At 45.1% G+C, this 72,089-nt stretch overlaps 1 long non-coding RNA gene across 1 annotated transcript; it reads left to right on the top strand.

Annotated features, from left to right (window-relative positions):
- Positions 1 to 47,063: 47,063 nt before the first annotated feature.
- On the top strand, positions 47,064 to 48,666 carry LOC118612510. The gene is made up of 2 exons (XR_004955041.1): positions 47,064 to 47,105; positions 48,525 to 48,666. It is a non-coding gene; the product is annotated as an uncharacterized LOC118612510 (long non-coding RNA).
- The last annotated feature ends 23,423 nt before the right edge of the window (positions 48,667 to 72,089 follow it).

Raw genomic sequence — 72,089 nt, 5'->3', positions numbered from 1 at the left:
GGTTCAGGAGAGAGAATGAGGGGCTAGCGGCCTCTGACTCCGAGGCCAAGGCTCCTTCTCTCTGCACTAAGCTGCCCCTAGGTTGTATTAATCATGTCTTTTTAATTAGCAATAATCTTGCCTTGGATAAACCTCGTTGGCTGTGATGCTGCCACTGTGCAAAGCTAATTATATCTTTTTATTGTGTATTTTTGATGCTTTGACATCTTGGGGCCTTGCCGACTCAGAGAAACCGCCCCTCCCAGGACTAGCTCATTCCTAGAGATAGCAAACAACTCCACTAGCCTGCAAGCGTGCCTTTCATATCCAAACCAACCAATCCGGGGCCCAGCCACGTCCTATATCAGGCAGTCACACTCTAGGCCACTGTCTGCATGTCCTAACACACCGGGGCTAGGTACCAGGAGACTGGGGACAGTCCCTGTGCCCCCGAGCCCGCTGAAATCATTCACGCTAGCCAGTCCTATCCCCGCTTACCCTGCCTCATGGATTGTTCCCATGGAAACCGCAATAAAAGTTCTTGCCACAGTTTCCCTGTTTTCCCTTCTCCCTCTGCCTGGTGACTAGCCCATGTGTCCCCTCCCCGCGGTGTGGCCATGCCCTCCTCTTGGCACGTGCAAGTATAATAAAACATCTTTTCAACGGCAACCGTTTACTCGTCTGCTGGTCCTACCATAGCTGAATAATAATCAAACCTGTATTTTAAAATAAGGCTTGGTTTCAGGGAACACTCCGCATTTCTGGAAGGACACAGAGGTTCTCCAGGGTTTGGGCAGATGGAGGCCCTGCCGAGGGACCTCCCAGGGGCAGGAAGTTGTGTGAGCAGAGCCTGATGTCCCTTGTTGGGGACCGATTCCCTGAGGAAGGCCTGTCACCCCCGCGCCCCACCCTAGAGGACCTCTCTTCCTTGGGCTCAACACTGACAAAGCCACAAGCCCTCTCTCTTTTCAAAGAGAAATTGACTTCAGAACTTAAGTGAATCAAAAGGAAAATACACCAAGAAAAAATAAAAAAACACCAACGCACAAATATACATGAACACAAAACAAAAGGTAAAATTAAAATAATAAAAAAAAAAAGAGGAAAATGGAGAAAACCTGAGCATGGTCCACATCAAAGCTCTGATCCTTTTGGTCTGCAGCGAGATGAGCTATTTTTTGGTGACAGTGAAACCTCCCTTTCTACAAGTGCCTTGTGCTCCAGCCCTCCCTGGCCCCCCCCCCCCACCTCATTACATTATTGATTTTTTAAAAAAACAGCCTCATTATGGGGTCCATTTGGCAGTAACTTCTCCGTTTTTGGATGGGGTTCAAGGCAAACCAGTGCTACACTGAAAGATTTGTCTGGAACATAACTGTTCTCTCCGGTCTGCACCCTGACTTAGCTCTCAGGCCACTCCCCTTTTTGCGGTCCCCAGGACCCCAAGACCTTCACGGCTTCACCTGCCTCTGACTGCTCCTCCCTGTCCATCAGGTCACTGTGGCTTCTGGTTCTTTAGCTTTGCATCTTCGTAGGCCTTCTCGTCACGTCCACTTGGACATGACAACTCAGCTCTTGTTAGTCTTAACTCTGGCCTATGAGCTTGACACTCTAGAAGACCCTGCCATAAAGAGTTGTTCCCAAGCTCCAGTGCAGGCTCCCAGGACACTGTTGAATGGGCTCCAAAGTCCTGATTATCCGGAAGGGACATTGTGCAGAAACCACGTTATTAGAAGCTATTTGCTACGTCTACCACACCGGTAAAAAAAAAAAAAGAAGAAGAAGTTAAAAACAGTGAAAAAATGTGGAAGGAGCCATGCAAAGGTTAAACAACAAGGCTCTTTGAGATTATGTGACCCAATTAATAACTATAACAAAGAGCATTTCTTCTGTTGAACAGATATTTACAGAGCACCAACGATGTGTTTGGTACGATGAGTTCTAGGAATTGGGCGTTTATCAGTAGATAAAATGACAAAAATCTCTGCCCTCATGGGACTTACAGTCCAATGGAAGGGAGAGACAGATACTAAACGTAATAAATAGGTCATTCGAATAAGAGAAGGCGGACTCTCCAGAGGAGAGGAGCAGAGGATCTCCCTAGAGCACGCGTCTGAAGGGCAGGAGACCGTCCCCACAGCAGCGCCTGCTCTTGGACTCCAGGGGAGCGGGACGTTTCCGCAGACGTTTTCCTGGAACGTGACCTTTCCCTTCACCTAGATTTGATTCTCTTATCCTGAGAGGCGGGAGAATGCCTGAGGCTTCAGTGACACAGCCTCTGGCAGCAGGACGGACCCCCGGCTTGTGTGAAGGAGCACTGCGCCACGGGGCCTCGCGCCCTCGACGGGCCAACCTGGACCGTCGTCACGCCTGGCCAGCGTGGGAGCAGCTTCTGTCTACACCGACACAATTCCTGTGTCTACACTACCCCGATGCATGGAGCAAACACGGCCCCAATGACTGTTTTATATGCAGCTGTGTCTTTTAGAGGCCGGTCACGAGGGCTTGCGAGGTTTTAAGTGAGGCTGGACAAGGTCGGGGTTCAGGAGCAAAGGGAACTGCTTAAAGGGAGCTGCTTCTTGGGAAGGGGGAAGTGAGGGCAGTGACTGTGACCACAGACACCGCCACCTGTGTGAACTAAAGAACCCCAGGGGTAAAAATTATTTAGAACCCAATAGGACCAGTTTCTTAGAAGAGATGATACTTAGACCATTCGTTCCTTTATTCAGCGATTTAATTAATTAATTATTTCTGCGTGGCGATCTGCCAGGGACCATGAACAGAGACAGCCACAGTCTCGTTTCTGCCTTCCGGCCGTGTGCAGCTTTGAGCAGCGCTGTTCGGCATCCTTCTCCGAGGTGCTGGAAAGGGTCTATAAATCTGCACTGTCTACGTATCACTACTGAGCACGTGACATGTGGCCGGTGCACCTAAAGCACCGAAATTTAATTTTTAAAAATTTCATAATTCAAATTTAAATTTAGCCGAGGCTTCAAAAAATAAGATTAAATAACTGAGCCTACTGAGCCTTGAAAAATAAGGTCAAAAATAGTCACGCGACACAAGCATGGTCTACCAGCAGGTGAATGGGTGGGTACATGTGAAGTCAACTACTTCACGCTGCCAAGCCCTTAAGAGGGATGACTGTGTCGTCCTCATGGCTTCCTCAGGCTATTCTTCCTCTCCTCACTCCCATCTTGTATCTGCTGAAGATACGAAGAGAAGGTCTGTCGAGCCAGCAACCAAAGACAGCCCTCCTTTCTCGCTCAACGTAGTCACTATCCGTCCGTTCATCCACACATCCACATACGCAACCCTCCTCTGAGTCGACTTCCTTCTCTTACAAGAGCAGAGAAGGAGGAGCAGTGGCAAGTGGAAGGCAGTTGCAGGATAAGCATGAGGTTTGAGACACGTGCACGCCCCATCTCAGAGACAGTGCCTCAGGAGGTCCTCGGGCAACGGAATCTCTGCTCCCAGAAGGCGGCAGTCGCTGCTAATGGGGTTGATGAGGCCGTAGAGATGTATCTGAGTTACACTGACGACTGGATGACTCTTTCGAGAGTCAGACAAATTGTAGTAAAGGAAACCAGTAGCAGTAACAACCCCAACAACAAAGATGGATGTCCGCTCCAAGAACACTCTCATCGTTTTCATGCCGAGTACCCCCATTCCTACCTTGAAGGTGGCTCAGCTCGGTCACTGGCCAGAGGCTTAGCTGTCTCTGTGGCCAAGACGCGGGCTCACCTGCATCCTCTCTAGAAAAAACAGCCAAGGAAACGCCAGTGTTCTTGCTTCAACTGTGGCATCTCATGAGCCCCATCGTGTCCTGGGTTGGCAGCCGAAGTATTTCCTACCCATTTGGTGAAACATTTGAGAGTAAAAGGGGTCCAGAAAGGTAATCTCCATAATTTAAGACATTTTCCCACTGAAGTACTTGCATGTGAACACATTCACGCAAACGCACACGCATGGAACTTGAATTTATGGGTTGTCAAAGGATTGCTTCTCTCAGCCATGGCTTTTCTTTCCATTCACTAAATTTTGCTGAGAAAATGTGGATGACTGAAACACAAGAGTTAAGTGGTTTGATATTAGGAAATAGAGTGTGAAGGAAGCGATTATGCCAACAAAATGGGGAGAGTCTTCTAATTTTTAGCCAATTGTTTAAAAGACGACAGACGGTAGTGTTTATGAGATGTATAATTCAAGGCAAATCTGTCCAGATAGAGAGGAGAGAGCATTTTTAACTTGGCTAACAAATGTTGAGCTGTGTTCAGATAAATAAAACCAGCAAAACCCAAGGCACATAATTGCGACATTGCAGAGATGGAAACCAGTCTTTAAAAAAAAAAAAATTATGTATACTTGAATAAGGAGTTGGGATTTTTCTATCCTTTTTGCTGATCAGTTATATTATCAGTCATGGGTGAAGGCAGGATGTGTCCCCAACCCTGAATATTTGACATCTGTCTACACTTTCCAAGGTCATGCTGCATGGCAGTTTTGCAGTTCTCCCAACTTTTTGTTTTGAGCCAAATACCATGATCTTTGTTTCATTAATATTTAAGAGTAATTTAGATTGTGCCAGATGATCTTAAAGCTCATTTAAATCAGCCTGAAGATAATATTAAGCTTTCTCCTAGCATAATCCACCACCATAAATGATAGTGTCATCTGCATGTAAATGATGGGCTGAATATGATAATGAATTGCAGAGATTATCAATATAGAATGACAACTGCGTTTGATTTCGGATAAATCTTTCAAGGACCCATTATTCTGTTTTCAGAGTTAAAGATGCATTGTTTTGGGCCAAATCCTCTAAGGAAAACACAAAGATTTTCACGAAATGAATCTTTTATCGTGTTAGAAGGGGAGGGGGGAAATGTTCACAAATTTTACGCATATGGTTTTGCGAATACAATAGTTAGAGTTTGCTCGGATCGTTACTCTTTGGATTGAGCACCTGTCCCTTGGTAATCACCACTGCTTCTTTTTCTTCTCCTTCTTCTGCTGATAACAATGGACACTTCAAAACACTGTTTCGCTTGAGACTGGCTCGCACCCTTGGTTGAGTTGCCATAGTCCTATGGGATTCTTGCCCATGCTATCTTTTAGGGAACATCCTTTCCTACTGTAAAAACATCTGCTTTTGATAAATCACATCTTCCTTTTTTATTGACCTAGAACTTATGGGTATCTCTTATTTGACTAAAATACGACCTTTAGATCACTGTGTATCAAATATGATTTGTAAGAATTACATTAAGGGCCTCTATTTCTCTCCTAAGAGACCATTTTTAAAGTCAAAAGGAAAACTCATAATGAGGAGAAATGAAGAAATAGACAAAAAGAAAAGACCATGCCTATAAAAACACATTGATTGACCTTTGTCTTGGCAAAGATAGAGCCCCGTGGCTGCAAATACAGTCATAGCTCATTTTCCTAACGGATGCTGGGAAAAGTTGTCAAAATATTGGTAGCTCTTTACCTCCTGTCTCTCTTTTCTTCCTTTGATCTTAATGTCCCAGCTGGATTTCTTCAAACACATAGGAGTCTCTAAACCACAGTCCGAAGTTCTGGGAAGTGCCCTTGAAGCTTTGAAGCTGGTGCAGAAGGTGGAGTTTGCTCCCGAGCTAGGAAGGAATGGGTTCCCACTTTTTGGATTCAGCAGTACCAGTCACTGCTCCAAGTCCAGAGAGTTAGACTCTTAGAGAAACAAACCATGGAACATGCCAATAAGCTTCCTTTGGACAACTGAATATTTTTTTGTTTTTTGTTTTTTTGTTTTTTTAAGATATAATTGACATATAACATTATATTCGTCTTAGGTTTACAAACTATGCATCTTATTGCAAAGTAATTGCCACAATAAGTTTAGTTAACATCCATCACCTCATATAGTTACAGCTTTCTTTTTGTTTAAGATCTACTCTCTTAGCAACTTTCAAATATGAGAGTTGACATACGTACACACTTGTGAAACTTTCACGAGTTCCTCATCGCGTGAGCCTCCATAAGGCTGCTTGAGCATCCTCATCACATGGCAGCTGGCTTCCCCTGGAGTGAGTGATCCAAGAGGGAGAACAAGGAGGAAGCCACTGGGCCTTTTATGTCCTAATCTCAAATGTCTTACACCATCGCTTCCACCACATCCTATTTGTTAGAAGTAAGCCACTGAATACAGCCCACAATTAAAGGGGGGAGGAATGAGATTCACCTTTTAAAGGGAGAGAGAACGAGGAATTCACATGGACATATTTAAAAGCCATCACAATGCGTATTGGAGATTCGTGACTTTCTTTGTTTTATTCACCTTTTCCCCAGACAAATGCCTTAGTTCGGAACTCCAGAGATGTGTCATGAAGCCAGATGCACAGCCGGCAAAGACAGTCTTCCTGGGCCAACTCCCTTACTTCTTCTTTCTCTCTTTTTCGTTCTGGTCCTCAACTCGTTTGCCGCAGCAACCCCACAGTTAGCTGTCCAGCTCCTGCCTCCTCTCGCGTGGTGTCTGTGTGGTTTGTTGGTCTCTGCTCAGTGTGGTTCTGCTGCTGGGGGTGGACGTGGGCGGTAAGGAATGTTTTGGACCAGGAGGGAGGTGGAGGTAAGGGAAAAGAGGCCATTTGTGTGCTCCGGTCCCACAGTCAGCTCTTCTCCTCTGTGAATCATCATCTCCTAGGGACACATCTCCCATTATGCTAATGGAGCATTTGTCTTATTGCCAGACTTGAATGACATTATACAAGGTCTGGCTTTGAGCTCTTGGAAAACGGAGTTAGAGCAAGAGTGAAAGATCTTGTCTACCACATCTGAAACCTAGATTCTAAATTAATTATACATAATTAGTGTAATTTACATGTAGGACAGAAGTTTTCAAATGTATTCTGAGAAACTTAAGATTCTGTGTAGATTTTTGGGGAATTTTGCAAATGTTTTATTTAAAAATTAAAAATACCATATGCTTTTAATTATAAACAAATAATATATACCAACGTTTAACCATCAACACATTAGCTTGCGCCTGCCAGCCTAACTTTGTGTGTGCGGGCCCAGAGATTGTAACAAAGCTTTTTCTGCTGTCGGTATTAACTGAAAAGTGTCCTGCGTTTGCAAAGCAAACTTTGTTTTCAAAAACTTACTATTTGCTGCTACTCACCTGTAGGAATCAGACTTTCCTTCCTATTATACAATCGAAACAAAATTCTAAAATAATTGGATGCTTAGACTGATATGACTTCAACCTACATCCTTAACTCCCCATTCCAAATTGTGTTTCAAAGCTATTTTCTGTTGTTTCCTTGACCGACTTCTAATAAATAAAAGTTAAAAATTAAAGCCTATATAATATGTTTCATAATAATTTGTCAATTTTAACCTGTTTTATTCACTAATGTATCAGGATGCTTGCTATTGGAAATTACAGAAAACCTCACTCAAAATGGTTTAAGCAAGAGAGGATTTGTCATTTTACATAAAAAAACGAATTTCAGGGTCAGTGCATTTGATGGCTCAGCAACCTCATGGAGGACAGAGTTCCTCCCGTTTGCTGATTTGGTTTCCTCAGGGTGTCGTCTTCATGTTAACTGCCCTCAAGATAGCGAGATGGTTGCCATAGTCCCAAGCATCCCATGCCCACATGGAAATAGCCATGTGGAAGGAAAGGGCAAAATGTCTCTTCTTAGGAGCAAGTAGTTTTTTTCCAGCAGCCCCAGGACTGGCCTCCCCCGTCATCCCATTGCCCAGAACCTGTCTGCACCAGCCACAGTAAGGAGAAGGACCACCGTCATCGGCCTTTCTCGAATCGTAGTGGCCAGACGGGGACCCTGAACAAAACCTGCGCTCAGGCAGCGTGAACGCAGGGGCAAAAGGCTGCTGGGGCTCTGCTAACAGTGTCCGCTGGAATTTGGGTTCCTTCTCTGGGTCATTTGATAAGAGTGTTTTGCCACTAAAAGTTTTTTAATACAATTTTGTGAAACTGGTCTGTCATAATAACCCCTCCCCCTCATTGTGGTTATCTGGGGAGGATGGATGAGAAGGATGGAGGAGGGCAAGGAAGCTTTTAGGGGCGATGGATACATTTATAATCTTGCAAGTGAGGAAAGTTTCACAAGTGTGTGCGTATGTCAAATCTCATCAAATTTACGTTTTAAACAGTACAATTTATTGTGCCTCAATTCTATGTAAATAAAACTGTGGGAAAAAAAGGAAAGAGATTGATCCTTCTTAACTGAAAATTTTAAACACAGGAATACTAATTCTCTTCCTCTAAGGTAATATTTCTTTATATTTTTACAGCTATTTTTGTAGGTTTATGTTTCTACACTAACCTCCAAGTCATGTCAGTAGGTCCTGTCTATTTACCAGACACTTGGGCATAATGAGGTTTCCAGAGGCACAGGCTGGTGAAGATATAAAATCCATCTTTCTTTTTTTGCTTGGTCCCACTCGCAGCTCCTGGCTGTTGCAAGGATTCCAGATCAAGCCGGCGTTTGAGGCAGGAGCCTCCCTCTGCACCTGCGGCGGCTTCTCTCTCACTGCCCTTTCTCCTCGCTCGTGTCCTGGAAGCTCCATCGAAGTGAGTGGCAACTGTGCGTCCGGGGAAGGTGAGCAGGAGTTCAGGTGGTGGGGAGGAGATCGGCTCCCTCGGGCACGCGGAGACCAAACGCCTCAGCTGGAGAGAAGCATGAAAGAGAAATCATAGCACAGAAGGGTGAAACTGATGGCAGCCAGCGGAGGGAAGGGGCTGTCGCTGCCTGTCGTGGTATGGAGGGTTTGTGGCAGCGAGTTCCCAAAGGCCCTCTGTCCTCTTTCACGTCTTGGTCTGTCTGCAATTTCCATTAACATGTTGCTGTGGCATCTGTGGTAATGATGTCACAGATCCCCAGAAACAATCCTGCTCAGTGCAGACCCCAGAGCTGACTGACTTAAAGAGTGGGGTTAGGGCAAAGGCTTATTGATTGATACCTTAATAATTGTGTATAGACATTAGTGTTCAAGGAGATGAAAAATTGCCATGAGAATCACTCCTCCCATTGAACTTGGCTCCAGCAGTGTCACAAGTATTGGGAATATATGCTGGAACTTGTGGAGCAGCTATTAATAGTCAGGCACTGCACTAAGGTATTTTATACACATTATGTATTGAAGTCCATGTGATAACCCTGCAAGGAAGTTATTATGACCCACATTCTACAGTTGGGACAACTGAAGCTCAGAGAAGCAGAGAGACTTCCCCAAGACCATATCCTTATCAGGTAGAGCAGTTGGGACTTGAACCTAAGTACGTCACGCTCTAAACCCAGCTCTTTCTCTGCGTAGCAGACCACCCGCCCATTCCCTGGGTCACTTTTTGTTAGACGCAGCCGACCTATCTCACATCTTCTCTTTCTCTGTCCTACATCGAGGTTTTTATGCCCCAACTTTCCAGCTTCCTAGCGGGTTGTCAAAACAACATTGACTGATAAAGAATTGAGGTATAAGCACTCTCATTTTTCAGAACAGAAACAAAAAGATCAAAAAGCAGTCTGGGCATCAAGGAATGAATGAAGAAGACTCTAGCGGGGTCAGCAGTACCGAGCTCTTTCCAAACCTCTTTTTCTGGTCCTGGCAGATATATTGTTAACTGCCAAGCTTCTTCCCGAAGCAGTCCTACGCAATATCATGGTCGAGGAGACAATGATGGGATAGGAGAGGCGCGGGTGAGCAGGACCCTTCGGAGTTACGTAGGTGGATGCTGTCCGGGAAGCCAGGCCTATCCACCCTGAGGGCCTCGTGGCATTTATTTATTTGCCTTCCCTGGTCTGCCAGGGCCACAGTGTCCTGTCATATAAAGCAAGGCGTGAGGAAGTGCAGAACAAGGGGAAACAAAAGCTCTTTGGGGAAAGACAACTGTGACAGATTGAAAAGGTAGAGGAAATAGCAGCATAAACAAGAATGGGAAGAAAAGGCTGCAGGAGAGTAAGCAAAAGAAGCCTGTGTCTGTAGCCCCTGGACCAGCACAGTGCCGATTTGTTATCTATAAAAAGATGTGTTATTCCCCCCACCCCTCGCCCCCGGCAAACAATGACAGAAGAATAGTTGCAGAGTTTACTGAAATGGAATAGTCTGTGGGGGCATTCCGCGTGAATGAAATGTGCTCTCGGATATCTTATCACGTTCCCCACCAACTTGTGTTTATTTCAAATTGCCTACAACAGGTGCTGTAGTCTGCGCGATGTAGAATACGGCACCTTGCAACAGCTGTGTGTAGAGCTCTCATAGAAGTAGTAAAGAAAGGTTACACAACGTGACGGGTCTCATGTGGCTTGGAGCGGCTCTAGAATTTAAAGCATTTCCTAGTCCTTGAATTAAATTGAGCCCCCATGATATATGTTCTGTAACCTAATATGGAAGGCTGCCAGTGGATAGATTGCTACCATGGCCATCATAGCTGGCTGCGGGCACCTGCAAGGCACGTGTGCGCCTCGAATGGACCTAGATATGCAAATATAGGCCTCCCCGAGTTGGGGTTTGCTCAGTGTGTGCAAGCGGGCTCTCTCCGACGTGTGGGAAAGATTGTGTAGTTTAATGCAGATGTCGCCTACACCTGGACACTTCTCAAGCTGTAGCCCAAACAGAATAAACTGTGATTTATGAAAAACTTCCCGCACCCTGCTTCCCATCCTGCACCCTACTTCCCATTTGTTTTCTTCAACTCAAGAAGCATACATGAATAAGGAAAGTGAGTGATAATGGTACTATGAGATTCATTCCAGTTCTTAAACGTCAGCTCTTTATTTGTAAGAGACTTGCAGAGGCACCGCCTACAGTTGGCGATGGTACCTTACGAACCAGTACTATAGCTGAGAACTGGTTTAGAGAGCTTTCCTTATTTGATAAAATATATCAGAGCCACACAAAACATAATCCTGTTATTCCTGGGATATTTTTCTACCTGTGATTTTCTACGTGAGTAGAATGCCGTCGGGGGGTGGAAGTCCAACAATGCATATTCAGTCAGGATTCTGAGTCACACGCAACAGAAATGAATTCCGGTGGATTTAAGCAGAAAAAGGAAGTACCAAAGCTCTAACATTAGCTCACGCTGTTTTGGTGAGACTCTGCAGGGCCTGCACCTTGGGAACGATATCCCCGATCATGCCGCCGAGCTTGCCTAGTGAGACCGGTGATGCTGCCGAGCCCTGGATGCTGCGGCGGGTCCGACCCCCAGCACCAGCACCGGCACCAGCCCCAGCGCCGCCAGCCCAGCAGCTCCATCTTCCTGCAAACCTTGCCACAGCCATAAACAGGCATATGCACCCTGGGCCTTTGAGGGAGGCCCAGATGATTGGCCTACTGCAGGCCAGGGGCTGGAACCCCAGAAAGGGGTTGGGAGTTGATGTATTATGAGGGAAATCAGTGCATAGCTGTCATTCTGATGTTTTGCTAGATTGTGGGCAGGGCCACCATGTTCTTTGTTCACATCTCTATCCTTCAGCCCTGGCATATCACCTGGCACTTAGAAAGGGCTCAATAAGCATTTGTTGAAATGAATTTAAATTGAATTTTAAATTTAGAAGCATCCTTTCCAAAAGCTGACTGCCAGTTACTATTGCAAATTAGTTCTATACAACCAAGGTAAATTAGAAAGGCAACCAAAAATAGACCGTCCGAGCCTAGTGGCTGTGTGTGCTGATCACAGCATGGCCCTTGGGCCTGAGGGTGAGTGGTCAGTTTCTTTGTGCGTTTTTAATGCTCAGTGACAGCTTTACTTTTTCTAGTGATGACTGTGCACCTGTCTGTGTGCCTCCATGTGAGCGTGTTCACTGAAGGTTACTTGGCTCTCAAGAAATAGAATTATTCATGAACCTTCATCTGGAGACCAAAGTATTTGCTTCTGTTTTGTGAGACCTCTCTCTTTGATGGGGGAGGAAAGAGGGAAGGGGACTCGTTCCTTGTAGGCAAAAAAATAAATTTTCGAAGGCCTGTTTGCAGGGCGTGGCCCATTTCATGGTCCACACATCATGCTCCTGTTGAAGTACCGCCGATGGTTTGCCCTATCCATTTCTTCCTGGTCCTCTGAAGAATTCCCAAGTACGGACTGGAGAGTAGAGAGCGGTGCAGGTCATTCCTGCAGTGGGTTCAGCCAGGCGGGCGTGTTGACGCACACTTACACCGTTGGCGTTGGGGCTGAGCTGTACGACTGCGACACGGGTTACTTCCTGTGTGCGTCCAGAAAACGTTTCCATTGATTCTGGGTCAGTCATACACTTTTATATCCTTGGTTTCGAAAAATGCCTTTTAAAAATTTAAGGTCCGAAATCTCAAGGTCATCAAATTTGGAGAACTGAGAAGTGGTTAGAAATGATCATGAGCTAGAGTCCATCAGTTTGAACTTCAATTGGAGTAAAGTATGAATGTGCCCATTCTCTGCCATAAAGAGTTATTTTCTTCAGGTGGAGAGTTATGTTTTGGTGTGTGTGTGTGTGTGTGCATGTGTGTAAGTTTCCCTACATGTATTCTCTCTCTCGTTGATTCGGGAACTTTATTTTTTAAATGGTTTGTGTCCTTCAGTTTTGAAAACTGTAGCATCTTGATTCCAATTATGCTTAAAATAAGTATATTCGAATTGAAAATTATCTTCAGAATGGGATAATTATTAGTTGTTGATTTTTTTCCTTTTTTTGTAGTTTTCAGTTTTTTAGTAATGAGGATGTATTGCTTTCATGATCAGAAAAAGTACATATTATAGACATTTTTTACTATAACATTATCATTCTTGCATTCTTAAAAAGTCCTATTCTTCAAAACCATGCACCAAAAATAACAGAGCTTATGGAGAAAATAGGCTTAGGACAGATCACTCAAACCTATGAAGATTTGAAACTAGAATGTTAATAAAAATCCTAATAAATATAGTGGCATAGGTAAATATATAATATGAAGCCTGGGACTCATATTTCCTCTTTTGAAATATATATCTTAGAGGGCATTCATTTCCGATAGAAAACATTTTTATTAATATTAAAATTAGATTATTAATATTAATATTAAAATAGATTTTGGGTATAACCTTCTTCACCAATATGTTGTTTTAACACAGGGCAGGATATCTTTGCAGCTTCTTTATCTTCACTCAGTTTTCTCAGAATAGCTTGAGACAGTGGTAACATAAGGTACTGCAAACCACTAAACCAGACAATGCATGCGCTACAGGAAAATGAGGACTCTAGATTCACAGTTTTTTCCTGAAGTTTGGCAAACATTGGTGAGACCGATTTTGAGAAAGTTTGCCTCGGATTGCCTCAAAGCGTTAGCACGCTCTGAGAAGTTGCAAAAGAACCAATGTAACTTTGATATTATACTGACCTCATCCTGTACTTGCTGATCGCCTATGATCTAATTTACATTGCAGAAACATGCATTACCACAGAACAGACTGTATTAAAATTTCTAGGTTTAGTAAATATGGTGCCTAGACCATAGATAGCTGGAAAGAATAATAAGAAGAAAAATCTGGATAAACTACAGAATTAAAACTTTTCTTGAACCATGGAGAGCTGAGGTTGCAGAGTCACCAAGAAGCCTACCAATCTAAGGAAAAATGGATTTCTCCTCAAAAAGATGAGCATGAACATTGGTTTAGCTATGGCAGAGCGTGGGAGGAAAAGGGTGCTCATGGGTAAGTTTGGGGGCAGGGTGGGAGACCTGAGAGAGCAGACACAGAGGAAGGAGCAGCTGTCACTGCAGGGTGGTCACAAAGCCTTTCTTCGATGGAGCAAAAGCCTTGAGCTCTTTAAGGTGGACGAAAACCCTGACACCACACGTCATGGGGAGAGGGGAAAGAAAAACACCTCCTCCTCGGGAGAAGGGATAGGAGGCATCTTGGACCCAGGATCCTACCCCAATATCTTGAGAAGCCTCCTACTGCTGGTGGAAGGCAGGAAGCTTTCTTCAACACAAGATCCACCAAAGATACAAGGCAGAGTTTGGCTGCCATCAGGATGAGGGACAAGATCACTGAGAAAGCTTCAAAACTGAGAAAGGGGCCACAGAATAATAAAACTCAGACCCACCTCAACTTATGACTGAATTGATTCAACCTCACGCTAAAGGCCTGGCGTAAGAAAAGGTATGCCCATTTTCAAATATAAACAATATTTACCTCAGTCTCTGTTATTCTACACATGATGTCTAGTACTCAACCAAAAATTATGAGAGACAAAAATGCAAGAAAAATCAACTCATTGTTAAGAGACAAAGTATCAACATAATAAAACTCAGAGATGACCTGGATGTTGTGACTGTCAGAAAGGGAAGAACTATGATTAATATTTAAAAGCTCTTAGTGGTATAATGGATAATATACATCAGAATGAAGCCTCCGAGTCAAACGAAACAAACAAAAACCTAGGGAAACAGAGATAAAGAATGCTTTAAGGTCTCAAATAGAATTGACATAGCTGAAGATCAATGAACTTAAAACTGTTCAATAGAAATTACCCAGACCAAAACACCAAAATAAAGTAAAAATGAGAGAGAATAGAACCATTGGGCAATATAAAATGATCTAATGCACCTGTAATTGGTATACCAAAGGGTGAAAAGAGAACAGGGAAGAAGAAATATTTGAAGAGATAATGGCATAGAATGTTTCCAAAATAAAGAAAAACTTCAATTAAGAAATTCAAGAAGCTCAGAATCTTATACCCCAAATAACAGGGAAAAAAGAAGGAAGAGGAGGAGGATGAGGAGACAATACACTAGACATAAAATACATAAACTCCTGAAAACCATGTATAAAGAAAAAAGTTTATAATTACAACTGATTTCAGTCCTAAAGCTACACAATCTAAAAGGCGATAGAATGAAAATTTTAAAGTAAAAAAAACAGATAACCTGTCAGCCCAGAATTCTATTCCTAGTGAGAATATCTTTCAAAATGAAGATGAAATAAACAATTATTTAGACAAGCAAAAACTGAGACAGTTTATTACCAGCAACTTCACATCTCAAGATATGTTAAAGGAGCTTCCAGGAAAAGAAAATATATTCAGCAGAAACTCAGACCTCCTACCCCTAAACCATTCCTTTGGAAATCATTGAAATGCATTTAAAAATATTTTTTCTTATTTTAAATCATTCTCTAAAACAAAAGATATTGAAAATAGTGGGTATATATCATGTCTTTGTCACATATTTAAAAGTAAAGTATATGACAATAATAGAACAAAAGATAAGAGGGAGGAATTGAAAGTTTACATTATAACGTCCTTACACTATATATGAAGCCTTAGAATATTATTTGAAGGTAGCTTGTAATTAATTAAGGTATATATTATAAACCTTAGGGGAGCCATTAAAATTTTTTTAAAAAATAGAAATAATAAGTCAATACTACAGATAAAATGGAATAAAAAGTATTGAATCTACAAGCAAGGAGATAAAAAGGAACAAAGACAGCTAACAGATGGAGAAAATAAAAAATAAGTATCAAAATGACAGATTTAAGTTCGTACATTCCAATAATTACATTAAATGTAAATGACTAAACACATCAATTAAAAAACAGAAATCATTAGATTGGATAAAAAAGTAGGATCTAACTAAATAGTCTTTCTAAGAAATCCACTTTACATATGAAAATATAAAGCGGTTAAAAGTAAAAGGATAGGAGACTTGACTTTGGGTGGTGTATTATGGAACTGTACACTAGAAACCTGTATAATTTTATTAACCAATGTCATTCCAATAAATTTAATTTTAAAAAAGTAAAAGGATGGGAAAAGATATAGCATGTAAATGCTCATCAAAAGAAAGCTAAAGTGACTATATTACTATCAGATAAAGTAGATATTAGACCAAGGAATATTACCAGGATTATAAAATAATGTAATGCAATAATAAAGGGGTCAGTTTTTCAGGAAAACATAATAATCTTAAAGAGATACCTAATAATAGTACTTCAAATTACATAAAGCAAAAATCATCATCATCATCATCATCATCATCATCACCAAAGTGAAAGAGAAATAGATAAATCCAAAATTATAATTGTAGATTTCAACTCCTCTATCTCAGAAATAGGTAGAGTGAATAGACAGGAAATCAGTAAGGAGATAGAAAATTGAACAACACTAACAACCGAAGACCTAAACAACATTAATAGAGCAGTTCACCCAAGAACAGCAGAATATACATTCTTCTTTTGAGTGTATATGGAACAACCATAAGATAGATCATATTCTGGGCCATAGAATAAATCTTAACAAATTTTAGTAAGTTGAAATAATACAACTATGTTCTCTGACCATATTTCCAGTTCAGTAGAATTAAACTAGAAATCAACAACAGAAAGATATCTGGAAAAGTAAAAAAAAAAAAAAAAGAAAAGAAATTGGATAATATTATTTTCTTTAATAATAGCAATACTTATTATTAAGTATTTTATAATATTTAATAATATTAGTCATAATTCTATATGACCTATGGTCAAAGCAGAAGTCACAAGGAAAATTAGAAATTTGATTAGAATAAAACACAGCATATCAAAATTTTGAGGTGCAACAGAAACAATGCTTAGAGGGAAATATATACCTATAAACACTTAATTAGAAAACAAAATCTACAATAAATAATTTAAGCTTTCACTTTCAGAAACTATAAAAAGACCTAACTAAACCTAAAATAGAGAAAAGGAAATAATAAAGTTAGGACCAGAAGTCATTAACATCAAAAACAGGAAAATAATGCAGACAAGCAAAAAATCAAAAAGTTAGTTCTTTAAGGTCATTACCTGGTGAGCCTCTACCCATATTGCTCAAGAAAAATAAATCTCAAATACCAATATAAGGAATGAAAGAAGGAATATCACTATAAGTCAGACCGGCATTAAAAGGTCAATAAGGAATAATATGATCAGTTTTATGTCCATAAATTCGACAACTTGGACGAGAGGGCAGATTTCTTAAAAGCCATATTCGAGAAGCCATAGATAACCTGAATTATCTTATATCTTATTAAGGAAATTTAATTTGTAGTTAAAACCCTTCCTATAATGAAAACTCAAGCTTTATTGCAAAATTCTGCCAAATGATTTTGGAAAAATATCATATCGATATTACATAACTTTTTTAGAAAATAGAAGAGGAGCAACCATTTCCTAACTTATTTTATGTTACCAAAACCAATGATATTGCATGAAAAGAAAATTACAAACCATATCCCTCATGAATATAAATGTGAACTTTTTCAACTGAATATTAGAAAAATTGAACCCAACAATATATAAAAAGGATAATACTTTATGATCAAGTCAGATATATTTCAGGAATGTTAAGATTTGTTCAACATTTTAAAAATTGGTCAGTGTAATTTACCACAAACAGGTTAAAGAAGAAAAGTTATATGATCATCTCAATATATGTGGAAAAAGCATTTGATGAAATTTGAGGTCCGTTTATGGTTTTTTAAAAATCTCAATTAGGAAAAAAGAGAACATTCTCTATCTGATAAAGGGCATTTACAAAAAACTGATAGTTAACATAATGGCTAATGATGCTTGACTGAATAATTTCCCCCTAAGACTGGGAAGAGAAAAGTAAGCATGACCGTTCTCATTACTTATATTCAAAATTGTCCTGGAAGTCCTAGAAAGTACAGTAAGCCACCTCACCTCCCCCAAGAAATAAAAGATGTATAGATTTAAAAGGAGGAAATAAAACCATCTTCACTTGTAAATATCAAGATAGTGTATATAGAAAATCCATAAGAAAAGCTACTAGAATTAGTTAAACGAGGTTGTAAGGATGAAGGATACAAGATCAATATACCAAAAGCATGGCATTTCTATACACTAGCAATGCTAATTTGTAAATTGAAATTTAATATATATCATTTAAAATAAAATGTCATTACTTAGGTTAAAATCTGGAAAAATTTATGCAAGATCTGTATTCTGAAAATTATAAAACTTTGATAAAATATCAAGGAAGATTAAATAAGAAAAGAAATATACTATGTTTATGGATTGGAAGTTTCAATATTAAGATTTTCCCCAAATTGATCTATAGATGTAATGCAATCTCAAATAAAATCCTAGCAAGATTTTTTTTTGTAAAAATCAAGCGAATTCTAGAATGTATGTAAAAACTAGAATGGTCAAACCATTGTTTTAAAAAGTTTCGAGAGCCCAATTCTATTTTATTTCAAAGCTTCTAAAGCTGCGATAATCATGATAGTTGCGTGTTGGTGAAGGGGTAAACGCATTACCAACTGAATGGAATAGAGAGTCAACTCCAGAAATAGAGCCACACATTTATCTTCGTTTGATTTTCAATAAAAGTGCAAAGATGATCCAATGGAAAAAGGATGGATTTTCAATGAATGATGCTGGGAGAATTAGAACCTTATGTAACGACAGCAATAATAACATGGACCCATACAGCTATAAAACTTTGAAGAAAACACAGGAGAAAATCTTTGTGACCTTGAGTTAAGCAGTGAGTTCTTAGATACCAAAATCAAAAACACAATCCAATTGATCAGTTAGACTTTATAGATATTGAAAACATTTGTGCTTTAGTAGATAGTGTTATGAAAACACACACACACACACACACACACAAACCGGGAGAAAATATTAGTAAAGCCCATATTTGATAAATGTCTTATATGCAGAATATATAGAAATCTCACACTTCAATTGTAAGGAAACAAGCAACCTCATAAAATATGAGCAAAATTTTTACAGACATCACCAAAGAAGCTACATGGATGGTGAATATGCACGTGAAAAGAGGTTCAATATCATTAATCGTTACGGAAATGCAAACTCGATCAACGGTGTGATACAGCTACATGTTTATCATAATGGCTGGGATAAAACCTGACAATAACAAGGGCTGGTCTGGATGAGGGACACCTGGAGCTGTCATACATTGCTGGTGGGACTAAAGGGTACAGCTGTTTAGTAAAATAGTTTGGCAGTGTCTTATAAAGTTAAACATGCACTTACTAGATGACCCAACAATCTCATTCTTAGGCATTTTACCCGAGAGAAATGCAACTCATAGTCACACAAAAACCTGCATTTGAATGTTTATAGCGACTTTTTAAATAATCACCAAAAAAAAAAAAAAAAAAAATGGAAATGACCCAAATGTTCTTCAACTGGTTAATGGATAAACATTAATAAAAAGGAACAAGCTACAGCTATGTGCAACGACATGTCAGTATATGAAGTGAATCATGCTAAGTGTAAGAAGCCAGACTCAAAAAGCGTCATGCCGTATGCTTTTAACTGTAAGACCTTCTGGAAAAGGCAAAACTGCAGGGACACAAACCAGATCAGTGGTTGCCCGGGATTAAGGCTGAGTCCTCAGGATTGACTCTAAAGGGGCCGGAGGAAACGCGGGATGATGGAAATGTTTTATGTCTGGATTGTGGTGATAGTTATACGACTGCATACATTTGTTAAAACTGATAAAATTGTACATTTAAAAGGGTAGTTCTCTTGTATATATTATATCCCCCAAAGATGTCTGGAAAAAAAAAAATCTAAAATGTTTGTCGTGAACAGTTAAAAATCAAACTAGTCTCCGTTTCCCAAGTGATCTGACATCTACGGCTGATGAAGAGAGTGTGCTGTTTTCTCTGGGTAGGAAAATGGGATCTAACAGGCTCGGGCCCAGACTACCTTTGTGCAAAGCAGGCAGGCCCTGGCTGGGCTTCTCGGGGGGCAGGTAGGATTCTGGGCCCAGAGTCTGCTCCCCTCATTCATGCTTACGGGTCACCTTCAGGCCAATGCCCAGCGGGAGCTCAGTTCTCTGCACACTTCCTCCCATAGGTACCCCTGCTTTGGGGGATAGAGCAGCCCCTTGATGCACACATGAGGTACCCTCATCCGTCTTCAGTGAAACTCAAGTTGACTAGTCGTATTTCCTCGAGGCAAACCCTCTGTGCCCATGAAAGGGTCCCAGGGCCACCAGAAGGGTGTTTTGGTGACAGCTTAAACTGTTTTGCAGCTGATGCTTTCAAGGCCCCAGGCCAGCAGTTAAGACTCCTGTTATTCACAGCCACTTTATCCTCTCCGCCCACTCCGTGGAGCCTGGCAGGAAGGCAGTCACAGCAGCGGGTGACAGATGTCCACGGGCTGCTGTGCGGAGGCCCAGCAGGTAGGATCGAGGCAGTGCAGAAGGCCGCCCTGCCCACAGCACTGGACTCCCAGCCTCCTTGAGGTTAAGCATCACCCTGCTTGCTCCGAGGACCCTCTCTCCCTTTGCTTCTGTAAACCTTTACTCACACACTGATTGATTCCACTTAACTGCCAGGTAACTAGCTAGAACTGAAAACGTAACCTTCAATTTGGAGGCCTGTACTTTAAGAAATTGCTCGTCTGCATCGCTGAGGTTCTAGGAAGGTAGCAATGACGAGGAGGAGAGGAGGAGGAGAAGAGGAAGGAAGGATGGAGTGAGCAGTCACAGATTAAAAGAAGGGAGAGTCACGGCTGAAGAACCCAATTGGGTACTTCTGTCTCTCTAACGTATAATCTTCCCTTTCCTGCTGCCTCCAGGCCATGACTTGGCTAAAATAATTTTGGCCCTTCCTAGCCACCTTTCCAAATGTTTGGCCAGGACACCTTGATTGGACTGAGGGGAGGTGGGTCATTTAAGAGCCATGCACTTCAGGAATAAGGCATGTGTTCGTCTAAAGCCCCTCTGTCCCCCCTCCATTCCCTCTCGTCCGATGGCGGAGGAGCAGCTTCCCAAGCTTTCTGTAGTAGAAACCTGTTGGCGAGGCAGAGCTCACCTGGCCCGCGGCCAAGGCGAGCAGAGATGCTGCTCGGGAGAGACAAGTCGGTGAGCATTTGTGCGGGCTCTGGTACCTGGAACGAAAATATGCTGAGCTGCAAATTATGGCTTTCAGATGTCACCACTGCCACCTGACACTGCGTTTCAGCTGCTCGCGTCTTCATTACTGTGCTGTCGCCTCCTGTTTAGGCCGTTGCCGTGTGAGACAGATTTGTGGTACGTGGGTTACGGTGCACCCTGAGCAACAGTGCTCACCGAGTGCTGTCGGACTGATTGCCAAAATGCTTCTGAGAAGCCCTGCATCTATCAGTCGCTTTGTGGGTGCATGTGTGTGCGTGCGTGTGTGTGCATGTGTGTGCACGCAACCCTCCTCCAGGGCCCATCTTGTAACAGCTGAAAGGAACCAGGCTCCTGCTACAGGAACTTGTTCTCTGTGTGGTTTTCTCATCTCCCTTTGCTTCCGTCAGGCCTCCCTCCTGGCCCATCCGCCAGACCCTTCCTCTCTCCCTCTCTCCCGCTCCTCTTTGAGGTGGTAACTAGACCAACACGGCAATGCCCTTGTGACTCCCCTTTCAGTCTCTCATATTAATGGAACAGAAACATGTGCTTGCATCTGATGCCAGTAATCATATCCTGAGTGGCCATGGGGAGGGAGATTAAGCAGAGGTACTGGCCTGGCTCTAGGGGATACAGTTACAGGAAGAAAGTGTTTCTTGACAGCAGCAGTGCTGGCTCCTTCTCACTTGCTCCCTCCTCCTTTCCCAGGCTCATGAGTCCCTTGAATATCTTCCACAAGATTCATTAAAGCCTATCCAGCAGTGGTCCAAGTCATTCCAGAACTGGGTTTTGATCTACTTTTTGGGTTGCACTCACGGATGTGAACAGAGCATATTTTCATATTCCTGACTTTGATGTAGTCCTTCTGATGATCTGCTTCGGGCATGTATTTTCAAACAGCGGAAAGTAAACAAGTGTATGCTTATCTAGCCTGATACCTTGGTTCAACAAACATCAACCATGAGCAAATTACTCCACTGCCCACGGGGTCCTACTGGGGATAATGAGGCACACACTCAAAACGCTGTGATACGAGGTCGTATATGATGAGCACGATGAGAGACCTCAGTGAGCCCAGGAAGCACAGGGAAAGGAAAGCACTCCTGACTGGGGAAACACAGGGAGGCTTCCGGGAAGAAGCGGCGTTCGAGATGAGCTTTGAAGGGGAATCGGATTCGGATAGATGCAAATAAAAAAGAAAAGGCATTCCACGAGAAAGGTCCAGCCTGAACAAAGCCCAGAAATGAGAAGAAGACACAGGTATTCTGAGGTGCGTGGGAATTTGAGTTAGACTGCAGAAATGTGTCCTAAAGGAAAAACGATACGAGTGGGTCTAGGGAGACTAGAACTATGAAGAGTTTAAAGCCAGGCTCAGGAGTTGGGGATTTACACTCTCAGCAGTGGGAGCCACTGAAAGTTTTAGAGCAGGGGTGTGATAAGATGATGTCTTCTCGATTGAACTTTGAGGAAGCCGAGAACATAGATTGTGGGGAGAAGGGTGCGGGGAGGAGGAGAGGGTAGCGATGCGATGGTTTTAAAAAGAGTGGAAAATAAGCAGTTGACGGAAGAAGGAGGATGGCGATGTAGGAGAGACATCGCCAAGGGAAAACTCGACAACTGGTTGAATTTGGAAGGTGTGGCCAGTGGACAGGCCAGAGATGATGCTAAGATTTTGAGAATGGACACTGGGAGGCTGGTGGTCCCTTTAAGAGAGGGGGGAACAAAGGGAGGAACCAATTCGGAACAGAAAATGATCGGTTCAGTTTGGGATATTTAGACGTCCTACTTTCCTGGACCGATCGGCAAGAGATTGGATGTGCAGCTCACCTGTGTAGAGGTGTGAGATTAGGTCCCAGGGTTGGGGAGACTAAGGCCCAGAAAAGGTGGGGAACTAAGTTCAGATCCCTGGGGAGATGGGCACATCAAGAAGATAGGAAATAAGGAGAGTTTTCTGTCACGGAAACCGAGAGGGGAGAGATTTCCTGTCAAATGCTGAGCCGCTGAGAATGAAGCTGGGGGTGGGTCTGCTACATGTGGCCGAGGGGGAGGCCCCTGGGGCCCTTCCCGAGGCTTCATCAGGAGAGCGGTGGGGCGGAAGCCAGATCAGAAGCTGGTGAAGCGAGAGTGGGTGGTGAGGAAGTGTAGGCAGCAAGTATATTTCCTGGAGGGCTTTTAAAAATAGGACTGAGGCCCATGATTTGGGGATGGTTTAGGGGCCTTCTGTCTGGTATCCAGGAGGCAGACTACAGAAGCTACAAGGAGCCAAAAGCTGAGATCTTGGTATGTGTCTCTATAGTAGCAGGTGAGGCACTGTCAGTCAGAAGAGGCCAGGTCCCTCCTTCGACAAGGCCCAGTGTGGCTTACTCATAGGGGCCAAGCCTGACTTAGCGCCTTCTAGGCCATTCTTGAGTCTGGTTTTAGGGACCACCCTGGAGTGATCGTAAGGAAGCGTTGCTTTTCTGGGATCCCGATGGAGGTGCATGAAGAATAAATGAAGAGATGTGCCAGGTTCCAGGCTCTCTTTTCTGTTCCTCAGAAGAAAAGAGTTTTTCCTTTTGAGGACAGGCTTGAGGTTAATTGATCTTTCCTCAGGAGAGGTACCAAAGAGAAAAGAAGTCCCATAGGTGATACAACAGTGCCTCGGGGAGCAGCCTATTATCCAGGACTCGACTGCCTGCCATGGAAATGCCTCCCCTGGCTCCTCACGGGTGACCCCGACTAGCACAATGTCACCATCCCAGACTGCTCTCCTTGATCCCCTAAGATGGCCGAGTGTCCAAGACGCTGCTAGATCTGCCCGTGTAAGCTTTGAAAACATGCACCCTGGCTCTGACCAGCTCCTGGAAGGAGACACCTCCAGAGTACAGATTTGGGGCAAGGCCAGAAGTCACCTGTTACCAAGGGAGGTTAGCGAGTCTCCATCACTATTTTGAGAATAAGGCTACTTTGCACCAATATGCATTGTGGCTCTTTTTAGGGAATTTTTCTGCTTCACAGCATCCAGTTTTTCTTTCAATCAGCAGGAATTCTCTAATGTGTATTATCTTAAAGAATCTCAATATACTGCTTCCCACTGTGAAAGCCAAAGTGTGCCTGTGACTTGGGCTCAGTCAATCCTAGGGGACTGTATCTTAAGGGAGAGGCAGAAAGAACCAGGCGCACTGTATAAATTACTGGCAGTTGTTGAAGATCTAGAGGCGCAGCGTCGTGTGTCTTACGGCAGCATCCTAACCACTTTGTCCCTTAGCGACCTAGGCTCTGGTTCCAGCTCCCAGGCCACCCTTGCTTTTTGTATGTTTCCCAGGCCTGGCCTGGCCCTCTAGCCTTTCTGTCTCCCAGCGAATTGGTTTTTTCACCCAAGTTAGACCAGGTTTCTGTTGCTTGCAGTCAAGAACCTTGACACATGCAGCACAGTGAAGGAAATGGGCTATTAGGACCTGGACCTATGCTATGAGGAAACGGGCTCAGCTGGACCTGAGAGGCAAACACTGTGTAAAGGGCACCCTCCCACAAGGAACTTAGAATGTCAATCTTCTAGTGGGAGAGAGATGGAGAAATAAACAAATGTTCGTAAACACTCGCACATATTAGGTAATGATAAAGAGAAAAGAAAGTCCAATAACAGAGTAGAGAGTTGAATGGGCTCTGTTTTCGATAGGATAGTCAAGGAAGACTGCTTGGAGGAAGCGGCATTGAGCAGAGGCCTGAATAGAGTGAGAGAGCAGCTGAGTTGGCTCCTTAGAAGAAGAGCCTGCCAGGCCGAGGGAACCCCAAATGCAAAGAGCCTGAGGCAAAAGAAAAAGCGTCAGCTCTCTGTCTCTCTACTGGCCGAGCTTCCTCTGCGGGTGTCCCTGCTCCTCCCCCTTTCTCCTTGCCCCCCATCCGTTAAAGTTAGGAACAGATGGGGAGCTGCAGGCCAGGGAGAGGAGCTTCATGGACCCACCCTCAGCCCCAGCTCTGGGTTCTCCCTCCTCCTCCTCTACTCACCGCCCCCCCTCCTTTGCTCACCCTGCTGCCCTAACTTGTCCTGGCTTGTCATTTGCACCCCAATCCTGCCCTGACCTTCTCCTGGCCAGGTGGAACTATTCCCCAAAGAAATAACTCCAGGAAGATTCTTATATGACCAGCCACTGTTGTTGACTGTATATTTGGCCAGAGGTCAACGAGGGCAAATGAAACAAAACTCCAGCCCAGCGGCCATCACCTTGCTTCCCTTTGATAGACAGTCCCATTGACCTTCCAGTGAACTAACTCCGATGCTTTCTGCTGTTTTAAAAACAGGTCAGTTTTCATGGCTCAGGAGGTGTGACCTTTCATGTGCGTGGGTCTTCTGGGGTTGGTCTGGAGAGGCCACTACTTTCTTCCAGGGTCTTCTCCTCCAAGCCCTTAGGCAGCTGTCACCATGTCCCCAAATGGAGGCGGTGTTTTTAGTTACTGTATCAAGGAGTAACTGGCAGGTTCTCCCCAGATTAGTAACTCTGTGCATTGCTTGTGGGCATTTAAATTGGCATAATAGCCTTTTGGAGGGCTATTTGGCAATATATATTAAAAGCCTTAAAAATGTAGATTCCCCTGACTCAGTAATTCCACCCCTGGGATTTTATCTGGAGAAAATCATTAGAGATGCAGCCAAAGGAAAAAAAAAAAAAAAAAAAGGTATGTATGAGAATACTTATTGCAGTGCTAGTTATAATGGTAAAAAAAAAAAATCAGAAAGAATCCATTGGGACCCAGTTAAATAATTTATGGTATTTTCCTATAAAAGAATAATACTAGAGTATTAGGGAATTCTAGGTAGCCTTTTTTTTTTCTTTTTTCTCTTTTAGTGTGCTTAGAGCACATTTGATGATAGACCGCATAAATATTCTCCTTCGGCCACCCAGATCAATGCCCCATCCCCCACCGCCCGCCCCAGCCGCCCGACCCTGCTGGCTTAGCAGGGGAACCTCGTCCGGGTTGTGGTTCAGGTGCTCTTCAGCATCCCTCCTGGTCTCTTCACCTGGCCTCAGGATGTTAAAGGAAACTGGTTTCCTGAAGGACCCTAACTGATTCAATGCAGAAAAGAAATGCCCACAATGTAAAGTTAAGTGGTGAATCGGGCCAGAAAACAGTGCAATCCTAACCCTGTGCATAAGAAATATATTCGGAAAAGGAAACCGTATCTACACATAGGGAAAGAGAAAAGACTGGAAGGAAATATTCTTAATGATTAACTGTCATTGCCTCCAGGTTGTGAGACTGTAGGTGATTTTCCAGGTCTTTATACAATTCTGTATTTTGCACATTCTTGAAAATCATCATGTATTACCTTTAAAGTGAAAAAATAGTTAAACTAATCTATCATTAAAAACAAAACAAATGAAACAGAATTAACTACTCTATGAGTCTAATGGCATATCGGTCACCCACAAGTACACTGCAGATAATAGATTTTAAGTGAACGTGCGATAATGTGATTTAAAAGGAAACACAAAGATCTCAGGGTGAATTATAACTAGGCCATGACTGTTCTCAATCACATCTCATCAAATGTGGCGATACTTTTCTAAGCCTTGGTCCTGCTTAATATAACTCCTTGCCGGGGCTGGAATCTTTCACAGCTGCACTTGCTCTGGTCATGACCTTGGTCTTGCCTCCAGTTGTCCTTGGGGTGGCTGAGGGGGCCGGGGGAGGGAGGCCAAGGATCATGCCGACAGAGTGGTCCTGAGCAAGCCGGCACTTTGGCACCCTCCGAAGTGAATCCTTAGATAATGTTCCGTATTCATTTAGTGAGGATAAAGAAATTCTGATTTTTTGTTCGTAAAATTCAGACGGGTATACTCAAAGTAAGGGATTTATTACAAACACCAAACAGCATACCATTTTGACTTATTTGAAATGGTTTTTCTTTCACAGTTTCTCCAGCGCTCCTAAGTGGGGAGAGTTTACTCGTCCACTTAGGACAGAAGTGACATATACAGGAACATGGTTACCGGGGAGGAGTGGGTGGCATGGGCTTCCATATGGGCGAAGCTTTTCTGCAATGCTTGATCTTGTCCAGATTTCCTTTGCATTTCTAAATCAGATGGTTTCTTTGGAACATACTAAGGGGTTTACATTTTTAAGAAAGTAAAATTAATCGCTTGTACATTATAAGCACTCCTTACGAAGGACTTACTCTCAGAGTTTCAGCTAACCAAGCCTGTGTTCTCAGGAAACATTCAGCTGCCTGGTCTTGACAGAACCTTCGAATAACGCTAGGCAACTTGAGCTAGTCACCAAAATGCTACGAATAGCTAACCCTTAAGTAGTAACTGCTGCGTGACAGGCTAAGTTCTAAATGTTTCACATGTGCCCATTTAATCCTCAACACTGGCAATTCTCGTTTTATAGATGAGGAAACAGGCACTTAGCGAGGTGAAATAACTTGCCTAAGGTCACACATGAGTAAGTAATGGAACGTGGACTTGAACCCAGGCAGGTTGCTTTAGACTCCAGGATGTGAAGCCACCAGACCCTTCTGCACCCATCAGGAGTGTATTTTAGGTTTCCCTCAAGGATAGGGTTTGCATTTTGCCAATTATATCAGGAGTCACGCATGGAAACCCGAGTTAACTGGCTCCGTGTTTCTGATTTATTCCCGTGATCTTTTAGTGCCTTTCATAGATTGGGAACTGGGACAGCTGCCCGGCTCTTGTGCACCTAAATCCAGCTCTGCTGGGCTTCCAAGTGTCCCTGATCATGGCCCATCAGAGAGGGAACATCAGACACCATCTCTCAGTGTCGGAGCCAAGAAACGCTGCATCCCGCGGCCCCGTGAGCTTTTAGTTCCTGCACACACTCTGCCTCCTGATCCGCTGCAAGAGAAAACGGCGTCTGAATCTTGAAGCATCCTTTGTGGTGCCCAGTTGCCTCCCAATCAGGGAGAGTTTACCCCAGCAACTAAATGCCCTCACACCCCCTCCCAACTCTGGAGGTGAAGGCGTTCACTAATTACCTTCGTCTGCAAAGACCATGTCTCTTTGAGCAGCGTGCCCTCAGCAGGACTTTTTAAAAAAACCTGCTGCAGGTTAAAAACCAGACCTGCTTTTAATTTATTAAAAGACTTGGCATTTTTTTTTCTCCCACTGAGCATTTTAAAATGCAATTAGAATGGAATAATAATCAGACAAAAGTACTAAGGAGTTTGCACTTAGCAGGCCCTGCTTTCTCGTGCTCCTTCCTGTTTCTGGGCCTTCATCCTGGGACTGCGTGCGGTGGGGCTGGCAGGGGTGGCCTGTTCACCCGTCTCCACATTCCTGCAGACCAGGACTCTCAAGAATCAACCGCTTTGTCTCGACACACAACCCTGGCTAGATGACAGGAGCTTATCACCCTCACAGCCCACCCCGTGTACTGGTCCGTCTCCTTGTTTGGGACATTTTTATCAAATTTGCCTCAAGATCAGGCGGAGCATTTGCATTTTCAAACAAGCTCCCTAGCGGAGCGCGCACAGGCAAGCTGCAGAGTCACTCGAGACGGCAGGAGGTGGCCCACGCTTACCGGTCCCGCCACCGAGAGTGTCGGGGGCGTGGAAGCATCGCTTGAACGTTTAGTAAGTATTTATGGAATTAACGAGTGGAACTTCATGAGACGTGTTAGACGTTTTCACGTAAACAAAAGGGAAGAGGAACCCTGCCTCGCTCGCAATGACAGTGGAGCCAGGAGGTGGAACTTCGCGTGGCGGATTTCGTTGGCGGTCGAGCAGGCGCGGTGCGCCGGGGTTTCGTGGTGCACACGACACGCGCTGTGTGAAGAGGAGCCTCATGACTGTTGTGTAGTCGCCTTGGGCCCAGTACCGCTGGCATCCCCGGAGTCGGACAAGCGGCAGACTAAGTGGAAAGGCAGGGTGCCCACGGCGCCGACATCTCTGCCGTAAGTGCCGGATTCCGTGGCACGTCACAGCCTTCGGATGGTGTCACGGCTTCCCCGACCTGTCCCAGCTGGGCCAGGTGCCTCTTCGCGTGGCCGTGGAGTAGTCCCCAAGTCCCCATGCACAGCTGGCCGCGTCGTCTTATTAAATGTGTCCATGCACCCCCGCAGGCTGGGGGTCTTGGGTGTAGGGTCCCTACAGCATTTGCCCTTGTGTCCCCAGGGTCTAGCTTGGCACCTACGCGCCTACTTAAACCTGATAAACACGAATGTTTGCTGAAGCCATCCATCCATTAGTCAATGCAGATTTACGAAAATAATTAAAACTGTTTTCATGGCCCTGGAATTTGTTAACAGGAGAATGAGGGGTTCACCAGAGCCCGTGAGCCCCAGACGGGAGGCCGTTCTCATTTCACCAGTGTCTAACTGTCCTCCTGTTCCCTTCCCCACCCCAGCCCTGTCCTCATGAGTCAATGGGCAACTGATGAAATGTTCCCTGTTCCTCTAAAAAGAACCCAGCTGGTTCGAAAGGGCCTGTACTGAATTCCTTATGCCATCAGGGCACTTCATGCTGAGAGGAGGAAACCGGATTTGGATGCTGGCCAGGTTAAAGTTCTATTCAAATTCCCTTTCTCCTCCCTTCCATCCTTTCTTCCTCCCTTGCTTCCTCCCTCCATCCTTCCCTCCCTCCCTCCCTCCTTCCTTCCCTTCTCTCTTCCTTCCTTCCAAATTGTTGCCCTCCACCTGTGCGCTGCATCTAAAGTCGGATGACATTCTCTGTCATGTGCAATAGGCGCCAGACCAATCGCTCCAAGCGAAACTTTTAAAAAATTAAAAGAGAAATTATTACCTAGTCAGTTTGTTTGGATTTCAAACCTCCAGCATTTGGCTGGCCTGGCACTGTTGCCACTGGAAACCCACCCACTAGTTTACTCTCTCTGGCTTATGAGAAAAGTCTTTGACCTTCGGGCTTGCAGATCAGACTCTCCCCCAAGCAACAGTGACACCAGTGTGTCCATGCAAACCTCACGTAGCCATGAACAAGACCAGCTTCCCACACCGAGCCTGTTCACACCCTGGCTCATGTCCATGGCTGGGGGTGCATGTGCCTCCTCAACCTCTCTAAGCCAGGCTCTTGGCACTCAGCAGGCCGGCAATTCCAACATGCCTGGGATAAGAGAGACCATTGGGGTTGATCTCTTGGCTTCTCATTTCCGAGAAGAGAGGAGCTGGATTCTCTTCTGCGACCGTCATTCCCACATTGCCGACAAATGTTCGCTGACCACCACCACGTGCGCCAGGCGGAGTGCAGGGTGCAGAGGCTTCTGGTGAGCTGCCCGGCTTCACGCCCAGAAGCGGACAAAGCCCAGACAAGTTTGGGCATCCTGTGAAATACACAGATGCAGTTCTCACCGGAAAGACCACAAACTTAAAAATAATACATGATTACACAAACATCTGAGTCCAAAGCATGGCTCCGAAATGGTCTCTTGAGGTTGACCTTGTAGTCCCACAGAGCCAGCTATGGATGGGTGTCCGGAAGTCCCCTTTCCTTCTGGCTTGTTCTCGTTTATCTTCCTTGGTCGGTCCTCTGCTCACCCCAGGCGGGAGCCCCAGAGCCGTGAAGGCTGCTCTCGCTGGCCTCTCCGGTGGCTGCTCACAGGGTGGAGCCTTGACCTCCTCCACAGGCGGAGGCAGAGACCGTCCCTGCGCGGGGGAGCATCCGGGAGATGAACCAGCTTGCCTCTTGCTGGTATCTTACCTCCCCCTCCTTAACCCTGACGCATCGGGGTGCCCCTCGGGATGAGGGAGAGAGTGACACAGAGGTCGAGGGAGAGAAACCAGGGTAAGACTGCCAGAAAACGTATAGGGGCCTTTTATTCTGAATATTTGGGATATGCTTATACTAACAGTTATTCACTGTTCACGTGAAATTTAAATCTGGCTGGGCATCCTGTATTCCTGTTTGCCGAATCCGGCCGTCCTGCGGCTGCCCCTGTGAGCTGGGGCTCTTCAGAGGAGGTAACGCCTCTGTGAGAAACGACTTTTGCTCAAGACTGCCACTTGGTCGACTAAATGTCACCTGGGCACACCTGGGACGGCAGGCCTGACCCAGCCTCCCTCTTTTCTCTTCGTTTCTGTGGATTATTCAGTGATGAAATGGAACCGCTTTTTTCTTCCCTCAGTGGGCTATGGTTTTCCTGTGGGTATTAATTTCGGGGGGTTCCCGAAACAAGTACCGCAGACGGGGCGGCTTAACCACAGAAATTTACTGTCTCATGGTTCCGGAGGCTGGACGCCTGAGATAAAGGGGTGAGAGCGTCGGTTCCTTCCGAGGGCTGTGGGACGCAATCTGTCCCACTGTCTCCCTGAGCTTCTGTGTTCGCCGGCGACCTGTGGCCCTCCTCAGCTCACGGAGGCATCACCTCCCTCTCTGCTTTCATCCGCACGTGGCATTCTCCCTGCGTGCGTCCAAATTTCCCATTTTTATAAGGATACCAGTCATATCGAATTAGGGTTCATGCTAAGTTTCTCATTTTAACTTGATTATCTCTGTAACGACCCTATTTCCGAATAAGGTCAGATTCCGAGGTGCGTTAGGACTCCAGCACATGCCCTGCAGGGGGGGAGCACAGCGAGCAGGGTAACAATGTGCCTTAATATTGTGCATTTTTGCATTTGCTAGAAAGATAAGGGAACCGCCTCATCGGGAGTGAGTGGTTGGGTTCCTTTACTGGCTTTGGGTTGATAATGATTTAAGGCCTTGGAGTAACGGAAGATAAACTGCTTGTCACTGCCCGCTCTGTGTTCCGGAAGATTGCATTTCTGTATGAGGCGGACCCAGCACTGCCCTGCAAAGGGCTTTTCCATTATGTTAAGAGCTGGTGATGATAGCCGCCATTAATATTCAGCCCTTTGGCCTCCACCCTCTCCCGCTTCCTCAGCTCTGACCGCTTCCCTCTGACCCTCCACAAGGTGACATCGGGGCTGTTTTCCCCAAGAGACCTCTGCAATTATTTGCCTGCAGCAGGAGGAACTGGTGGTGCTTAGAGTGTGTTCGAGGAGGGGAGAGGGAGAGGGGAAAGGGGGGGGCCTTTCTTGCAGATCCTCGTCCTCGCCTTTCTAAGCCAATGCTAGAATGAAGCCTCTGCTTGCTTCCGCTCCTCCATTTAGGTGCTGGGAGAACAAGGTAAAATTCCTTGTTAGCCCGGGCCCTAAATTCTCATTTGTTTGCTAAGAAGTGATGCCGTTTTCTCCCAGGAGCCATCTATCCTGCTTTCCTGGGCACTGTCCATCGTTAAAGAAATGAAGGGAGGGAAGATCCATTTTTAGGCCTGAGGGGACTTTCTTTGACGGTTTTCAATGTCTGTATCGCCATGGAGAATGTTTTCTGAAGCCTGTCCAGGAAATTTGGTTCTAAGAACAGCCTGCTCGTTTGAGCTCCTTTAGGATTGACCGGTGTGATGAAGCTGGCGTGACGTCCACAAAGAGTGGCGCCGTGGCAGCGGGAAGCGCCGTGTCCGTTAGCTGGGGTTGCCGTACCGGGCTGGGTGACTCAAAGGACAGACATTTGTTCTCTCACAGCTCTTGAGCCTGGACGTCTAAGATCAAGGTGTCGGCAGAGCTGGTTTTCCGGAGGCCTCTCTCCTGGGCTTGGGGACAGCCGCCTTCTCCCTGAGTGCTCATGCGGTCTTCCCTCTGCATGCGATTATGTCCTGATTCCCTCCTTTCCAAAGTATGCCAGTCATACTGGGTTAAGGCCCATCCTCCGCAAAGACTCTATCCCTTATTACAGTCACGTTCTGAGATGCTAGGGGTAGGACTTCGACATATGGGTTTGGTGGGGGACACAGTTCACCTCATAACAGTGCCCCTGTATGAGATTCAGGGGAGACTTGGGTCTCAGGTTGGATTCTGCCTTTGGGGAAATGATTTGCGAGAATACGTCAACTGGAGTTTTTTGTTTGTTTTTTTTTTGTTTGTTTGTTTTTTTTTTTTTTTTTTTTTTTTTTATTGTGAGCAAACGAAACAGCCCAGGCTTACTCGAGCAGCTTGGGAGTTGAATGGGATGCTACTGAGGGCATACCTGCGTGATGGGAAGGCTGGAGAAGCAGGGAGACAGCCCGGCACCGTGGCGGATGGGCAGCAGGAGCCCAGGAACGGTGCTGTCCTGGAAATGCTCTGATCAGGGCACGGCAGCCGAAACGAGTGAGCTCAGGAGTCCTGGAGGACAGCCCCTTGCCAGGATCACCGGGCACTGGGGCAGAAAGAGGAGGGATCCTGAGCCTTGGCCTCAGCGATGGGAATGGGGGACCAGGTTCCCAGCCTTCCAAGACCATCCCAAGTTGGAAGGAGTGATTTCTCAAGAGAAAATCAGTGGGTGTCAAAAGAAGGAATAGATGTCGGGAGGCTAAAACAATGACAACGATCCATCACATAACTTATTTCGTTGCCCGATGCAGGGGGAGAGGGGCCGAATTAGACAACCGCCATGCTTGGTCTTCGGTAGTCGCTCACTGAAGCTCTCTCCACCCAACTCTTTCTTGAGTTCTTCCCCTTCTTTTGTCAGGTGGGGGCGGAGCCCCCCACTCCTGGACTTTCTGCTGCCCATGGCGCTGCCCTGGCCTTCGCTTCCTGCTGGTGTTTCCCCAGTGGAGGCGCTGGCCTCCGCTTGTTCCAGAAGCTCCCCTGGCTTATTCCGCTATAAGAAAGCAGGGTGAGCAACTCTGGTGTGGACCAGTTTATTAATGTCTTCGTTGTGATTCGTATTGGTAGTAAATATTATATTCATTATAAACAATAATCCAACCTGCCGTTCTTCCTCTGCTCCTCAGTTACCTTGTCTATAAAACGAGAAGGTTGAATTAAATTATTATTAAGGTCTCTTTCAGCTCTGGCTCTGTTGGATTCCACGGAAATTAAACTCCTCAGGGTGGGTAGTCTGTAGAGGTTGACTGAGGTCTCTCCCAAGAACTTGGAAATGAGAAATATAATTTCCCTCTGAGAGAAAAATTATGAAACCAGCCAGCATCAGATCAAAGAAGGTATATTCAAAGTCTCCTTAAGTGGACAGAATGGCTCTCAGACCAGCGCAGTGGGTTGACAGCACGCATGTCCCCAGGGACAGAACGGGATGGAGCATCACAGACGTGAGGAAAAGGGAGGCTGGGGATGTGAGTTCACTGGAGAAAGATGGGGTTGGGGGACCCCCACACGTTAGAAGGCTCTGGGCCCTTTCTTGGCTGCATCTCTGTGAGGGAAGTGGGGAGCGGATTCGGGCTCTCAGATTTGGGCGCCCCTCAGCACGGAGGCCAGTCCGCATCATTACCAACCCCTACAGCGCAGGTGCCAAGCAAACGGGCAGCTCTTCTGCTACAGCGGGGACAGGGACCTAGGGCTCCCCACTGCCCAGCATTCACCTTCTAGGGGCTGGGACACCTGTGGCACCCTGGAAGGGCAGCGAGTAGGGCCACATAAGTAGCTCACTCACCAATCGACTCAGAATTATTTTAACATTTTCGTTGTCATAATGAATTAATTAATTTAATAGCATACACATTCGAATTACTCATTCTCTTTCTCTGACTCCAACTCACCAAGCAATCCTTCGATTTGAATGTGGTTTCCGTTATGTCTCTACCTACATGGAAAGAGTGAGTATGACTGGCTTATTTGATTGCATTTTTCAAGGTAAACAAACAGACTTTCTGTTTTATCAGTCAGCCTCTTGGGAGCCTGCTCACAGTGGCCATGTGATTCATCCCTATGAGGGAAATCCATTCCTGGCTTGCTGACAAAGTCAACTGCCTCAATTAAGAAAAAAAAAAAAAAAAGAGGCTCAGACTCGCCCCATGGAAATACTTCGTGAAAGCAGGCAGCCAGTCCCTCTTCCAGACTTAACGTCAGTGGTCCAAGGGTACCGTTGTTATTTTTCCACTGGACCTCTGTCTGAATTGCCCCAGCATGTGAAAATGCAACTGTGGATAGGCCACCATCATAGAGGGGTGTGTGTGTGTGTTATTTTAGTAATACTACTATTATTTTCAAACTAAATTTCCCGAAGGGCCTCAAGCTCCGGATAAACATATCCATATGCAAGTCACCTCTACTTCGGGGGGTCTAACAGGCACCTCGAACATAAGCTGTCCAAATAGAACTCTCGATGCCTTGTCTTCCTCTACGTCTTCTCCTCCTCTCCTGTTTAGGCCAAGAACTTAAACTCCTCCTCAGATCCTCTCTTCTCAAACTCTTGCTTCCACCTACAAACTCTATTTAAAATCCCATCACTTCTAAGCCTGGGCTCCCTGCCTGAAACCCTGTCCCCAGCCACCATCCCGTCTTGCCGAGATCACTGCAGTGGCTTAGTCATAGGTCTTCCTGCATCCACTCCTGCTTTCCTGTGTTTATTCTCTATGGAGTAAGCCTCCTGTGATTAACAATGTGGACCAGAGCACGCTTTCCCCCCGTTCACAGTGCTCCAGCGTTTCCCGTAGTACTTAGGGTTGAATTTAGACTCCCCGCTGTGGTCTGCCCGGCTCTCCTCCGTCTGCTTCCCTGAGCCTCCCTGATGGACCACACTTCCCCTCACGCTCTTGGCTCTGACACACTGGGCCTATTGTTGTTCCTCAGAACTGCTGAGCTTGTTCTCTGCTTTGTATTCCCTGTTGCCCTTGCTGAGAACCACTGGTGCCCTTGACTTTGAATGGCTCACTTCCTCACACCAGTCGCATCTCCGCCAAAATGACACATCGGAGGCCTTCTCTCACCACCTTGTTGAAACAGCCACCTCACTCCTACTCTCTGGCTCCCTGGTAACCCCCGACACACACACACGCGCACGCACAGCATTTTGTAGTGGCTGCTGTGGTGTGCCACCCAGCTCCCCCTTCAGGACTGAGAGGCGCACATTGCCTTAGCTGCTGGGAGTGTTGGCTGCCAGCCGCTCACACCTGACACATTTCCAGGCATCGGTCTGTGCTGATAGAAGCTGCTTCACCCATCCAATGACTGGTCAAATGGGGTACACGTGCTCAATTCCCTGGTCTCAGTCGAGACAACTCTGTTTGTTGTCCCAAGCCCCAGGGCTCCCCAGGAGGCCTGGGTGAGAGGCTTCCGCTGCTCGTGTGTCACAGCTCAACTCTCGTGTCCCTCACCGGTCACATGTGTTGTTCCTGAGAGCACCCCCGCAAAACTTGCTGCAAATCCCCGTCTCAGAGTCTGCTTCCTACAGAACCTGACTTAGGCCCGCCACCTAAAATTATGTATTTGTTTACTTGTTTACTTTCTGTCTTTCCAACTAAGACTTAGGTTCCATAAGGACAGGGATATTATCTTCTCACCTCTGTATCTTACCCCCAGATGCTTAGCATAGAGCCTGGAATACCGTAGGAGTTCAATAAATATTTAATGAATAAGGAATGAATGTAACCTCAATAGATAACACAGATACAGGTGAAACTACCTTTTTTGAAATTGTGTGCATGGTGCTGGGTGGGGACCCGCAAGCCCTCCTCCCTCTGCCCCTCCCACCGCCCCACCACTCGAGAAGTACCTGAGGCACCACGCAGGACCTGAGGGCAGTTATTACTTTGGAATCAGGAAACCAAGATTCACGGCCAGACTCCCTCACTAGTCAGGCCTTCACAGTGCCTCCTCAGGTCAAGACTTGGCCTTGCAGGTGCTTTAGCCCATTCAGCTGGGAGAACGCACCCCACTCTCTGCTCTGGGAACAGACGCTGGGAGAATGGGAAAGATCAGAGAAATGGCCCATCTCCCTGAAGCCAACGACAAATCCTGGGGATCCGGAGAAGACTTTAGAGGACAAAGTACCCCCAGTAAGATTTGGGGTTAGAGGGATTACCTTAGACTCTGGAACCCCAAGTCAAGGATGTATCCTTTTGCGATAGTGCCTGGAAGGGACTTACTTGGGACCTGCTTTGGGATTAGTCAGTCCTTTGTCCCATAGAATGCCCGAGAATCCATGGCCCTGGCGACAGCTCATTTTCTCCTGAGCCTTTACAGTAAGTCTCCTCTATATCCAGTATTAGAATTCCTGGAATCTTCAATGTACTGTCACCACGAAGATGTAAAGACCATTTCTGGGTCAAAGAAGGTGACAGAGCGGGTTTCACGCACATCTTCATGGCCTCTTTGTTCTTCCCTAGTCTCTTCCCAGCCGCTCTCACGTCTGACTGATGATCTCTGTTCTAATATGTATTTTCGATAGAGACAGGGGAACGTGTTTTATATCTCCTGACTTCTTGCCTGGACAGAACCATGATGAGTTGGAATTAGATAATGCTGGGAAATCTCCCCCCTGAAACTGGGCGGGAACTGCAGCCAGGCGTGCTGGCAGCCTCCTGCGAGGCGAAGCCCCCCAGCTCTGCCCTCCCCCGGACCGGGAGGGGAGGCAGTGCCTGGGGCGGCCTCGGCCAGAACGAGCCGTTAGAGCAGCTGCAGCTTGGATCCGCTTCCTGCAGAAGGCAGCTGGAACGAATTCCACTGCTGGTCCCTAGGGAGAGGTTCCAGGATTGCCCAGCCATTTTTCCTCCCCTGAAGACCTTTCACAGAGCAAAGAGGAAAGTTACCCAGAGTCCACCTGGCAAATGTCTAACAGCCGCTGACAGAGTCTGGACGTGGTCACAGCGGCCTGGGTCGGCTCATTAGCCACTCTCTGAGGAGACCGGTCCTGGCTCCCTAAGCAAGTTGATGGTGGCCTGGCAGGCAGGAGCGTCCACGAGGGACAGAGAGCAAGAGGCCTGAGCCGAGTGGAGTGCATCAGTTCCCTGGAGCCAGCAGGAGAAGACAAATCCCTCCGTCGGCACCACTGAGGCCTTGCGCCAGCCTAGGGAAAAATGCCCCTGAGGCCCTCGGGGACATGCACCATCGGCCTACGTACAAGTGGAGCCGGACACCAGTAATGGCAATTGATGAGCAAACAACCTCATTGAAAAGCAGATAATGCCTCATGTCTGCATGGCTAAATTGTTTTATAACATTCTCATCACTATTCTAAAGAATAAAATCATTGCCAGCCCATAATGTCCTTGTCAGGCTACAGGACAGCCACCATACCCCAGGCTTTATTCTTGGCCCTGGCACTAATTTAGTTAGGTGACTTAGTAATTTGGGGCAAGTCCTCCCACATTTTTTAAATTAAATTTGTTTTTCAATTTCTAGGTTTTAGAATCTGCATTTGTTAGTGATAATATAATAATGACAGTTGCTGCCATTACTCTTTGATGCACGCTGTGCCCCGGGAGCTGGAAAAGCAGTGGGAAGCAGGCCAACAAAACGTGCCCTCCTCAGGGAGCCCGTAGCTCTGGGTCTTGAGATGGGTAATATTTGCCCCATTCTACAGTCGAGGGCATTAGAGTTTAGAGAATTTAACTTACGACATGTCAAGAACTTGCCATGATGTGTCTGTAATTAAGTCGTTGCGCTCAGCTCAAGCCTCCCCTTAGGTACTTGGTGATGCTGGAGCTGGACTGGGTGTTCTTTGGCCTTTGCCAGATGCTACTGGTGGGTCCTACCCATAGGGGGCACTAGAGGGAGGCTGGAAGGCCAGAGAGGAGAAGGAGGGCTTTGCACCCCACGTCCACCCCTGGGTGCTTTCTGAGGGTTTCCCCAACGCTTCTGTCCAGCAGCCTCTGTTTGTTCTCGTAGCTGTGGCTGAGTACAGTTTGCACTTTTCCCGACACTGACCAGCTCCTTCTGAGGCTCCAGTGCCATCAGGCCAGCAGCCCCCCTCTGCAGGGGAGCTCCGGCTCTGCAGGGCATCTCCTCTGCGTATTGTTAACCATCTCCCTGCTTCTTTCCTGCCACTGGGACCTGGGACTTGGGTTAAGCAGAGGTCTCTCGATCTTAGGCAAAGTAGACCCTTTCTCCAAGCCCAGGGGATGAACCATGCCTGGTCTAAGCCAATCAACTGCTCTAAGCCAGCCACGGTTATCTCCGTCCCCTTTGCCAGGGATGGGGCTGATGAGACAGAAAGAAATGAGGCAGATGGGGAAAGCTAGAGGAGCTTCCCTTCAAGGAGCATCTCCTAACAAGGAGCAGACAGTAACTACCTGGCCCGTCCTTCTAGCTTGGAGCTCCAGCAGTCGTCTTGAGACCATAAGACAGATGACACTATTGAGAATGAAAAACCAAGGGCAGCAAAGCAAAGAATTAGAAAGAACCAGGATTCCTCATGGCACTCTACAGTCTTGGACCCCTGTCCTCACGCTCCTTGTGTGAGATAACTAAGTGTTTTTTGTTGCTGATACCACTAGCGGTCAGGGATTCAGCTGTTTATAACCCAGAGCATTCCCGTCTGATGCGAATAACCATTCCTCACCAACACAGAGTCACAGTCACCCACCTCATCGGCGCCCGCCCGGCTCTCACACTGCAGCTGTAGGCTGCACCCCAGAAAAGGCAGTTCCTGTCCACATAGCTGTGCCCATCGGCTGCCCTGCAGTGGTGGCCCCCGACACCCCACACACACACTGTGTTGTTCGAGGCGGGGCTCCAGCGCAGCCCTCAGAGCAGGAGGGCATATAAATAAAGGGCCTTATGTTTTATGGGCTAGTCAATATTTATTCAGCCCCAACAGAGCAGTGGACTGGAAGGAAGAGAGAGACTATAAAATGTCTTCCGTGCTGAAGCCTGAAATCGTGCTGGAGGAAAAGGGCTTCTCCGTGCTCTCAACTGCAAAACAGTCGTCAATGTGGGAGAGCTTGGGAGCCCTCAGGAAAATCCGGGCTGGGCAATCTGGTGACAAGGACAGAGAGAGCAGACCCGGCCCGCGGGCTCGGACACAGCCTGGCTCTCTGCAGCTCTGCCCTGCGGCCTTGGGGCTTGTCTCAAGTGCAGTCAATGCCCGTGATTCCAGGGGCCGCTCTTCAGTCTCCCCTTAGAGGACCTCTTGGAAAGCCTGCACTTTTAAGGGCACAGTCGTGGGGTCTTTATAAAGCCCCGTGGCGGGGTGCTTGTGTGTGTTCGATGGGAGGCACACACCCGCAGGCGTCTTGGGTCTCCCGCCTCCCCTCGCTTTCCGCTGCCGTCTACCGTGGCCTCGTCCTGCCGATTTTGCTGTGCTCGTGGTCTCTGCACTGTTGCGTTCTCCCTCATCTCCCCATTTTTTCTCTCTCTCCCTCTTACCCAGACTTTGCACAGCCATCTGTTCTTTTCTTCGGGCAAGATGGACAGTTCTCTCCTCAAAACTTTCAAAAGTCCCCTGGACTCCTGAATCAGGCGCCAAATCTGTTGCCTATTTAAGAGCCTCCGCTCTCCGTCCTCCAGCGTTCAGCGTTTTCTTGAGCTGTCCCGCACACAGACATCGTTCCTTCAAGGGCAATGGTTCTCCAGACCCGCTCCACGCGCTCTCTTAGGCTGCCCTCCCTTCCGGTGATGCCCTCCCTCTTGACCCTGCAAAGGATCTAATCCAACCCCCCCCCGAAGCACAGCTTAAACGGCTGCTTTGCTTCCTCCAATCTGCTTTTCCTGCCTCTGGACCATGGTAACAGTGTGTACTCATTGCGCTAGAACCACTAGACTTTTTCGCCTCATGTGCGATCTTTTCCCTTTCTCTTATATAATAAATCAGTGGTTCTCAATGGGGGTGGGGGCGTGGGGGAGGTGATTCCCCATTTCCAGCCCAGGAGCACATTTAGCATGTTTGGAGATATTCTTGGTTGTCACACAGTGGGAATGCTAGAGGCATCTAGAGGGAAGAGGCTAGGGAGGCTGCTAGAAACACCCTCCCACACACAGGCGAGCCCTCCACCACAAAGACTATCCACCCAGGCCAAGATGTCAGTACCGCCAAGGTTGATGAACACCGTATTAAGTTATAAGCTCATAAAGACCGAAACCATACTTCCTATTCTTTTTATTCTCCATGGTACACAGCTTTGAAATATAATCTCGTTCAATTATGTTCAATGAACAACTATAACTATTCTATATACATTTTTACATCTTGTTTTGAGCCTGTATATAGATGCCTACTGCTCAAAGAGAGATCTTTCACCCTTATCATCCACATAGCATTCCCGTTGGCCTCCACACGTAGTCTCCAGGAGTGCTCATGGCCTTCATCATTGATATTCTCCGAGTCTCTCCCTGCGTTGTGGACCCCATAAAGTGAAGTCCCAGCTCATATTCTCTCAGCTCCTTACAGAAATCCCTCCACTTAGCTATGCTTCAGTATATTATGTCTCCCATCTTTATAGAGGGTCAATAAAAGCAGTGCTCTGTCGAACGGCGTTTCTAACGCTCTCGTGGAACTTTAGTTTAGCTCCGTTTCATCCACTCACCACAGTGGAAGGTGACTTTAATGCCGCCCCTTCGTTTTACAATTGAGCAGAGTAAGTTTCTCTGTTTTATTCAGTGTCCTTCATCCAAGGACCTACATGATGAATCTCTACCTATGTTTAATTCCAGGAAAACATTTTGTCTCTGTAGATGAATATGTATGCCATGTATTGTCAAGAAAACAAAAATCTATGCAACCCAATATGCTTCCCCTTTTTGGCTTAGCCGTCAGAAAATTTAGAACCAAATTAAATGCCCACGTGTTAGAATCTGCTCCACTCAGGTGTCTGAAACCATCTATTTCTGTTGCTTTCTTCAACAGGAGTGATATCCTTAAATGCCTTCTCTAGCACCGTATTTTAATCTTTAAGCTGCCTCAAGTCTTTTGGAAGTAAGTAGGATACCAATCTTAACTTTAAAAAATAAAAACTTCTTAACGTTATTCTAAGCCACCTTCTGGTGTTGAGTGCCAAGCACCTGGGCTCTGGGGTAGAGGCAGCCTGGATTAAAATTTCAATTCTGTCACTTATCACCTGTGTCACCTTGGGCTTGTTACTCAACTTCTCTCGGGATAATAATTGCTACCTCGTAGGGTTGTTGAAAGGATCAAATGAGAAATGACACGTCACCGGAAGCACCTTTCTGCATCTGCCCCGTAACGGGCACATCGTCCATACGGTTTCTGCTTACGCGCCCAGCCTTGTTTACGAAGAAACCCACAGTTGTGTATTTGCTCTGGCTGGTGTCTGCATGAGCCGCTTTTCGGTACTATTAGCGATTCTCTACTCAACATAGATTCTTATACTGACCATTGACCTTCTCATTGAAAGGTAATGTAACCGATGTGCAGCTGTCACTCCCTGTCCCTGCGATCTTAACTGGGGAGGTAAGTCGTGTGCGCGGCACCCCCACACTCCTCGTCGAGTCCTTCTCTTGGCTGCTACGGTTGCTATTTTTGGAGCCTGGCACTGTTAGTGCCCCTGCCACCCAGGCTTAGGGCTGGCCTTGAGGCTTCACGGTGTAAATACAGGGAATGTGGCCAAAAAAGGCTACTCATTTTTAATTCGTGCTATCGGATGGATGAATTTAGAAGCCAGTGAAGAATACCGAGTAGTCTCTATGTCTTTACCATTAAAGAGTTTCCCGTTTGTTTAGAAACCCAGGGGCCCTGGGAAAAGTTAAAGAAACAGTACAATCCCTTTCGGGGGGAGAAAATCTGTAATTTTTAAAGTAGTTTGATTTTCACAGCTTCTCGAGAGTAAGATAGTGAAGAAACTAAGGCTCGGAGAGATGTTGAGGCGTGTCTTGGGCTCAGGGCTGTTGTTTGCTGTACCTGCTCCTCCAGGTCAGTTGCAGTCTCTGTGGTACCATGTGGCACCCCAGTGCCATGCTCCCTGAACTACTAAAACTAAGACCCCAAACCCAGGCACGCGCGCGGCTGTGCTTCACCGAGGCGAGAGGAGGGGGCGTGGAATTAAACTGAGTAAACTTTCCAGAGCAGCGTCAGCCAAATACAGAGATCGCCGGCCACGCGTGCTTCTTTAAATTTAAATTTTAGTTAATTCAAAGGAAATAAAGTTAAAAATCGAATGCCTCAGTTTCACTAGCCACATATCAGACACTCGGCAGCCACCTCGGGCGGCCAAGATGCAGACCATTTTCATCGCCGCGGGCAGAGCTGCCCGACAGTGCCGTTCGGGGGCCCTTCTCTGCCAACGCGGGCACTGACGCGACATGGGGGCATCGTCGCACGTCAGCCGTTTCTTACAACTTTGCAATAAATGTTCTTTCCAGAGGAGGGGCATTGCGACAGGGGCCGTCGGCGGCGCCCCGTCCCTGGGTCCACCCGTTTTGGCGCCTGCGCATTTTGCTCCAGGAGCCTCTCCTAGAGCACACGGGGAGCCCCTGACGACTGTCCTCTACTCCTACTCCAGATGCGTGTGTCCCTTCAGGGCGTGCCCCAGTCGGTGACCGAGGGGCGGTCTCAGATGCCTCGAGGAAATGTTAGCCTGGGAGATTTACTTTCTCCAGTGGAGCTCCCCTCCCAGCACAGCCATGGCAAGAAGGCCCGGTATCATGCACCCCAAAGAGAAAGGCCGTAAGGTTTCTAAAAGGGCAAACTCACTTTACATTTGCTCCTTTTATATTAATTTAGAGAGATTAAAATGTTGAAATATGATATTAGATGCTTCTGTAGTTCCTAACTCCCCAGGGAGGTTTCTGCTTTATATCTCTAGGTACATAGAAATGCACAAACTAGATGCCGTCGCTCTCTGTGTCCCTGAATCCGGCTGACCTTGACTTTTCTTAATTCTCTGCTTCTCTGGAGGCTTTGGCATGGGGACAGATCCCTCACTGGAGCACCCGCATGGTGCCTTTGAAGCTTAGAACAATCTTTTTTTCCTCATCCCAAAATAGTGCCTCTCTGATTACCCGTGATGTACGGGCTGTCATTATCCCAGGTTTCTGGCTCTGTCTTCTTACCCAGATAATGTCTGGCACACAGAATGTTACCCTTTTTGCCTCTTATTTCACTCTTTTCCTCGAGTACTTTGTTAATAATAATAACCCCATCACCAGCCATTGAGCTCTTACCATGTGCTAGAAACAGCGGTAAACTTAGGTATTATCTAAATTAAATCTCGCCGCCTCAGCAGCTACCACCATGCTCTAAGTCGCCATCATCTCTCACCTGGACCATCGCAAAAGCTCCTTAACAGGTCTCCTTTCTGCCATCTTTGCCCTCTTCTGTCTACTCTCAACTGAGCTGCCCGAGAGATCCTGTTAAAATGTGAGCTAGACCCCTTTATCCCCACAGGCCCAGCATCCTCTCTTCTAACTCAGAGTTGAAGTCAAAGTCTCTACAGTGGCCTGTAATAATACCCTGAGCGTCCTGCCCCCACGCCCTGTGCCTCTGCCCTGACCACGTGGCCTACGCCTCGTCCCTCCTTGCTCTGCTTCGGCCACGCCGGTCTCAGGGCCTTTGCACTTGGTGTTTTCTCTGCCACGTAGCCAAGTAGCTTGTTCCTTGGCCTCCTTCAAGCCTTTATTCAAGTACTACTTTTCCAATGAGGGCTTCTCCTGCTACCCTATTTAAGATCTCACACACACACACACACACACACACACACACACACACACACTTTATCTCCATAGCACCCACCAGCATTAACATGCCAAATACTTGTTTATTTGTTTATCATCAGTCACTCCCAACAGAGAATTTTAAGTTCCACGAGGATAGGGATTTTTGTCTGTTTTGTTAACTAGCATATTCCCAGCACCTAGCACGGCGCCTGCCACGTAGTAAGGTACTCAACACGCATTTTTGGAATAAGGAAGGGAGTCTCATATATCCTTAAATCGTAGTTAATGCCTATTTTGTGTTTGGGGAAACCGAAGCGTAATGGTAAGCGACTAGCCTGAGATCACACAGCTGGGCCTTCAGACCCCAAGGCCCGCATGCTTCGCCCAAAACGTGCTCGGACCCGTAACAATGACGGGCGTTCTGTCGGCGCCCCGCGAAATGTCCCTGTGGCGGTCACACTGCACCGGCCCCGCAGCCCACTCGGGCGTCCACAGGCAGAGGCCTCTCAGAGCGTCCCAGCCCCCGCACGAGCAAGTTCAGCAAATTCCCGAGATGCCGGACTATCATCGGGCAGAACTGGAAATGGCAGCATCTCCCTCCGTGGTGGGTCGGGAAAGCTCAAAGGCACACAGTCCCTGAAGACCCCGGGCACCAGCCCGCTGCACTGTTGCACGGGGACAGTCACGTGTAAGCTGCCCCTCAGCCGGGCGGAGCTGCGGATGACAACTTCAACGCTTTATTTTCACTTAAATGCAGGGTGAAGATTCCAGCAAATACAGACTGGACGTTTAGCAGATTTCTCATTGTTACAGTCAAGAGGTTAAGTTTTAAATTTAATTTTAAAGGGGATGTAGAAGAGAAAGAAAAGTGTTTTTAACATTAGCTAGTGAACAGGTATAACAAAAGATTTATATTTTTTAAGAATGAGTTTGGAACTATTAGTAGACTTGTGTTTTTTTTTTTAATTGTGGTAAAATACCCATATCATACCATTTAGCATCTTAAGCATTTTAAGTGCATAGTTCAGCAGTGTTAACTATATACACATCGCTGTACAACCAGTCTCTAGAACTTTTTCACCTCATGAAACTTTGTACCCACTGAACAACTCTCCATTCCCTTCTCCCTCGGCTCCTGGTAACCATTTTGTCTTCTGTCTCCATGAATCTGACTACTCTAGATAGCGGAATCATAGAGGATTAGTCTTTTGTGTCTGGTTGATTTTGCTCAGTAGAATGTCCTCAAGGTTCCCCTGTGTTGTAGCATGGGTACACTTTTTAATACCAGCTTTTGTGTTTGCTTCATTCGATTGGGCTGGACGTAAAGTCCAGAGGCTATTCTTAGGGATGTTTGTTTTTTCATAAGCATTTTGTCTGCATTTATGATATGTAAGAAAATAACGCTTTGCTTACAGCCACACTGTTCAAACAGTAAGGCTTGCCACTGAGCAGTACTTTTCCATTTAATTATACTTTTTCCATTAAAATAAAATCACTTATTAAAATAGTTAATCATCAATAAATAGAGAACAGTGCTTAAATAAGCCATACAGTACAGTGCATGTTTCAGAACACTGGTTGTCAAACTGTCCCCAGGAGTCCTGGGTCCTCAGAGATGTGACGAGGGCCACTAGGAGGGGACCCGGGACGTCGAACTCCATCCTCACCCCTCAGCTTTAATCAGAGCACCCCCAGTCGCACCTCTCATATTGTGGAATAAAGTGTAGCCTCATTAGTGCTGTTTACCAAATATTCTTGTTCCCCGTGCTTCCAGGTATGTGGTGGCGTTGTACTTCCTGGCTTTTTGATGGTTGGGTAGAGCCATAAGACTAATTCTGACTGATGGGTATGTCGTTCTATTCTGGAGCGTTTCTCCCCAGTGCAAACCCTCCAGACCACGCTGCAGCTGCCTTTTCCCTATGCCTTGGTGTTATGGCCTGCATGTTTGGATCCTCCCAAAAGTCATATGTTGAATCCCTAATTCTCCATGAGATACTCCTTGGAGAAGGAGCGTATGGGAAATAATTGGATCGTGAAGGTGGAGCCCTCATGTTGGGATTAATGCTCTCACAAGAATTGATGAGAGGGAGCGTGCATCTCCCTACTCTAGGCTGTGCGAGGGCACAGCAAAAAGACAAGGATCTGTGAAGCAGGAAGAGGGCTCCCATTAGACACCGGATCTGTCAGCACCTTCAACCTGAGCTCCCCGGCCTCCAGAACTGTGAGAAATAAAAATGTGTTGTTCGAGCCACCCAGTTTATGGTATCTCGTTACAGCAGCCCCAGCAGACTGAGACGAATGGTCACCGGTAATGTTTCGGGAAGTGGCTGCTCTGTAAGCTTGGGCCCCTGGGTGAGGCCGACAAGGTTAACTCAGAGATGAGCATTCAGCCAACCCTAAATATTCAGCATGAGTCAGAAATAATTCTTTGCTGTTTTAAGCCACTAGAATTTCAGGGTTGATTTGTCACTGCATTGTAACACCGCTTATCCTGATCCGCATCGCTTTCAAAAGTGAAAAGCACCATTCCGGAGATATATAAATGCTCACATCGCTTCAGGCACCACCTCTTTGCTAGTTAACTCTTCTTAAACACTGCTTAATCCAGTCTTGCTGCTGCTGCTGCTGCCTTAGGTCGGATGAGGCTTTATTTACATTCTCCTCCTCTTGCATGCTTCCTTTCCACACTTGACTGCAACTCTAGGAATTTTAGGAGTTTCACCAAATAGTTAACTTTTGCAGCTTTTCTGCTGCTGCAGATTTCAACCTGTCCCAGGAAAGGCATCTTTGGATTGCCATAAGTTTTCTCATTAGGCAAGCGCTGCTCAGCAGCCCTTCCTCAGCTCTCTTCCCGCCTCCACCGTTTACATGAGGGGAACAGCGGACATGTCCGTTTCTTCTCCAGGCTCGTGGCCGAGCCATGCTGAGAGAGACAGACAGACAGACGGACAGAGACAGAAACAGACAGACAGAAAGGGGAGGAAGCTGAGAAGGAAGAAGGAGGTACATGAGGAGGAGACGGGACATATTTTTTGACAGCTGGGTTATTTTGCTGCTCTCTTTTTCTAATCGTGGAGTGTGAGTTAGTGTTTATCCTCATGAGGTTCTCCAACATCAGGATCATGCGATAAGCTTGTCAAAATGCAGGTTGCTGGTCAGGACCCCTGGGAACACCGGGGTGATTCCCATGTACACTAAAGCTTGGCAAACACAGTTAAAAATCATTCCTGTCCTTCTCCACCCCCATTGGTCATGTACGTAACATCGAAAGCATTCTTTTCTTTGTAATATTAGATGATACTATTTTTTTTCAGCCTAGTGTCAGTATCCAAATTACGTTCTGTTAACAAAAAAGATGTTATAGTCACTAATTCTCAGTCCACTTAAGCATTCATTTGTTCTAATATACAGTTAAACCAACACACCAGCATTTCGAAATGGAAACATGAAGAGATGTTCATATTTTGTGCACATATACTTCGTATACTTCAAGCTGTTGCATTCTTAATTTAACGACCAAAAAAAAAAAAAAAAAAAAAAAAGAACAGAGAGAGAGAGAGGGAGAAACAAAAGAAGACCACCTCAGTAACTGATTGTGATGGAGCCACATGAGTGTAAGGCAACCAGGTACTGGGCCCCGGGATTATCACAGAAGCAAGATATTGGTGATTGGCATTGTCCATTAATTGCATGTCCAAAGCTTGACATGTATGAGCTCGTGTAATCCTTGTAACCACCACTGAGAGAGGAATTACTGTGTTTTATTTTACATGTAGGTGAACCAAATCCAGAGAGGTAAAGTAACTTGCCCGAGGCCACACAGCTGGTAAATAGCAGAGGTTGACTCATATAATTTATCTTCCAAAGCCACTGGCCTTCAAAATCCATCTTCTCTGCACCAAGCCATTCTCCCTTGTCAGGAACCGCCTGAGACAGCTGAGGACGAACATTAGAACAGTGGAGGGAAAATTTAGGCAGAATGGGAAAAGTGTCCCAGAGTGTATGTCCACCTACACTAAATCATCCTTAATTTACAAGACTAACCACAGGTTATAGCATGAAAATATGGAAAGACTGCAGTGCAGACGAATATCTCCTTTGAAGAGGATTTGCCTAGTCAGAAAAAAAAAAAAAAACACTTCAAATATGAGTGTTGTTTTATTCGGTCAAAGTAGGTCAAAGGAATTGGGCAGAGTGATAGCTGGTTCTTCGGGTTGTGTTTGAGGGAATTAAAGTAAGATGGAAAGAACACGGTGTTTCTGTTTACCTACGTGATGTCGGGACTCTCTACTGAGCAGGCACTTAAAGTTTCTATATGAAATGCCACTAGGGCAGTTTGGCCGACAGAGACCATCCTAGAAATAACAGCCTACATGGAAAAACATTCTGTATGCAGTTGCCTTTCTAATTCTGTCCCCGCAGGACTAGGACGCGAACAGAGTGAGCATGGATGGTCCACTTTCCCGTTCGCTGTCATTATCACCTGAAGGTGCACGTTCATGTTCATTCTCCCTTCACCCACCAGAAAGCCTGATTCTTCATAACCTGCTTGTGCTCCAGATACCCACACAATGAGCCTCGGGCATAATTTTTGTTAATATTCCTTTATTTAGGTTTTAATTTAGTCGGTGTAGAGTCTCCCTCTCTATCTATATGCTCTTCAGCAAGTTGCATGCTGTGGGGACACAATAAATGCTTATTAACAATAATGATATTTCTCTGTTATGAGTTTTCTCTCCTTATGATGAATTGTCATTGGAGGAGAAATGCTCTGCAATAATGTACGTCAACTTTTTAATGAAAACTTCTACATTGAGTGTCTGCCAAGAGCTATTCCAATGTAAGTTATTAGGATACCATAACACTAATTTTAAGGGACTGATATATACTTATGTGCTTGAGAGTACCTGAGCTCCTGGAGCAGGTTGAATTTGTAACATATCTTTTGCGACATGACGTGCTGGGGGGCTTCTCTGTGAGCTTCAAAAGCTTCTCATGGTGTGGTTGCTTTGCTGATTGAGTTGTGTAGATCACTCAAATTCATTGTGATGGTTTACACTTTAATCATTCTCTCACGGTAATATAATGGTAATTGGTGTCATTTAGTCCACTGTACTGTTTAATGCCCGAGACTTCTCGGGATTTCACACAACCCATCAAACATTAACCTACACTATTTATTTACTCTATGAAAGAAAATTCTCTGTTTTCCTCAGGCACCCTAGTTTTTAAAGAAGCTGGCTAAGGGTGAATCCATCTTATTAGATGTGTATTAAATTGAAGAGAGGTTTTGTGCCCCTCTAAATTCTTCTGAGCTTTGTGGCTTTTTCACTTTTCCCGAAGAATTCTTTGAGTCATTGAGTTAGTTCATGCATGGGCCTTCCTTAGCTAATTGTCCTCACTCAGGACACAGTGTTTGAGGGGTGAGATGAGCCAAACACAAAGGTGAGGGGAATTCCTTTCCAAATTAGGCAGTTTTGGGACCCCACTCTAGGAAGCATAAATGATTTTAAAAAAGAAAAGAGCAAAAACAAAAACACAATAGGTAGAATTTGCCAAAACAAAAACAACAACAACACACCAGCTTCAGGAGATGCCATGGATAAAAGAGTAAAAGAAAGTTCAGCCTCTTCAGCTCTGATCCATTCCTGAGCTGGACACCCTTGAACTGGGTCTGCCTCCCTCAGCCTCCATCACTCCTGTAGTTCAAAAATGTCAATGCAGCACCTCATGAAAACCAATATTGTATGTATCACCCTTCCATGGAAATAAATGACCTTAGCAGAATGGGAGAAGTAAACTTACCAAGCACATAAATAACCGTTATGGGTAGCTCTGCATGACTGCAAAGTACTGAGTCCAGACCCTGACAAAACATTAGAAGGATTTGTAAACGTTTGTGGCTGTAGAGGTGGGAACTAGCAGATCACATATCTCCAGCATTTTCAAGTTTATTTTGTTTTGTCAAAATGGAGTACGTAACCTTGACCTTGACTTTCCTGAATGGAAAAAAAAACCAAGGTTTCGTATTGTCAAAGGTACAAAGGATGCTACGGACATGCAGTAAATTCAGGTCCTGGTACAGTCGTTGCCTCTGCAGATATTCCCTTTGGATGAGGACATGGGAGAAAAGGGGCGGGCAGGGCAAGTACTTTAGCCGGGCCTGTCTCCCAGCTTCCTGTGAAGAACTGCAGTGTACAGGAAAAGCGATTGGGAAACCCAGCAGCATTAGGGGTAGAGGGGGACAGCGCAAAGGCTGGCTCTCTCCTAGGCAAAGGTGGATTCTTTTCTACATAAGTTAGTCAGATTTTTTTTTTTTTTTTTTGCTCCTTTTCTGCTTTTCTTTCTTTCTTTCCGGGACCATGAACGTCAACCAGGAATGGTCAGTCTCCAGCGCACCTGTCCGCATTTTTCCTTCCTACAGCCATGGGAGATCCTACTGATGGGCATAGTACTCTTGCCCCTGAGCTGATCTGATACATGGTATCAGAGCATTTCTTGGCAGGTGCTCCAGCAACCTCTGACTAGCAGCGCAAGCTGGTTTACAGGATGGAACTTACCCACTCTGAGTAAACCCAGGAGAAACTGTCTTTCCTGGTCAGTTTCTCTGTGTAGATACACACAGAAATGTTTTTTGAGTGATTGCAGGGCCATGACTAGTAACAGAAGTATGATCACTTCAACTGGAACTTACAAATAATCGTAGAGGATGGAAAACAAGATTCTAAGATAATATTTTTGAATTCTTGGTGCACTTAATCTGTTCCGTTTGTTGCCTCGTTTATTAGCAAAAGCATAACTAGCTAAGTTGGAAAACAAACCACCACCCCATGTATATGTTAAGAAACCAACAATAGAAGGTTTTTAGACATTGTCTAAGAGATTAGTTAATGTCAGATAAAATAACACTTTTAATAATATTAAAGTAATATTTGTCCATTATAGAAAAACTGAAAAATAGAGTAAGCAAAAGAAATTAAAAAAAAATTACTAGTAGTTTTATGCCCAATAAATACTATAATGATTTTTTTTAACTTTAAACTTTCTAGTCTTTTTTCGTAAATGTGTAAATGTCTTTAAAATGATTTTGCTCCTTCCCTCCCTCCTTTCTTTCTTATTTTCCTGCTTTCGTCTCTCTAATTAAGCAAAATTCAGATCATTCTATACACAGTTTTGTAACTCATTTTTTTTTTCACTTAAAAATTCAAACCGAGCATCTTTCCAGAAAAATGTCTACAATTTAGTGCTTAGAAATGAATTCCTAGTTTTCCATCAGGATGCAATTTTCTCTTTGGGGTCAAATGCTATATAGTAACAAACCAACATGTTTCAGAAAACACTTTTACATAAGGCATTTTACAGAACTATCAAATTTTCTACTCTTCTTTTCTCCATCACCTTCCCCCCAAATAACTAAGAAGTTAAAATTTTCTGCTACCACTGAGATGACATTTAAATATCAGTAGTTCTATTGGAGGGAAGTTTGTGGTTGTGTAAAAGAGGCAGACTTTTAGCTGCTTTGTGGAGAAAAAGAATGCTCGTTTTCTTGAAGGATTTTTCCAAGCCGGAAAGCTTCTGAAGGAGTACAGCAGCAACTCGGGCTCCGCCAGCCTCTCGGGATGGGCATAGGCTGAAATGGTGCCGTTTGGAGACCACACCGAAACAGACCCGGAACCCCAGAGTCTCTGCGTAGTGCAGCAGAGCCGACATGGTCTTACCCAGCATGCACTTCCCTACAGGTGACAAGGGCATTCAGATCTAAAAATCTCATGCCACTGCTTCAATGAGGCAGGACAGAGGAAACCTGCAGTTGGAGGATTTTATGGAGAAGATGCTTCCAAGAAACTAGAACTAATGAATGTCAATGGGCCGATTCCATTCTATGCCATTAAGCAGAGCATTGAAGCCCGTGAACGCAGAATACCAATAGAAAGACCATGCCCAGTGCTCCCTTTAGCTTGGTGATTTCTCCTTTGAAGCCTCACCAGAGTGCAGACAGAGGGCCAAGCCATGCCTTTAACTCTTTGCTTGACCTGCCTGTTTGATTATACAAAGGCACTGCATCCGCACATCCAAGGTTAGCTCTCTGATGCCCTCGCCTATAGGGAGGGCAATACCTAACTAACTAAGCCCCTAAAGGCAGCTACCTAATCTGCTCAAACACTTTCCAAGAAAGAATGGCGTTCAAAGATCCCTGGCAACCTTTCCAGTGGCTCATCACTTGAGTAGGTCATAGCCCTAACCCCATCTGCCAGAGAAAAATGGTCCCTGGCCTTGTCATCAGTGAAAGAGAACACTATCCTTGCAAAACTATTCCTTTGTACACTTACCTCAAGTGTTCTTGTCTTGGCCAGGGTTTGCTTAATTGCTGACAGAAACCTACTCAAGCTAGGTGATTATTCAGATACAGGGGTGTCTCGCAGAATCTAAGGGCGGAAATGCAGCTGGATCTCAGGAGGACCTGAAATTTGTAACTTGTAAGTTACAAATGTGTTTTATGTGAGTAACTGAAACAAACAAACAATAAAACAATAAACAACAACAAAAAAGCAAAACAATCAGTAATACTGGCTTAAACAATCAGAAAGCTTATTTTTCTCATGATATAATTTCAAAACTATGCAGTCATCCATGTCATTAGGAATTCAGAGGTGGGACTTTTGTCCTCATGGTTGCAAGGTGACTGCCGCCCATCCAAGCAGAGAGTATGTGTCCCAGACTAGAAGAAGAGGGAAAGGCAAAAGGGCAAAGGTTAAAGTGAAAGAAAATTTAGACACATCGAACCTTTTGGGAAGCCCTCCTGGAGGTTCCTCGCAATGACTTCTCAGTGGCCAGAATTTTATCACATGGCGACCTGAAAGAAATACGAAAGAAAGGTCAGCTGAAAGAGAGATGAGGAAGCTATTTTCTTAAGTAGACATCTTGCTACGTGGAGTCCAACCTGATTTCTTCTTAAGAAGAGAGGGGAAAGGATATCGATTAGCAGGCATCTGCTGCAGAGCAGACTCTGCATGACAGACCTAGGGGCTTTAAACGGCAGCCACTTTCTTTTCTCATGACTTTGGGAGTCAGAGCTTAGCATGCATGGTTTGTCTCTGTTCTGCAATGCATGGCTCAAACATGGGCAGGCTAGTGTGGCTGGACTTCTCACTACTCGTGCTATCAACTGGGGCAGCCGAATAGTGCTGGGGTATCCGAGGCAGCCTCGCTCGCGTGTGTGGGGCTGGGTGTGACTGTGGGCTGGGGCCCCTCAGTTCCCTTCCACTTAAACACTCTCTTATTCATGGTCTTTGTAGTTCAGTAACCTAGTCCACACATCCTTACATGGTGATTGGTTCTAGTGGGCTGGAAGCAGAAGCTGCAAGGCCTCCGAAGGCCTGTCCTGGAAGTCAGACAACATTGCTCTAACACATGCTACTGGTCAGAGCAAATCATAAAGCCAGCTGGGCATCGACGGAGGGTAAACAGACCCTACCTCCTGATGGGGAGAGCAGCATGTGCCCACTGCCTTTGCAGAGAAGCTTCCTAGCTGGCCCCAGGCACCGAGGTTGCCCTTTCTTCCTGACACTTTGCCTCTGTTCTTCTCTACAGATCTGTTCACTCTTTCTCATCTCTCTCTTTTTCTCTGAGTGCCCAGTTCAAACGCAGCTGCCCTAGAAAGGTGGTATCAGCCCTGGAATTGCTTAACTTTTGTGAGTTCTGAATCCATAACCAACTTACTAGAATCGCCGAATCCCTATTCCTCTGCAAAGTAGCATCAGGGCAGGTAAAGTCATGAGGCAGTCTTCTCTAGACCAGAAATCACAACTTCTTTGGGCATTTCAGAATCGTTTTTCTATAGCTCACTTGAGAACTAACCTTCAAGAAAAAGGCACTCCCCTCGAGAGGTATTCAGCAGCATGTGTGGGTGTAGGCGATGTGAAATAGTGGCGTAAAACCATTCGGAGAGCTTTTAGGGAGCAGTTCGTGAAAGTATAGTTTATATTTTTTTATTTTTAAAGCCTTAAAGAAAAACTATTTTCTGTCAGATTTCATCGTTATCTGAAAGGTGAGAGGAGTGATTTTTTTATCTTGATGCCTCTTCCCACACACTTGTGCGGGCACGTACATACACACACACACACACACACACGCACGCACGCACGGTCTGGATCCATTCATTCACAGATGAACTTCACATTACCAGTGAAAGCTTTGTTTCCCTAAACAGCAAAGAGACGAGAATCAAAGAGGTCATTTACCCTGCCCAGCGAGGGGAGTTGTATGTGCAGATAGATAATCATTGCCTTTATCAAAATGCTGTACGAATGTCCTCGTGGTCCAAGGGCAGGTGACAGAGATTTAGGCACCTCCCTATGTTTGCCGATAACTGAAGTAGAAGTTCTTAATCTGAAGTTCAAGGGAAGTACGAAGCCCCTGAAATTACATACATATTTTAGCACGCGTGTTTATTTTCTGTAGCTTTCATCGGATTCCCAAAGGGGCCTGCGAGCAAGTCCCTTGCCCCACTCCGGCCCCTGCTCACGCCCGCCCACCACTAGCAGTAGTCAAGACCTATCGAGAATGGACACACCCAGGGGTTGTGATGACTAGATGATAACATGAGATTTATCGGGGCGACTTTTTTTTCCCCATAAAGTTCTGCTCCTGCTGAGGTGCTTATTTCTGGCATGTGAGGGACAGATGGCTGAACGTTTTTTTGTCATTGAAACAGACAGAACGGAGGTACAGACTTTTAAGGTTGGCGATCACAGCAAAGCATGTCCGCTTCACTGTTTCCTTGAGGGGAGACTGAAGAGTCTCAAGCAGGAGCCCTCAAGCCCCGCCTTGGCCTAGATGCATTCGTACTTAGCCAGCCAGTTTCCAGGGGGAACCCTACAGTCTCACGGGGTTGTTGGGCGATCCTCGTGTCGCAGGACAGGGGCTGTGAGAAGCAGGGGATCGCCAGGCTGGGACATGGGCCTTCCTCCAACCCTGGATTCTACTTCCTTCTCGGCCTAATGTGGCTGGGACTGATCCCCAGTGAAGGGGATCTGCCCTGCCAGTAGCCACAGGCCACCTCTCTCCACTTCTCAAGATATGCTCGTGCTGTTCCCAGGTCTCGGATTCTCCTGGGAGATCTGGGTCTCTGCCTGGGCGTCCCTTCGTTAGCGCTTCCACTACTTTACGCTGTACATCGGAAGTTTACTAAACATAACTAGCAAAGACCCGTGATGCAAACCAACAGAAGGGATGCACCGGGGGAGTGCAAATGGCAAGGGAAAACTCAAGAGATTTGCTTTCTTCTTCCAGCCACACGCTCTCTGTCCTTTTTGCTAAGGCTGATCTTTGAGAACTAATTTCTGCCAGCTAAATAGCCACGGGGACATCAATTTCCTGTCCATGGTGGCAGCCTCGACAGTTCCTGTCCTTCATTCAAACGTGTGAATGCTTTGCCCAAATTGCACATTCCTCATTTAGCTCACCTTTGAAAGCCGGCTCTGTCACTGGCTCACAGCCTCAGAGCAGCCTGTTCGTGTGAGCCGTGGACGGCATCACGCAGCTCCGCGGAGGGGCATCAAATCAGCAGAAAGGAGATGCCGGCGCACACTCTGCTTATTTCAGGGAGAGAAATCGAATTTTGAGGAATAAATTTAGAAACCCGAATCTATATCTTAGTTATTATTATTATTATTTTTTAGGTGCATAAAAAGAGTTTCTGTCATTTTCTAAAGGCAAGGACTGAAAGTTTGCCACATTCCCATCTAAAGTTGAGACCTTTAGCTCTGGAGTTTTCCGTTAACTTCTGTTGCTGCTTCTTAGCTGTGCCCAGGAAATCTGAAGTACCCTCAGCAATTCTCTTGCCTCTTTGAGGTGCATGTGACTCAGTGGGTATAAACAATTCGTATAGTTCTAAACTTTCATTGACATTTCTATAGCTGGTTCTTGCGGCAGCCCTGTGCAGTAGGTATTAAGAGCTCCATTCTTCAGATGCAAGAAACAGGCTCACAGAAGTTAGGGTACTTGCCCAAGGTCACACAGCTTCCGGTGTATTTTCAGGTCTTCCGAGTTGCATCCGGGATACACACGGTCCCTTCTTCCCCAGGGCAGCCCCACTCAGACACCCAGATCTGGAGTCTGGCCTTTTCTGAGAAGACTTCAGGTGCTGAATACTAGGAGTGGGGGAATTTCCTTCTCCAGTATGTTTTCCTTTGGTCCGAACGGGATGCACCGTATTTTTTAGTCCCTTGGCCACTAGAAGAAATAGGCAACAAATAGAGTGTCTGAAGACTTAATTAATTAATGTCTGGCTGCCTTGGGCAAAAGGTTCTACACTACAATATTCTATGGACAGAGACTCTATCTTTTCGATTGGGAAAATCCTTTCATAAAAGGGAGTGTGTGTGTGGAAGGGGGGAGTGTGTTCAACTAGGCAGCTGGGCAGGGAAGAAAGATGGGATCCCAGCGCAGAAAGCCAGCCCTGCTCCAGAAAAAGCTCTCTGCCAGTGAGCTCGCGGGGACCGGGGAGGAGGGGTGACTCAGAGTTGCCGCTCCCGCTCCCTGGGAGAAGTGGCTCCGGCAGCGCCACGTGACTGATGGGTGACCTTGGGCAGGACAGCTTGTTTCCTCCTTGTGCAACAACATCCAACATTGCTGCGGGGGAGCACTGCCCACTGAGATTTGACGTCTCAGCCTCCGCGATAAACAAGGCTAAATGAATTAGCCAGGGGAAAAAAATTAATTGAATTTTATAGAGAGAAGGTTTTGCTTCTCGTCAAAAGGTTTTGTTATCTCGTCGCTGCTAACAAAGCAGAGACAATCTGGAGCTGTCGTGAGCTTTTTTTCCCTTCTCTTTTACAAATTGCCCGCAACGTAAGGCAGGCGCCGAGCGGTGCCGGGCGGCAGCTTGTGCTGCAGATCGCGTCCCACGCTGCCGTTTCAGGGCCCACGCGCCCCGACTGCTTTGCATTTGCCACCAAAGCCCGGGATTACTTTGATGTGCAGGCCACGTGGCTTACTGTCATTTCTGACCAGAATCGTAATCCTGTCTCGCTGGTTAAAGACGCTGTCTGCTAGGGGCTGCCCAGCAACTCTGTGTCCTCAGCTTGGGGGTCAGTCCCGACTGCGGTCAGGGGTGGGGGGTTCAGGTAAGGACTTTTCTCATTTCGCCACTGAAGGAAGTAGATGACCGCATAGCCGTCGTTGAAGCTGAGAGAGGGAGGGAGACGTGGAATGGAACTGCTTGCAATTCGCGGTCCGGGTCAGGGCCCCACGTGCCTTCTCTGAGGGGTCTCACTGGTGATTGGAGCGGAAACTCGATAAGCGGGTTGGGAGAGAAGGAGCCTGGGAAACTGAGCTGAAGCAAGAGCAGTGAGAAATGAGATCTACAGTTTCCTCTTTAGAAAAGTCCAGCTCAGTGGCCACTTGTCATTGCTTTTGTGATTTGGACGAGTAGGCTAAAACCACTTAATCCGCCTGTGCCAGGAATGAATATAGGTCCCGAGAGAATCTAGCCGATGCGTCTCACCACGAGAGCTTCTCCTGTTCTCTGTTATCAGGGTCGAAGGGTGTTTGTGGAAGGGCTTTTTCCTCTCCACCATTCACCCCACGTCCCCCCTGTTCCTTGCAAGCAGGAGGATTTTCTGCCGATGAGGTTCTGCGGGGTCCTCCACTGCAGCGTTCTGACTGCAGCACGTCCCGTCTGTGACCAGTGAAAGCAGTGTGAGGTCCCGGGAAGTCTAGCTTGGAGTTCTGGGCCCAAGATCATTGGGGTGTCCAGTGGAGGAAATGGGGGGCGGTTCACAGAAGCACCCCCTAAGCCCCTGAGCAGGGACTGGGAGGACTCAGCCTGACTATGATCTTGCCAGGGACTCAGCACACATGAAGAGACGCGGGACACACTCTTGCTGGGTCTCTCTCTTCTCATCCACCAGAAATGACTAAATCCTGGCCAGTCACCCCCATGAAGTCATTTTAGCTTGATTTTGTCAAGCTGGCAGACAGGATTAGGCTATGCCATCCAGCGGGGCTGCTAGGGAAAACTTACTAGAAATGCTAAAGACCTGTTTGGATTATGGGTCAGCTTTGGCCCATGGAGCATAACATGTCGTCAGAACTGTGGTTTAGGGTGGCTGTAAGTTCTCAGTGTGCTAGGGGCGAGGTTATGCTCAGTCCTCCTCTTATGAGCTTGGATTGCTTAACAGAGTTTATGCTTACTGAGGGCTTTCTATGAACTTGAGACCATTCTAGTCACTCCTCTTCAAAACAATCTGAGGTACAGGCTATTATTCTCCCCACTTGGCAGACAAGGGCACTCTGAGGCACGTTGAGGTTAAAGATCTTTTCTTTGACTGTAAGGTGAGTAACTGGCAGAAACGGGATTCGAAAGTCCAGTTGCACAACCCGGGGGAAAAGCCCCGTGGAAGGGTGGGGTGGCCAGAGCAGTATTAGAATAGAAGCCTCTGTTCTGGTGCTGTTACCGTCCGATCATCAGACACGCCCCTTCACCTCTCTGGGCTGTCGGCCCCTCACCTTTACAACAACGGGTTTTGCCAAGGCCCCTTCTGTCTCTAAAGTTTAGAAAGTCAGCTGTAGCTGGGGATAAGGTCTCCCTGTAGACCAGCTGGACAGTCACCAAAACTCACCGGAAGAAACCCAGATGTTATAACAATAAGCACAAACACAGTTACCACCTCAACGGCCAACATTCATTGACAGTGGCTTGGTGCCAGGCACTAGGCCCTTTGCAGGCATTGTTTCATTTAATCCTCACAACAGACCCATGAGGGAGGGACCATCCCTGTTTTACAGATGCAGCAACTAAGGCCCAGGAAGGTTAATGAACTCACTCAAGGTTACTCAACATTGCCTAGAAAATGTTGGCCACAGTTAATCGTCAATACAAGGCAGATTTGTTTTCTGCCACGTGGGGGCTGAAGAGGGCTTCTGAGGTGACAGGGTAACCCTGGGAGACTGTTACACAAAAGGGTCGGCTTCCAGAGGCAGGTTTTCACCTGGTTCTAGCTTGAAACGTCTTGGGGAACCAGATCTTGGAAACTCATATCAGAGGGATTTGTCCCCACTTCTGTCCCTTTTGATTAATACTGAACTTGATATTGAACTTAAATGTCAGCAGAGAGGCAGAAAACAAATCGGCCTTGTATTGATGATTAACTGTGGCCAACATTTTCCAGGCAAAATTCAAGTGTGAACTAGAAAGCGAGTGTAGGTTCCATGGAATAGTGAGGGGAAGAGGAAGGAATAGATTTTTAAATGCTGAAAGGATGGGGAATGGAGTAGGGGTAAAACAGTAAAAATGTGGCCTTCAGATCAGGAGATGGGCCTCCCTGGAAGCAATGACCCTTCACAACCGTAAGGGGCAGACCCGGACCCTCATACTGATACCACTTATCCTATTAATGGGCTGGAGTGAAGATGAAGGATGAAACCCCTGGAGGAGCTTTTCATGCTGGTCAGGGCAGGGAATTTGCCTTGACAGACAGCCTCAAAGCTCAGTGGTGGTAGCCCCTCAACTTTATTTTTCTGTAACCTCACTGACTTCACAGCCTGATGGGGTTGGAGGCTGGCAGGTGAGAGCATTCCCTGCAAGCTTGGGAGTTCTGCACTGTACCCTCTGCATCTAGTAGAGGAGAGAAGAAAGGTCACATGAAGAAGGCAGCCCTGCTTCCACCCCCTGGCTAATATATATGACACTTCCTCTCATATTCTAGCAGTGGGAACTAGTCTCGTGGCTCCAACTCCATGCAAGGGAACTGCAAGTCAGCCTGTTGATGCTGCCGGGAAGATGAGAAACAGGGTTAGGGCGTCCATGGCATTGTTATCACATTGAACTTCTGGGTTCCCCAAAGGTTGATTCTCAAGACCTTCCTCAAACGCTAATAGAACCTACCGCCCGAAGGTCTTGAGAAAATCCCAGGGGGATTACATCATTTCCCCCGCCTCGATGTGCATCTAAGGATAGAGGGAAAGGCTATTTTATGACTTTGTGATGGCAAGAAGCACAATAATAAAAATTCTTTTGGTCCTTGGGATTACCATATTCCCACAAAGTCCCAAATAAATCTGTGTGTCCCAAATGTAATGACGTATTTAGTATAATCTGAAGCTGGTGGCTACATGTTAACTTTCTGAGTCTGGCTGCTGATGGGTATGTGTGCTCATCTGAAGACAGATAATTAATCAGTGGTTCAACTAGTTCAAAGTTTGAGAACTTTGGGATGTCTTTCCTCCCATCATCCCGGAGATTCAGATTTGACAGTTCTGAGAGTAGGACCCACACCTGCATTTTTGAGAAGCGTCTCAGATAAATCTGATGAACACCAAAGACTGAGAACCGTTGAATAAGACCATCGTTCAGTTTCTCTGCAAACAGATTATTTTGGAATATACTTGAATTCAGAGAACTTGATACAGCGGATGCCACCTTAAAAAATAAACAAACAGATATGTAACTTGACATAGCACACTCTGATGGAAAACACAGTCTGTTTTGGCCTCAAGTCAGATGACATGGGGCCAAGTATGATAGTACTTTGAAAAATATAAATTTCTATAACAACAGCAAGTAATAGCAATATTAGATAAACTGAGGGTGTTATTTGATGAATCATTTGCCTTACAAAGAGATTTCTTAACATTTAATGCTTGCTTACAGAAATTAATTGGAGAGTAAGCCCAGACGAATGCACTATTAATGCATTGTTAAAATATTAAGGTAATAAATCAGAGATAAGTTTTCTGAAATAATCATCTAAGCCAATAGGTTGGTTTCAGATATTCAATTTCTATATGTTGCTGAAAGCAAGGCACAACTCTAAATATACCTTCTTAATTGTTATTAACGAAAACAGAAGTTTCCCATTTATTTTTGCATATGTAGTTATTTTTCCTTTTTTCCCAATTCCTTTCCAATGCTGGCTTCTCAAGGACAAGTTTCAACTCAGAAAATGGCAGGAAAGTTTGCCCTCTAATCCTGTCTTTGCTCTCACGAGTCCTAAACTTGAGGAGCAGGACTGAGCTGTGGTGAAGTAGGCGGAGAAACAGGATTGAAAACCACCAACATTTTTACTCTGCCTCCCAGACTGAGGCCAGGGATGCAGAACAGAGACAAGAATCCTTGGTTTTTTTTATCTTTGTTTCTGCAGATAAAGATGGCATGATAAAAGGGCACTCTGAGGGAAGATGGTTAAGTTAGGTGTCAGTGAATGGAATGGACAGTGGGCAAGGCGACTGTTACTTTCCAGCCTCTCAGTTGGTGTGGTTATCTGTAAAGCTGTGCTAGAAGGAGTCTGAGATCTTTTAGGGGCACATCAGGAAAGAATACCATGATTTATTTGTGATGTCTGCCGCGAGCAAAGATGTCCTTGACTAACACGATGGTGAAGGAGTAGAAAAGTCTAGAAGAAATGAGTGAATAGATTTTGTGGAATTCCCCTAAAAATGTACACATAACTGTCAAAACCTGCTGTGATTAAATCAATGTTTCTCAGTCTTTCGCCCTCCAAACCCCGCTTCCCATATCCTCCATTAAAACAACACATTGTACATTTTATAATTTGTTTCCTTATCCTTAACAAGACAGCTCAGATCTCCATCTCCCCTTCACCTTTAACCTCGTGAACCCCTTGAAAATTCCCTTTGGCCCATGGATGTTCCTTATTTTCTTTCTTCTCACCCCAGATTTCACAGGTGGTGAATGTCTGCAAGATATTTGTTAACTGGTTTCGTTTTATTTCATCATTTGATATGGTTTGACTATTTGTGATTTACCTGTTTTCCCAGGCCAGGCTTTGGCTTCCTTGGGAAATGAGGCCCTGGAGGGAATGAGCCTGGCCGAGTGGTATTCTTTTACAGCACTTTGGAGTGGCCACTGTGGCTTTCTGTCCGGGTCCTCTCTTTTAGTACCAAGGCACTCTTTCCCCTGGGCATCAGGAAACACTGGCGGCTGACAGCTCTTGACTCCCTAATGAAGCGTCCCAGCTTCTCTGTACACGCATTGGCTCAGAGGGCTGCTCGGATGGAGAGACCGACATCAGTTCCGGTCCATCCTCTTGGGTTCCGGCTCAGGCTCACAGGTTCCAGTTTGTCCTGCCTTTCCTATGTCGCTTCCATCTTCTCTGCTGGCCTGCAGACTTCCCCTGTTTTACAGATGCAGAAAGATACACTAGTATCTTTCTGCTGTGACGGACAACCCCAAAAGATACACTAGTCGCACATCAGAAAGATACACTAGTCGCACGTCAGCTGTGTAACCAGCTTCCACGGTAGCCTAAGTCGGATCCCTTTGACAAAGAAATATCTATCTTTTATTTTTCATAATTAAATCAGCTATAAATGCTGTCTATGTGTCTATCCAGCTATATCTCCATCCTTCCACCTAACTATCCATCAAACTCTGGTTGATGTGATTATCTTCCAGGAATTACCTTAGCTGAAGGGAACCACTGAGCCCTCTCCCCAATCATCCTTTCTTTACTCCCACCTCCACTTGCTCCCCACTGCAGAGACTGATCCTCAAAGCACTCCCCAAAACTCCCTGCGTGGAGATTCTGTCTCAGAGTCTGATTCCTGGGGAGCCCAGCTGAAGACATGCTTACTTCAGTACCATTCCTTCCAGGTTAACTGATTTTTATTTAGCACATACTTGGGGTCAGGGACTGTGCTAGGCACCGGACGTATGACTGCAGTTGCTGCTCCAAGAGGACACATGTCTAATGGCATAAGCAGAGATACGAGCAGATAATTCCACGATCTAGGCATGCCCAGGAAACTGCAATGGTAGTGCATAACCCCTAAAGTTCAAGAAGAGCTTCCTGGTAGACCTGAATTGAGTCTTGAAGGATGAGTTAAAGTTAGCCAGGTGAAGTGAGAAGAGCACTCTAGATAGAGGACAGCAGGAACAAATACATGGGGTCCTGCTGTTAGACATGTAAATGGCTATGGTATTATGGCAGGAGAAGAGAAGCCAGGCCAAGTAACTTGGACTTTATTTTACGGGCAGTGGAGAACCATTGAACGTGTTTCAGCAGAGAGGCAACATGGTCAGATTTATGTTTCAGCTACGTCACTCTGGAGACTTTAAGGGGAGTCCGATGGATGTGGTGGGTCTGCACATCTATCCCAACCTTCCCGTAGAGAGTTTTCGTCTACTGCCATTCTGCAGTGGCGAGGAAGCTAAACACTACCCTTCTAAGACTCCATTACAGCTATGGATATGATATAGGTTTTATCGATCAGAAGTATTTGCCCAAGATTTGGAAGGTGGAAATGAGGCAGAGGCGTGGCTTCTGCTGCTCGTGTGGCTAGCTTACACGTAGAGGTGCTGGGCTTTTCTGCAGTGGCTTCATGCTCATGGCCGCTTCTAGTCATGTTTTCTCGATCATGCTGGCATCCTAATTGTGGCAGTAGGGGCATAGTTCTGGAGCTGGCAGCTGAAGCACAAGCTTCTGCATTTGGCAAGCAGTTTCTTGGTTGTAAAAGAGGCAGCAATTCCCTTGGTATCCAGCTTCTGCAGTGTGGCTCTCAGAGCCATTTTCGAAAGCTCAACCTGTTTCTTCAGCTTTTCCAACAATTCTGTAAGCCATTTAATGCCCTCTAACAAATTACCTGCTGCCCAAACAGGAGAGAGTGGGTTGTCTTCTCTATACCCAAATCCTGATTGATACCAGTGTAAGACTTAAAGCAGGGAGACCTGTCATAGAGCTGTTTTAAGTGTCCAGGCTGATAATAAAGGGGGTCGTGGGAACAAAGAGCAAGGGACACATTAGACAAACATTTGAGAGGTAAAATTAACAGTACTTTGTGATTAATTGGGTGTCAGGGGTGGGAAGTGAGAAAGGAGTAATTGCTAAGATGACTCAGTTTTTTGACTGGGGGAGTTGGTTGGAGAGACGTATAGATAATTAAGACTGGGCCTTTTGGAGAGAAGCAAGCTTCGTGGTAGGAGGCAAATGTGAATTCAGGGCTTGTGCGGTATTCAAGTAATTTTTCTCCTTTTTACAATTAAATCAGCTGTACATGCACACATATTGCCTAATTATTTGTTAATATCCATTTCTTCCCTGAATCTGTGAATTCCATGAGAGTAGGAACTGCATCTTTTTGTTCACAGTCTGGCACAGAGTAGGGCCTCAATAGACATTTGTTGAATGTCAAATAAATGAATTGAATGTTGGCTAATAAAAATTGTAATGATTCTATTCAGCATTATCAATATGAGCAGTCTTAAGCACTCCTGCTATGAATAATAATTAGACGCTCAGTAAAATTGTTTGATAATGATAATGATGATGATGATGATGATGATATGGTATTTGACCATGAACATCTCTATGATTGGAAAATCAAGCCAGAGGTGTAGAATTTCATCAGCATTCCCCAAAACCCAGAAAAACGGGCCAGAATCTCCTGCTTCAATCAAACTAAACTTCTGTTACATATTCATTAAGTGTCAGTCGTATAGTAGGCCTATTAGGAGGTTTTCCCAGGTGCTTTGCAAATGGAAAGACTTCTGTCGATCTGTCATATACTTAGTGCAATTGCCAACTCCGTAAATCAAAGCCAAAGTTGACTTCAGCAACTTAGAGTAAAGCATGCCCTCGGCCAGACTGATTCCTACGGCTGTTCACAGGGTCCAGCAGCACCCTGATCATTATCTGCAACGTGGTCATCAAGCCGGCCTGTGTGTGACTGAGGCAGGATTTGTCTCTGCCTGTTTTGCTCACTCTGTTTTTTGGGTTTGCTGTGCAGTGCCTCCTTTTACATGGGCGCTTGAGAGGAGATTCTCTGACAGATCAGGCCTGATGAGCCTTTTTACAACATCTACTCATTATGCCCCTTTAACTTCTTGAAGTGAAATTCATAGATAATATAACCTATATGCATACATAATTTCAAACAAGTCAATATATTGCCTAATATCTAGGCACTCAGAAATTTGTTTGATGATGACAGCGATGATGATGATGATGATGATGACGACGACAACGATGACGTGTTTGAGCATCTCTACGGTTGGACAATCCAGTCAGAGGTATAGAATTTCATTGGCATTCCCCCAAAACCCAGAAAAATAGTCTAGAATACATAAGGAAGGTGGCTCACAATAAAATGACAGGTCTCTCAACGTGCGAATGGCCACAATACCAGACGCGAGGACGTGCGTGGATGCTTGCACCCGCGTACAATCCCCGTGAATGCATCAGCTCCGAATGTAGGCTGAGGACATGTTACGTTGGTGACTCGAAACTATGAGAGGTCAGTGACGTGTTCACTAAGATATCCAGTGGTCCTTTGTAAAGTTCCGAACAAAATAAAGTCTTCCCTTGATTTACACAGTGGTTACATTTGTTGGAAATTTTGCAAAAAACTAAAAATAAAAAACAAAAACAAACAAATAAATAAAGTTAAAAAATACACCAAAATAAAAGCCCAAAACTTTGTGTTAAGCCTCTAGGCTCAGATAAGTCAAAACAGGTTTTCACCTATGTGAATGTCCAGTAGGACAGACAAACTTGTGTGGGATGCAACCAATACTTCATTGTGAGGGAGGTCCTTGGCAGTGGTCCACTGAATGCTAGTAGGGTCACCCGATCATTGTGACCAAGAAAACTGTCCAGTTTCCAAATGCCTCTGAGGGGTAGCACCGACCCTATTGAGGACTGCAGTGTTCCAGTGCGAGCTCCCCCATCAGGTCACTCCATTGAGCAAACAGCCCACTCGAAAAAATATGGTCGGGAAGTTAAGGTTTGGGAGGACAACAGGAAACTGCGGTGGTTGTGAACCCCGCAACCCAGGCACGAACATTAGCATAATTACAATTTACCCAGCACACATCTGCAGGGGGTTCACCCCTGTTAAACTCATAAACAAATAGCAATGGAAGCTCGGTTGCTGTCATCTCTTCTGGGAGACAGAGTGCAGATGACCGAGGAGACCTCCTTGACTTAGTTGTAGCTCCAGCCCCTACCATAGGGTCTAGGGTATAAGGTACCATGATAAATTTTTGGTGAACAAATTGATTAGGGTATTAAGTTCTGGTTTAAACAATATGGTATGAATTTTCGTGTCTTTTAACTCATCTGTTAAGTACTCCAGGGAACACAAAGCAGTAGAAAGAGTACTTGGCTGGGATTTAGCTGAATAGAGTAAAATGTAGCTCAGCTATGAACAGTAGTACGACCTTGGGCAAGTCACTAAACCTCTCTGGGCCTTAGTTTATTCATCTGCAGAATGAGGGGGGATTGGAACGAGCAGACCCAAGGTCCTCACCAATTTGAATGGTCCCTGATCCTGTAAGTTTGAAACACTACCCTAATCAGGTTAATAGACTAAATGTTAGTATGTCGGGGAATTCTGGTGGGGCCTGCAGTCCTTTAGACACTGGCTATATTATAAGAAATTATAATTGTTTTTAACCCTAATGCTTGTTTATTTTATAAATTACTTTTTTCTAAATATATATTTTCGTTACATGATTCAGAAATAAAACAGAGAAGTCTCACTCCTATCCCCATTTCTCTTTATCCTATTAAGTATCTATTTTTATTAGTGTCTTATTTATTCTTACAATATTTCTTTATGCTAACAGAAATTAATATTTTGAATTCTCTCCTTTTCTTACACAAAAGATAACCATACATATGTACATATATATTTATTTTTATGTTTATATTGTGTTTATCTTGTTGTGAGTGAGGTTGGGCACCTTTCATGTATTTCAGAACAATTTGCATTTTGTCTTCGGTATCATGTCCTAGGCTATTTTTTCTCTATTGAGTGTTTGGTCTTCTCTATTTTTAGAAGCTCTTTATTCACTAGGGATATTAATGAGCCAAAAATATTTTAACATGTTCTTTTGTCTTTTTATGGTTTTGAAATTATTTCAAGCACTAATAACTATTAAAATTGTATACTTAATAAGTAAATATATTGAATTCTTCTATATGCTAGCTATTGATAAAAAGTGAATTAAGGGGCTTCCCTTGAAAAGTAAGCAATTAAGAAGGGGAGCTTAAAATCTAGTCTAGTGTAAGATATAATATTAATAATATCTGACATTTCAATAGCCCTCTACAGTTTACAAATCACTTTCACATTTGTCTTCTTTTTGGTACCTCACAGATCATTTTTAAGATTGCATTAGTTAGGTTTTAGTTTGGCTATAGGGAAGGAAAGCTGAAAATAATAATTTCTTAAACAAAACAAAACTTCTCTGTCCCATGAGAGTCTTATGAGTGGTCCGAGCTGGTATTGGGCTCCATGCTGCCAGAGACCCAAGGTCTTTGCATAGCCGCAACCTCATGGCCTAAGATAATGCCAAAGGCACAAACTTCCTATCTGTTAAGGATAATTCCAGGAAGTTGCTGCAAGGCCCTTCTACTTATACCCCATTTATCCAGAACTTAGCCATATGGCCTCACTAAATTGCAAGGGAGGCAAGAATTGTCCCAGGTTGCCCTGTGCCAGCTAAAAATGAAGGAAAATGGATATTAGGGCTCAACTATAAATCTACCAGAAAAAAAATAAGAAAGATATCATCATCCTCATTATAAAGGATAAAAAGAAAGGTGCATCTGTCTTCCTATTCAAGATGAAAATTGAGCACATCTCCTTCCTCCAGAGACCTAATAAAAAGAATAGTAAAGGGAAAAAAGCATAAACCTGTAACAGTGAAGAGCATGGAGAAAGAACACTATCAGTGGATGAGTGATTTTAGCAAATTTCTGCCAAAAAAATGCATGTAAGAAACTTCGATGGAGTTTGCAGTCAAGGATGGAGTCAACCTGCCAGGCAGAGCCTGGAAGAGGTTCTGGTCCTGTGGTGGCAGGTAAGACAGGAGAGAGGACTGGGAACTGGAACTGAGAAGGGAGATGATTAAAGGTCCACGTATGAGATCGTTGTTACCCGCCCCCTTCTCCTGTCCCGCACACACAGAATACACAAGGGGGAATGATCGCTACTTAAAAAAAAAAAAGATTCATCTATCCCTAAAGATATTTTTTAAATGGTCTGAGAACTTGGACAGCTGGTATGGTCATGGTTACCAGAATACAGCCCTTCTCGTTCTTGTTTTCAGAAGTCTCCAGAACAGAGTCAGTTTCCTGTTTACCCAACCAGAACAAACTCTACCAGTCAACAAGCTCTGTGTACCCAGAGATCCTAATTCCTGTTTCCTCATTCTTAAATACCAATGGACAATTAAAGTTAAAAATAACAACCTGAAAATGTCACCCTGAAGAAAAGAAATAATGCGAAAACAAAAGATAACTATAAAATATATATATATATATCATTAATATCTTCAGAGTAGTGGCCATATGTAATTTATCACCAAACCTGGGGCAATTTTGAAAGTGATATGGAGAAGTGTTACTATTTATGCCAGGACAACAGGTAGAAACCATGACTGTGCCTGACAAACCAGGATATAGAATCACTGTTATGAACTGAATGTTGAAATCCTAACTCCCAAAGTGATGGAATTAGGAGGTGGATTGGGTCTTGAGGGTGGAGCTCTCAACAGATGCCGCATCTGTTGGCACCTCGATCTTGGACTTCCCAGCTTCTAGCACTGTTAGAAATGAATATTTGTTTCTTAAGCTACCCAGTCTACTATATTTTTGTTAGAAAAGCCCAAATTTACTAAGATAATCATTCTACTCCAGAAAGATTTGGATACATATCGCATGTTTAAATGAGAACGGAATGCTAAGAAAAAGGAACAATCAGAAACTAAGAAAGAATTCTAGGAAATTAAAAAATATATGATTACAAAATTAAATGCTTAATAGAAATAATAAAATATGAATTTGAGAAAGTCTTCCAGAACATAGAAGAAAAAGAGAAAGAGATGGAAAATATGAAGAAAAATTTCACAGAAGATCAATTCCAGAGTCCTCAAATCTACTTTTTAGGAATTCAAAACAGAAAACAATGAAAACACAAAGGTAAAATAATCAAGAAAATAGAAGAAAAGGCCTAGACTTTTCAAAACAAAAGGGCTACAAATGCCTAGCAAGAATAAAGAAACAATTCTTCTCAGTCACACTCACTATAAAATTTCAGAACATCATGGATCAGGAGAGTCTAAGAGGTTTCAAAGAGAAAAAATAAGCTTCCTACAAGGAAAGAGAATCCAACTGGCATCATATTTCAAATCCAAATACCACAGATGCCAAAATACAGTGGAATAGAGTGTTAAGATAAATAGTTAAATGGGAGCATCTAATAAAGTCAGTTTCAGATATTTCAAAATGGACATTTACTGCTATCTTTTCCTTCTGAGGAAGTTACTTGAGTGTATGTATCGACTTTAGCAAAACTAAGCCAAAATACCACCCCCTAATTTAATATTAGGATTTACCCAGGAAATTCCTAGATGCCAGTTGTCAGCTGACCTAGCAAGCAATTAGTCCACCTAATGTGAGAATAGCAATGAGCTTTAAGAAAAATGATTTCAAGAAGAATGGAATGGATTCCAAGAAACTAGAATGAGTAAAAGCTGAATATGATAAAGAAGGCATATGTTTCTTCTACCAACAAGAAAAAAGACAGTCAGAAACTCTAAGGAAAACAAAAAAAATTATACAGATAAGTCATAGTCCAAACAGGGACTAAACTGAAATGTGGCACTATTTCGAGCAATTGGATGAGTATGAGAAAGAAGACTCTTATTTATTCTTGATGCTGAAACATTTTGCTTTGTGTAGCCCTGAGGTCGGGACACTAGACCCATAGAGAAGTGTAATCATGGCACACTACTTAGCTCTGTGACAATATTTACATAGCCATAATGTAAGCACTGTTTTCTGGTTTTCGGTTTTTAGAATCAACCTATAAACAAAGCAGGAAAAACTTAATTATGGTTACAGAGTAGACAGAATTTGGGAGGTAGAGGGGGCAGAGAAGTAGAAGAAAGAGACTTTCTGCTTCTATCTTCATCTTACTGAATGGGTCATCAGAGGTATCTCTGACTGTTGATGGAACAAGAATTAGTGGTTTGTATACAGTTAGGACAGCAACAGAGAAACTAAAATAGCTAAAATTTTCCGAACTTGGGAGGGAGTGGGGGACAGGAATGTACCCTAGAAGGAAGTGGATAGATAATGTCTACTAAGGTTGTTGATCAAGACATAACGGTGTAAACATACTATTTGCAGATGCCGAAGAAACCACAGCAGAACTAAAAACAGAAACTGGTTAAAAGCTGTCATCTACGGGAGGCGAAATGAGAGTGGGGAGAGGTGGGTCAGGGTCCTATTCCTTTACATTAAAAAGCCTTCTGGACTGTTCGATAGTCCAAACCTTCTGGAATATTCATGCATGTGAATTACTGATAAATTTTGAATTTAAGTTCTGGAAACTTGCTTCACTGTCACTTCATAAAAATACCAAAATTGACTACATAACAAATGAAATCGTCACAATAACATGAGAGAAAGCAGAGAAACTCAGAGAGATTAAGTGATGTGTCCCTGCTCGCACTGTGCCATGGCCAGTAAATGGCAGAGCTAAGATTTGAACGGAATCCTTCCAACACCCAATTCGCAGGGCCGTGGTGAGGAGGGGCAGCTGTGAGCGAGAACATGCTTTTTAGAGCACTGTTTTCAACTATTCTACTTGCCTGTATTCACCAGTTATCTATGGGTACCTTGTCACTTCAAGTCCTGTTTTAGACTTTGATGGGATCTAAATAAAAACATAAATAGTCCATGCGACAGATAAATGTGCTCTTTACATATTGGAATGTCCTCAGTTGCAGTCTCTAAGAAATAAATTGTAAACGAAATCGTATTTCAAACTAATGTGAGGTCTTTCCTGTGGAACGGGATGGTGAAGCCAAAGCTTTGACCAGCGCCCAGTCCCGCAGCAGGGGCACCGGCCCTCGTGCGTGGAGGAGCCGTGCTGCTGCCTGCCGGGTCTTCCGAAGGTGCATCTTGTTCATCCGGTTCCTGGCTAGTCGTCCTTCCTGCCTCCAGCCTGACTTCTCCAGCACCGCCCCCGCCCCCCGCCCCGCCACCCTTTGCTTCTTTACCTTTAGACTTGCTTCTGATACTTTTGAGGCTTATTTCTATCCATTTGCATGACTCAAGTGACCTCACCACCAACACCTTTCCAGAACTGCTCATTCTTTCACCAAGTAGCGACCTGGATGCCTGCTGGGCCGGCCACACTGGGGCTGTATGACGAAGACGCCATCTATGTTGTGCAGGAATTTAGGGTCTAAGTGAGGTATCACTAGCCCTGCAAAGAATTTCCTTTTCCACGTCTGCCCCAGGCAAAGACGGAACTGCCCCAACTTCAGCCCCTCACACAGACCCGGCCTCTTCTTTCCCTTCTTCTCGTGGAGAGGACAGACGGTCAAAAGCAGAATTTGAATTCCTCCTCCCTCCTCAGGTGGTTTTGCCTATTAAAGGGGATCATTCTCATCCTGTACCTAGCTTCTTATCCTAATTCATTACTTCCTAGTTAAGCAAGGATTAGAATATTGAAAACATCTACTTCAAATGTGGAGCTTGACAGAAAGCCTTAAAGACTATAATCTGGAAACATAAATCAAATATGTTTAGCCATTCACATAGCTAGGAGGCCATTATGGAAGAAATATATGTTTCCTTCTGGGAGGTAACTAGTTGAGCCCTGAGAAATAAAATATAGAGTGACAACCCTGGGATTCAGCTCGGGGCGGGGTGGGGGGGGGGTGGCCTGTGCAGAAGACACCCCCGCGGCCTCTTCTTTCCTGAGTGTTGAGAGGACTTGGTGTAGTTTTTGAATGTGGAGTTTGATCTAGATCGAACTGCCCTGGAGTCAAGTCAACTTAGCCATGTGCTGGGGAGCTGGCTTGTGCTTCTGGCCCAGAGATCCATCTGCAGCCATCGGCTGATGGGTATGTTGGCCTCTGGGGAGGAAGGAGCTGACCCGACCTTCTTTGTTGATGTGAATCCCGGTTGGGAAACCAACCATTTTGTTTGTTTGTTTGTTTGTTTG

This window comes from Rousettus aegyptiacus, unplaced genomic scaffold (assembly GCF_014176215.1).
Source record: "Rousettus aegyptiacus isolate mRouAeg1 unplaced genomic scaffold, mRouAeg1.p scaffold_m13_p_16, whole genome shotgun sequence".
NCBI classification, from domain to species: Eukaryota; Metazoa; Chordata; class Mammalia; order Chiroptera; family Pteropodidae; genus Rousettus; species Rousettus aegyptiacus.
Note: the sequence above shows the minus strand (reverse complement) of the source record. Positions and strands in the feature narration are given on the sequence as shown.